Genomic DNA, 61098 nt, shown 5'->3' on the forward strand with positions numbered 1-61098 from the left:
GAGGCTGAGCCCGCAGCCCTGCAGGCACCAGACTGTCACAGCCAGGGCAGGTGCACGGCCTTGTTCCCGCCATTGTGAAGAGACATATCACGCCTTGTGCAAGTCTTCATTTGCTCCGACAGCACAGCACACGATTGAGGCTCAGATGCCAGCCTGGGGAACCCGTGCCAACTCCTCACACCGCTAGAAGAACGCCAGTCCCAGGAGCTCACTGAGTACCGAAGGTTCCCACAAGCCATCCACAGCCTGTGTCCCGCCTGCTGCCTGGAGGCCGTCCACCAATCACTCTCCTCCCTCCACCCAGCTGCACAGAAGCAGTAATCAAACGGAATGACTTTCAGAAACCCAGCTTTGCTGGGGTCTGAAGCCAGCCCTGTGGAAGTGCCCCTGGCCTCTCCCCACCTGGCCCCAGGCTCAACCTGGCCATCAGTGTGCCTGGTGGTAACAAGATTTTGTTGGCCATCCCTCTCCCCTGCAGCCTCGTGTTCCAGGCTGCATCCAAGGGCGTCGGACACCTGGGGGCAGCCCCGCCGGCCCTGCCCTGGGGATATGGCCTGGCTGACTCCAGCTTTTGAAACCTTCAGCTGTATAGAAGACACAGCTTCTTAGACCCCCCACCTCACCTTTGTGCTAATACAAAAGGCAGCCTGTTTTTCAAGACCTATACTGCCATCTCCTGGAAAATGATCGTCATAACTCTACCAAGCCGCAATACCCTGGGTAGGACTAATACCTCCAGGGCTATGGTGTTCAGCTGTCCGGGGTGGTCCACCTGGAAACCGTCTTCCACTTCCTGAAAATTATTCTGATGTCACTACACTAACGGCAGACATGGGTGTGGCATCATAGAACTTGCATTTTCTCTGAAAATAGCAGACGGTAGAGGTGCAAGGCGGCAGCTTCATTTCTCTGATCGTAGAATTGTAGGACACGGGATGCTGAGAGCTCAGGGGTCCCGGGCCTATAGGTCTCCCCCCATCTGGGGGCCGCGGAGTCTCTGGAAAGCATCAACAGAGCATGAAGCAGTATTGGCCAACTGAATAAGTGAAACATTATCTGTTGGATTGCACATAGATCTTCTGGCTGGAGATTAAACCAGAAATTATTATTTTTATTTTTTTTTTATTTTTATTTTTTATTTTTTGACAGGCAGAGTGGATAGTGAGAGAGAGGGACCGAGAATAAGGTCTTCCTTGTGCCGTTGGTTCACCCTCCAATGGCCGCCGCGGCCAGCGCGCTGCGGCCAGCACACCGCGCTGATCCGAAGGCAGGAGCCAGGTGCTTCTCCTGGTTTCCCATGGGGTGCAGGGCCCAAGAACTTGGGCCATCCTCCACTGCACTCCCTGGCCACAGCAGAGAGCTGGCCTGGAAGAGGGGCAACCGGGACAGGATCAGTGCCCCGACCGGGACTAGAACCCGGTGTGCCAGCGCTGCAAGGCGGAGGATTAGCCTAGTGAGCCACGGCGTCGGCCCAGAAATTATGTTTTATGACTAAGATTCATTAAAAACTAGCCACAAGGAAGGATGTCAGCGAAGACAAATCTGCATGGCCTGGAATGCAAGATCTGGAGAGGGAGGGGGCACATGCATGGTGCAGCAGCAGGCTGGGGGCAGGTGCTGCAGGGGGTGCCGTGCTCCCCTGGCCCCCGGGGCCGGTGTGGATGTCCCCGAACACAGCCTCCGCGGGTAGCTTCGCGGGAGGCTGCCTTGCGCGTGTTCGCCCACAGCTCCGGTCTCCTGTCCTCTCCATGAAGCCTGGGGTTGGGACAGCAGGAAGCAGCTTCGGGCGGGGGGGAGGGGAGGCTGGCTCACATCGTGAGCTGTGTGTCACACTGTGAGCTGTGTGTCACACCGTGAGCTGTGTGTCAGGAGCTCTTTTTTTTTTTTTTTAAAGATTTATTTATTTATTTGAAAGTCAGAGTTACACAGAGAGAGCAGAGGCAGAGAGAGAGAGAGAAAGGGGTCTTCCATTCAATGGTTCACTCCCCAGTTGGCTGCAACGGCTGGAGCTGCACTGATCTGAAGCCAGGAGCCAGGAGCTTCCTCCGGGTCATCCCACACGGATGCAGGGGCCCAAGGCCTTGGGCCATCTTCTACTGCTTTCCTAGGCCACAGCAGAGAGCTGGATTGGAAGTGAAGCAGCCGGGTCTCGAACTGGCGCCCATATGGGATGCCGACACTTCAGGCCAGGCTGTTAACCTGCTGTGCCACAGGGCCGGCCCCGAGGCAGGGCTCTCAATCTGGACTTTGGCTCTCAGGACTCGTGATGTTCTGGGAGAAGAAAGAGAACCTAGGTTTCAGCCCCAGCCACACCCCACACCCGCTCCCCCTCTGCCTGGGCTCACAGGCCACCTCCTGCCCCTCCTTTCTCTGCAGCTGCAGCCCCTCCCCCAAAGGTCAAACTCCATGCCCGCCACCTCCTGGAAGCCTCCAGGATCACAGAGCCTTCTCATCTACCTCAGCCACACATTATTTTGAGAGAACCTCGCTGTGTGTGTGTGTGATTTCAATTTCACGACAGCTGGAGCTGGGAAGCCACGCAGCAGGAGCCGTGAAACCATAACCAAAAAAACGTGAGTGCACGTGGACCACAGAATCTACCAGAATCGACCTTTTCATTCCATTTCCACGGACTTTTTGAAGTTCCCCTGTAGTAGCCCATCCGATGTTCTATGACATCCCCAAATGGGAAACTGTACATAGATTTTGGAGACCAGAGTCAAATAAAGAAGTGCTAATTGTCGTAAAGTGCGTGTGAAACCAGCGAGGGTTCAGACCGGAAAAGGGCCCTGGTGGCTTAGGGTTGTGTCTCAAGGTCTGCAAGGAGGTAGCGTTTGAGCTGGACTCTGAACGTACCGACTTCAGCCGGGGAGGGGCAAGGCCAGTGGATCCCACTGGAAGCTGCCTACCAGTCGTGTCATACCCTCCCCTGTGCCACCAGCTCTCCTGCCCTCTCTTACCAGCTGGCCCTCGGTGTGCGGGAAGTGGGCATAACTGTGCTGGCAGCAGTGGCCCCTGGAGCCCATGAGCCTGCAGCTGGCGTGGCTGTGGTTGCCAGCAAATTTGTTAGCCAAGCTCAAGGCAAACGGGTAGGGTCTCCCGACGAGGCTCCGAGCCGAGCCGGGGGAGGGGGCCTCCTGGCTGCGCAGGGTGGCCACCAGCGTCCTGAGAGAAGAATCTGGAAACTCATAAAAAACCATCTTGAGGCTGGGGTGCCGCCTGATCTGGAAGCAGAAATAAAGACGGCCCATCAGGGTTGCTGGCAGGGGCCCCGCCCCCTGGGCACCCGCTGGTCCCCAAGATGGGCTCTGCTTGTTAGGGCTGCTGCGACACCTGTGCGGTGGGAGGCGCCATCTCCCCCTCCCCCAGAGGCCTGAGCTGCTCTCTGTGGAGGGCTCAGCATAGAACAGCGCTGGGTGGGTTTTAGTTCCCCGAACGTGCCAGGTGGGCTTGTCCCCGGGGCAGCCCCACAGGCAAGGTCCTGGCATGCTTAGTCTGCTTTTGTTAAGTGACCCTGGGAAGGGCACAAATGGAGCTTCCACACGGGGAGCCAGCACAGAGCCCCTACCTTGGAGTGACACTGCCCAAGGACTAGGGAGCGGGGGTCTTTATGCAGGGGAGAGCGGTGACCCAACAGCTCTAGGGCCCCAGGCAAAAGGATGCAGGGGCTGGCGGGTGGGAGTTGGGCTGCACTGGTGAGTGGGCAGCACGCCCCCTGCTTGTGGCTCTGGGTGTGTCCCACCAAGGGGCAGGCAGCCCTCTGTGGCAGGCAGGGGAACACCTCCAGCTATCAGAGAGCTGAGGTGTGTGGCTGGCAGAGAGGAGGGAAGAGGAAAGGCTGGGCGGGAGGGGCGGGGCCAGGCCTAGGCTTCCAGGGAGGTGGGCTGAGCTGCAATGGGGGATTTGGGCGGGGGTGGGGGCGGGGGCGGGCCTGGCTGGCTGCGGGCGCCACCTGCGCGTTACATCATTGGAAGCTAACATTTGCCTTATCTGCCACATGTCCGGCATTCTCTGTGCGTGCGCTAAGCACAGGCTGTGAGTTCCCCTTTTTCCAAAGAGGAAGCTGAAGTTCAAGGAGCTACAGCGGCCCCCAGAGAGGCAGATGTCTGAGCTCAGATGCCGGGTCTGGACAGATGAGGCCCTGGGCGGAGCTGGGCAGGAGGGGGCACCACTCACCTGCTTCCCCAGCTGGCCGTCCCACGCTTGGAGAAGGGCCACCAGCTCCCGGACCAGGAGCTCCTCTACGGCAGAGAAGACGGAGTTAAGGGACTGAGTGATGCCCCGGTCCATTCCCGCGATACCTGCTACAACCGCACAGGACGGCCTGAAGCCACACTCAGCTGCCTGTGACAGATGGGGACCCATGTGCCAGGACTGAGATGAAGAACAGCAGACCTGCCATGGCTACTGACATAGCAGAACGTGCCCGCCCTGCCCCCTGGGTTGGACTTGGCCAAGGTAGAAATATATATGCTCCAGCATTCTGCACACCCTGTGTGTGGGGCCTTCCTCCCTCTACACACCCCCAGCCTGCCTGCCAGCACACCACTGCCTAGGAGACCAGGGTCAGCCAGGATGTCACTCGAAACACGCCAGTGGGGTGGCCAGCAAACTGACGATCTGCAACCCTCGAGCAAGCACTACCGCCCCATCCAGCGACAGCCCACAGAAGGCACAGGTGCGAGCTGCCCACGAAGGAGCCTCCACTCGCAACTCTGCTCCCACAGCCCCTGTCCAGAGGCCAGGCCCAGGGCCCCGCCCCTATTCTAGAGTCTTCTGGGGTACTGGCCAGTGGCCCTCCCAGCCGCCCCCTCGAAATGTTCCTCATCCACCCTGGGAAGGCACCCAGAAGCTGTCCTAAGTAGAGCAGGGCAGGACTCACTGGATCCATGCGTTTTGTCCAGTGGATGTCCCCCTTCGGCCTTGTGGCTTCCGGCCTGGGGAGCTGCTTCTGAGGAGCTAGCTGGAGCCCTTGCTGCAGGCGAGCGTGCCTGGAACTCGGGATCTTCGGGATCTGATGGCAAACAAAGGTTGGGTGAGTGTTTTGTGCTGGTCTCCAGTGCACACGTGCAGAGCTGCGTCTGGGCTGGAGCAGCTGCTGATGGGGGCACGGGCAGGAGAGGGCTCCAGGCTTACAGGCCCCACACAGGGGGGCCACGGCGCTCTTTTCTCCTCTCCAGAAGTCTGGATTTCGCCCAGCGCCCCCTCTGCCTCCTGCAGCCCAAGAGTGGGGCAGTGAGGAAAGCAAGCAGGGGACCAACGGGTCCCACCAGGTAGCCCGTTTCCCCATCCCTCCTCAATGCTTGCTGAGCCTGTCCAAGCCTCACTTCCTCCATCTGTCTAATGGGAGTCGTGAGATGGACCTCACAGGGTTGTGAGCCAGTCAAATGTGACAACATGTGTCAAAGGGGCCCAGAGCCAGCACGTCACAAGTGTCAGGGGGACTGTGGACGCCAGTGGTTCTCACGCTTTGATGCAGTAGAAAAAGCAAGCAAACAAAAGCATCAGAGGCCCAGGCCCTGTCTGCTGCTTTAGTTTCCCTGCTAGCTTCCCAGGGGGTTCTCTTTTAAAAAAAATTATTTTTTTCATTCATTCATTCAAAAGAATTACAGAGAGGGGAAGACAGAGAGCTCTTCCATCTGCTGGTTCACTCCCCAAATGGCTGCAGCAGCCAGGGCTGGGACAGGCTGAAGCCAGGAGTAATCACCCAGGTGTCCCACGTGGATGCAAGGATCCAAGCACTTGGGCTGGTCTCTGCTGCTTTCCCAGACCATTAGCAGGGAGGCGAATTGGAAGTGGAGCAGCCGGGACTCAAACCAGTATCCGAGTGGGATGCTGGTCTCGTAGGCAGTAGCTTAACCCACTGTGCCACAGCGCCTTCCCCTCAGGGAGTTCTGACTGGTGTGCGATCTCACACCAGGTGTGTGGAAGGAGAGAGGAGGATGTGTGTGGGGAGCCCTGGGTCCTGCCTACAGCAGAACCTTCTCCCTCTCTCTCTCTCCTCTGCCTTGTTCTCCCCACGCTGCCCACAGCACAAGGCAGAAGTCAAGACTCAGCTACCCTGGGGCCACCCCTGCCCCGGAGGAAGCCTCCGTTACCATGGCAATGCCCCTTCTCACCCTCCCCCCACCTGCTCACCAAAGCTGCCAGACACTGAGGGCCGGTGGCCTCCAACACACAGGGGCAGAAAGCTGGGCCTCTTAGGTGGCCGGGGGTCCGGGCTGCCGGCAGCTGCGGCCCCGGCTCTCTTGGGCTCCTTGGAGCCATGCCTCTTCTGAGCAAAGGCCTTCTTGCATGTGGACTTTTTCTCATGAGATGTGCTCCTGCAGGGCGGGGCCTCTTGGACTTGAAGCCGCTGTGGGGAGATGCGAGAGGCTGAGTCAGGGGGGCCCCCCACCTGGAGGCTGCAGGTGAGCTGGGGGAAGAGAACACTTTGGGCTGGAGGGTGCGACCCAGAGAGGAGAGTGGCAGGTGCTCGGTGCCCGGGGAAACCAGTGCAGCCTTCAGGGAGCTGGGATGGAGCCTGGCTCGGGCGAGGCACAGAGCAGAAGGGGGCAGGGGGGCTATTCTGCCAGGCAGGGAGGGGGCTCCTCACCTCTGACCCCTGACCCTCCACGTCTCGAAGGAGGGCAGTGATCTTCCGGATGAATTCCTCTACAAAAGACCAAAGAACTCGCTTAGTTGCAGCGCTTGGGAAAGCTTTGCAGCCAGCAGTCTTCGTGTGGAAGGACCTAGCACCTCCCGGGTGGGTCTCCCAGGCCGTGACCCCTGCCCCTCCTGGGCGCTGAGGTCCTGCAGCCGGCTCCTTGGGAGTTGACCAGGGGCGGCCGCTAGGGGCGCCACTCCGGCTGCGCGACGGGCAGCCTTAGCCTCCCATTCATATTAGAGGAAACCAAAGCCAGAGAAGAAGCGATTTGCTCCAAGTTCGCGCAGTTCCCAGTGGCCAGATGCAAACCCAGACCCCCAAGATGGCCACACCCAGCGAGCTCTGCGCGGCCAGCACCTTCACCAACGGCCTCGTGACTGGCTCAGCAAGGCCGGCGCCATCACCAATGTTGCAGGCGTTTGAGGCTCAGGCAGACAGACAGGCAGGGAGGGAATGTTCCGGGCCCGTGTTACCTCCCGCCTGAGGCTCTCAGGGGAAGGTGGGGACAGTGCAGGAGCCAGGCCTGCAGTTTGGGGGGGGGGGGCTATGAGCAGAGGAGGGTGGTACTGACTGGATTCTGAGGCTCTGTCCAGCTGCAGGGCCACTTCGGGTCCCTGACGTCCTGCCGGGGTGGGAAGCGCAGACGGGCTCGGACTTCCGCCACCTGCAGGCTGTGCCTCGGGTTCTTCCAGGCCTGAGAAGCAAAATGAGGCAGCAGGTGTCGGGGTCAGACTGGGAGCCAGCACAGACTGCAGCGGGGGCCTGGCTGAGCTGCCCGGGAGCCGGGGCGGGGCGACGTCCCCGACCTACTGGCCCACAAGCTCCCAGTGCATTTGCGCTCCTGTAGAACCGGCTCTGGGGGCTTTGCTGCCCTCTCCTCCCTCCCCAGGCGCCCCCAGTCTTCACTATTTTGGCTTTGTCCACAAGGTGAAGAGCAGGTGCCTGATTCTGTGGCTTCAAGTAGGATTGTGGCCAGAGTCCTCTGCGGGACATCTGTCCCCCGGCGGCCTGAACCCTGCCACTGGGGACAGACTCTGGTCCCCTCTTTTGCCTGGCCAGGAAGGCCTGTTATTGTCCCTCCTGACACCCTGGAAGAAGCAGGTGGATCCTGTCTCCCTGTGGCCGGACATCTGATGAGCCATGTGACCTTGGACATATCAGCATGTAAGATGGGGTGATAACTGGACTTTCTGTGAGAACTGGTTGAGATACAGATACGCAGTGGGAAATGTCTTCTTTCACAGACAGGGAAACTGAGGCACAGAGATGGGGAGGAAGTGGGACGTGCAGCTGCGATCCAGGTCCTAGCTCCTTCCTGCACACACTGCCCCCCCCACCAGGGGTCAAAGGTGAGTCTGTGGTGGGGAGAGGGGAGGGACTTATCCAGGCTGTCAGGATCACAGAGGGGCTGTGCTTGGGGGAGCCCTGCTGGCCGTCATCCTCTCCTCCCCCTCCCCTCCCCACGTGGCCCAGGGCCCCCTGCAAAAGTCAGAATGGGAATGGCCGCCCTTCTGGGGGCCAGTTCCAGCCCTGGGGATGTCGCTATGGCCACCGCGAGCCTGCTCACCTGGGCTGCCGGGGATGGAGGGCCGGTGGCCACCAACACACAGGGGCAGAAAGCCGGGCCTCTTGGGCGGCCGGGCGTCTGAGCTGGAGCCGTCTGCAGGCCCTGCCGCCCTGGGCGCCTCGGAGCTGGGCTTCCTGGGAGAGAAGGCGCTCTTGAGGCTGGACTTCCGCTCGTGGGATCGCTTCCTGAGAGCGCGGGCCTGGGGGAGAGGAGAGAAACTGAGTCAGGCCCCTCACCTGGGAAAAACCCGAGGAGCAGCCACGGCTGCAGGGCGGCCCCAGGCTGGGGCGGGGAGAGCTGGTCTCGAAGGACAGGATGGGAGGGGCCCGAAGTGGGGCGAGGAGGAGGGAGGGAGCCGCAGGGGTCCCCCCGCGCCCCACCCTCACCTCTTCTTCCAGCTGGTCTCCCACTCTTCTGAGCAGCTGCACGATCATCTGGATCACCACGTCCTCTGTAAGAGAGCGCACGCCCGGTCACCCTTCCAAAGGATGGCCTCGGCCTGCACCTGCGGCGGCTCCCAAGGCCACAGGAAGCGCGGCCAGCACGGCTCCTGAGGGCCGCTCCTTTCAAGAGCAGATTGGGAGACCCTCAGCGAAAGCGGGACGTTTGATGTAGGCACTAGCAGGCCAACCATGCCGGCACTCAGCTTGAGCCTGCTACTTTGTCTCACTCCGCAGACGCCTTTTGGCAACCTGTGTGACCTTAGGTAAGTCTCTCAGCCTCTCTGGGCCTTTATCTCTTTCCCTTCTGAAAGGAGGTTCATCATCCCTGTCCTGGCATCATCAGCAGGCTGCCAGGGGCCGGGCCTGGCAACGCGTAGCAAGGCCAGTGCTCACTGCCCAACCCGCACATTTCCGGTGGGGGCATGGTGGGTGCCCGGCCTAGCTCAGGCGGAGGACACAGGGACATCAGCAGACGGGGCACAGAGAGCGCAGCTATGCCGCCTCCAGCACGTTCCCAAGCCTTCGAGCAGAGGCCACGACCCACGGAACAGGGTCCTTTCATGCCCTGGCTGACCCGCTCCGGGGCCGCTGCCCACTGTCCTGTGGTACTGCCAGCGTTTGTGCTTACATTGAGAGAGGCAAACACGGTTCCCAAAGACCCCCAGGCTGTCCGCAGGGTTCTCTACACCCTCGCTGCCCTCCTTCAGCTCCCTCTCACTTGTGCATCCTGTCTGGCTTATTACAAGATGGTTCTATGATTTTTTTAAAAGATTTATTTTATTTGAAAGTCAGAATTACACAGAGAGAGGAGAGGCAGAGAGAGAGAGAGAGAAAGAGGAGAGGCAGAGAGAGAAAGGTCTTCCATCCGCTGGTTCACTCCCCAGTTGGCTGCAACGGCCAGAGCTGTGCTGATCTGAAGCCAGGAGCCAGGACCTTCTTCCAGGTCTCCCATGCAGGTGCAGGGGCCCAAGGACTTGGGCCATCCTCCGGTGCCTTCCCAGGCCATAACAGAGAGCTGGATTGGAAGTGGAGCTGCCAGGTCTCGAACCGGCGCCCATATGGTATGCAGGCACAGCAGGCCAGGGCGTTTACCCACTGCGCCACAGCGCTGGCCCCAGTTCTATGATTAAAACTATACCCACACAAGGGATTTCATAAAGCTCATGGAAAAAAACGGAATTAAAAGTTCATTTTAGGGGCTACTGTTATGGCATAGCGAGTAAAGCCTCCATCTGTGGTGCTGGCATCCCATATGGATCCAAGTTCATGTCTTGGCTGCTCCACTTCTGATCTAGCTCCCTGCTAATGGCCTGGGAAAGCAGCAGAGGATGGCCCAAGTGCTTGGGCCCCTGTACCCACGTGGGAGTCCAGGAAGAAGTTCCTGGCTCAGACCAGCTTAGAAGACTAAACTGAAAAGTCTCATTGGGCCTGCACTGTGGCGCAGTGGGTTAAAGCCCTGGTCTGAAGCACTGGCATCCCATATGGGTGCCAGTTCTAGTCCCGGCTGCTCCTCTTCCAATCCAGCTCTCTGCTATGGCCTGGGATAGCAGTAGAAGATGGCCCAAGTCCTTGGGCCCCTGCACCCATGTGGGAGACCCAGAAGAAGCTCCTGGCTCCTGGCTTCAGATCGGCACAGCTCCAGCGGCCATCTGGGGAGTGGACCATCAGATAGAAGGCCTCTCTCTCTGTCTCTAACTCTCACTGTAACTCTTTCAAGTAAATAAAATCAATCTTTAAAAAAAAAAAGTCCCGTTACCACCTAAGGCAGAAGCATCTGCCAGCAGTCTTTCCAAACTGAGAGACTCCCTCCTGGGAGTCTAAAAAATAAGTCAGCGTGGCCACAGCACGGGGAGAGGCAAGAGGGACCAGCGGCCCGGGCTCAGCGACCATTCCGAGCGATCGGCTCATCCGAGCATTGCCCTGGCCGCAGGAACAAGGACTCACTGCCCCGGCCGCAGGGACAAGGACTCACTGCCCTGGCTGCAGGGACAAGGACTCACGGTCAGGCTTTGTGAGCGCCTCTTCTTGCCGGGGATCTGTGGCTTGGGGACAGACGTCTGCGACTCCAACACCTTCCCCTTCGGTGAGCAAGGACTGATGGAGTTGGTCATCTTCCCCACCTGGAACCCAGAGGACAGCAGGTGGCGGTGTGCGCAGGGCAGGGACATTCTCCTGACGGCAGCGCAGGACCCCAGCACCCCGGGGGCTTGGCCAAAGCTGGGATTTGAAAAGCAGCAGCCCTGGCTCAGGCATCCTTCTCACTGCCCCATTCCCCAGTCCAGGAGCTTCCTGAGCTCGCCTCAGAACCACAGGGAGTCCGAGAGCTGCGAGGAAAGCTCCATCTGCCTGCAGCTGCGGTGGGATTTCAGCTCCAGGGCCCAGGAGTCAGGCCAGGGAGGCACCCTGGGGACCGGCTGTCTCACTGGTGGGGTCAGCCTCTTGCTCGAGGTCACACAGCAAGTTCACTCCTGATGGAGCCAACTCTAGGACCAGGGTCTGCAGCCAGCTGGGTGATGGCTTTCTCCTCTCTCCCCCTTCCCATTTCTCCTGGGTCTGTTGCTGGCCCCAGGCCATGTAGCTGGAGAAGGGAGGCCCTGCCAGCTGTTTGCCCCTGTGCTGTCAGCCCTGGTACTGAGAATGTCACAGCAGTGCTGTCCCCAGCAGTCCCCCTTTCCCTGTCCCCCCGGTGCTGGGCAGGGTGGTGGGGCCGCCAGGCGCAGTATGCTTACCTCCGTGAGCCGGGCTCAGCCTGGGCCGCCCTGCCTCTTGGCCTCCAGCCTCCACGTCTTGAGTCCTGTTGGTTTCCTCATGACTGGGTCTCTTGGAGCCAGATTTCCTGCGGCTGCCCTTCGTGTCCTGGACTTTCTTCCTGCAGGCTGGCTCCCCTGCAGCCTCTGGGGGCTCTGAGGCCTGGGGGAAGCCCTCCTTCCCTCTTGGCCTCCTGCCGGCCTTTTCTTTGGGCTCCTCGGGGGCCGCCCTCAACAGGAAGCTCAGGAGTGTCTTCAGCCATCTCGGCTGGGCCCACCACCTCGGGGCCTTGTCTCTCTTGGCGTCTTGCAGGGGCCTCTGCTCTCCCACGTCTTCCGGAGGCAGGGCTGCTGACCCCACAGACAGAGCCGGGCTCTCAGGACCCTTGGCGCCATCGCTGGCCGTCCGGCGGAGCGCCCTCCTGGGCGAGGCGGCCTGGGAGAGGTTCCCTGACGTGGAGCCCCTCGGCGGGGCCTTCGGCCTGTCCAGAGACCGGGCTCTCCTGGCTGCCAGGGGCTTCCTCGGGCCCCTCTGGTTCTCCATGGGCTGCAACCAAAGCAAAGAGCCGCCTCAGGAGAGGCCCACTGGACACGGGCGTGGGGCCCTGTCCCCTCCTGGAAGGGGGTGTCCCCATCCCCGCTCTCAGTGGGGGAGATGGGACCACGGGAGGCAGTGTCCCCATCTCACAGCGACTTGGCAGCCCCTCCAGGGACGCCAGCAGGACTCCAGCCCCGGCCACGCCTGGGTTCAGTCCCCAGACACTGATGCAGACTTGGGGTCCCCATAACTGCACGGTGCCTCTTCCCTGTTGCTCTGAGGCGCTGAGTGTGTGCGATTTTGTGCCCGCACAGCCACAAGGAACTGACCCCTTCCCGCACCTCCGCAGGCCTCTCGTCCTCATCGGAAACGTACCCCACCCCTGTCCTGTGCGTCTCCCGGGCTGCTGGGGGCATTTTACGGCTGGGCTCAGGCCACGGCAGCTCTGCACCGCTAACTGCTTGGGCTGAAAACCTGCCATCTGCCCTGACTCTGTTCTTTCCCTTCCACAGCTGAGCCAGCAGTAGGGCTTCCGGCCTCACCTCCAATGCCCATCTCCAGCTGTGCTCACCTGGGCGATCACGCTGGCTCCTGCGGGGTCTCCCTACTCTCCTCTTGCCCTCCTCTCAGGAGCCTCTCCCTCCAGCAGCCCCAGGGGCTCCCTCCCTTCTCAGAGCTCCTGCACTGGCTTGGGCCCCCTGGGCCATCACCTCCCCCTCCCCCTCCCTTACCCACCCCACCATGCCTGCTTGCTGTCACTCAGTCCCGCTCCACCTCCTGGCCTTTCTTCTGGCCGGTCCCTCTTTCTAGAACGTTCTTCTCTCAGAAGCCAAGGATCTGTTCAAATGTCACCTGCTCCTGGAGGCCCTCCCTGTCCACTGCCTCTGAGCACTCCCTCTGCCCGCCCCCCACCTGCTGCGGTGCGAGATGGGGACTGAAGCCTCCCTGCCTTTGGTCCGTTCTGCCAGGTCTTGCATCCTTGGTGCCCACAACAACGTCCCCGGCACTCAGACTCCTTATTCCATGAACACATACATGTGTAAGGCTGAAGCATTCAGGAACCCGTGTGACCCATCATGCATCTGTGCTGGGCCCCTGAGAGGGCAGCAGAGGCCCTTCTGCTCCCCATGCGGAGCCAAGCGGCTTCCAGGAGCACTGGGGAGAGAACCACCTGCTCCGGTGGGGCGGCGTCTCCTGCAGGCCTGGGTGTGGGTGGCGCCCTGGTGTGCGTGTCTTTTGTCCCCTAGGCTGCTCAAAAAACCTTTGCTCCTTAATGGGCCATAAAAGAAAAACAAGATATGGTTTTGAATCCCTAACCTGTGCTCCCAGGCACGCCCGTGCAGCTAGGCCAGGGGGTCATCTACGCTGATTCCCCACTGTGGTTTTTCCTGTGTTGATGGAGATGATTTAGTGGTAGGGGCTGTACATGTGTTTACGTCATATCCCCTGCTTGTGCGAGGTGATTCATCTACTCTGAAATGTACCCCCTTGTTATGTCCAGCACAGAGGTGTGAAGCCGGCTTCCCCTATGAACGCTGGCTTGAATCCTGGCTGTACCACTTCCCATCCAGCTCTCTGCTCATGTACCTGGGGAGGCAGCAGAAGGTGGCCCAACTACTTGGGCCACTGCTACCCTTGTGGGAGACCTGGAAGATGCTCCTGGCTTCTGGCAGATGGAAGACCTCTCTATGTATATTTCTGCCTTTCAAATAAATAAATAAATTCTTTTTTTAAAAATCTGCCATCACTATGGAGATGGTTTACAGCGTGGCTGATGACCACAGTGTCCCCTGCCCCCTTCCAGGAACACCTGTGCCTCCTAATCCGAGCATCAGTGAGCTGCACCAGAAAATGTTCTTCCTTCTTTGTGTTTTTTTCAAGAAAACAGACTGATTTGCCCACCGCCTCCCTTGAAGAACCGAGGTCCTCGGCCCAGAGGAAGGCGAAGGCCATTGCAGCTCCATTGCTCACCCTGAAGGTGCCCTGTCCGATTCCCCTTCCTGCTGGGACCAGCGCAGCCCAGCTCCGCTCACCTCTCTGAATGCCCCACCCCCTAGCCGCCCTCATGGAAGCCAGGAGAAGCACCAGTTTCCATAGCAACACCTCCCCGTGCACACAAGCCACAGCGACATCTTCCTAAGCTTTCTGAGCGACCATTTCCAGAATTCATCAAAGCAAGGCTATCTTTTCCCTTCCTTGTTGCCTGTCTGTGCCTCACGGGGACTCCCACCCTGTTGGAAACGCCCCCCCCCCCCCAACCCAGGCCCGATACACCGAGACAGCAGCACAGCCTCACTGCCTGGGCACCCAGCTGCTCTTGGGAAATTGTGGATGGCCTTGACAGAGAGTGGATTTCGGAGCAAAGTCCACACCGGCTCAGAAATACCCCAGGGACTTCTGATAAGCCAGGGCAAGTCCCATCAGCAGTCAACAGAGAGAAAGCTGACCCCGAGCAGGAAGCCAGCCTGTTTTCCTTGTCACGCAGCTGTTTGGTTTGCTTCTGAATTGCACGCTGACCTCATCCCTGTACTGCTTTTTAATGTGTGCACCTGGCCGGGTTCCCCTCTCTGACCTCATAGAGATCCTTCACCGTGCCCCTCCCGGCCCTGTCCCTCATTCAGTAAATATAACAACCGGCTGGCTACACACCCACCAGCTGCGCCAAGGGACTGTGCGTGTGGCACTCATGTGTGGACCCACAGCCCACACCCCGCCGTGTGTCACAGGAACATGCTGCTGCACGGTCTCAGAAACCCAGGGTTGGGGCTGGCATTGTGGTGCAGCGGGTAAAGCCACTGCCTGCAAAGCCGGCATCCCATACGGGTGCCGGTTTGTGTCCTGGCTGCTCCACTTCCCACCCAGCTCCCTGCTAATGGCCTGGGAAAGCAGTGGAAGATGGCCTAAGTGCTTGGGGCCTCGCACCCATGAGGGAGATCTGGAAGAAGCTCCTGGCTTCCTCCTGGCCCAGCCTCAGCCATTGTAGCCATCTGGGGAGTGAACCAACAGAAGGAAAACTCTCTCTCTCTCTCTCTCTTACACACACACACACACACACATCTCCATCATTCTTTCAAAAAAAAATAAATCTTAAAATAAAAAGGAAAGAAGCCCAGTGTTTCTCCCCCAAATCCCAAATCAATGGGTGATCGCCACCACCTTGCTGCTTGCCACCTGCGCCCCTGTCCGTGTTTTGTTCCGTGACAGCGGCTCCAGGTCTCGTGGCTCCTCACTACGGCCCTGCGCCTGGGAGGCCTTCAGCATCTGTGGAACGTGTAAGTGATACACAGACACAGAGCAGCCCAACTCCGTGAGCCCTTTCCTCTCCATCGACTCACCGAACCTTTGCTGTGAGACAAGAAGCCCTAAACAATACGAGACTCCACCAAGGTCCCACACCAAGCCAGCAAAGGGTTGGGACTGGAATCCACCTATCTAAGACTCTAAAGCCTATCTTTTTGCTTCTACCCAGTTAGCTTCCTGTAAATACAGACACGTGCACACAGGTGAGCACATCTGCTGTCTCATGCCACCAGAGAGAGCCACACCCACACACACCCACTGTGACCTGTGGCTGTGGAACCACACGTGCACACATACACACATGAATGCAGGGTGAGGCTCCCCGACCCCTGGGTAGGAAGCCAGGTGGAGGACCAAGGGCTGCGCCCTGAGCTCAGGTTCGACTCCTCACGGCCACACTCAGAGCCCAGGGGGACGGCTGTGCCCCTTGGAGCAGAACCAGACTCCTGTCCTGGTGTGGCTCCATCAGCAGCCCTCACTTCCTTGCATACCGGGCTGGCCTGGGGGACAAGTGGTCACCTCTGCCCTCAACGCCGGACCCCTTCTGCTCCCGCACCTCCTACATGAACACCGCATTCCAGCAGGCAGCCGTACAGCCTCTGTTGCATCGTTTGCAGCAGGGGGAATTCGCCACCCTTCCAGGTAGAGCGTGCCACTGTGGCCAGCCTGGATTTTAAGGAAAATCCGCCTTGGGCTGAGACAAAGTCGGCAGCGGTCCCCTCATCGTTCCTCCTCCCTGCTCCAGCCCAACACCTGGTTGCCCAGGGCTCTTGGTGGCTCCTAAACCAGGTTGCTTCTAGACCCATCACCCTCCCCTCCCCACAAGCCCTCATCTGAGAAAGCAATGGAGTCTTCCATGAGATCTGCTGTCCTTAGCCTGCTTCCATGGACCTAATTAGGTTCCCCAGAACCTAATCCTCCCCGTAGCTGGATGAGTCCTTTGCTATGCACCGCCACCCAAAGCCTGCGACACAACCCCTACAACAGCCCACGGGAAACCCACAGGAGCCGTGTAGAATGCTGTCCCCATCCTGCAGCTGAACAAACTAAGGCCTAAGGAAGTGAAGCGTCTTGCTCACGGGGAGGGGGGGGGGCAGCTGACGGGCCAGGCTGGGATTTGGTTCAGAGCTTTCCAGGACAAGCTACTCTGGGGTTCTCTGAGCGACCCCTGGTTGAGATCATATCCATGAACTCTGCTCCGTCTTACTAGAAAAAAAGCAAACTGAGGCTCGGGGGGGGGGGGGGGAGGGGTGTAGCAAGCTGGCAGCAGAATTGGAATGGGATTCAGAGCCTGACCCCTTCCTTCTAGAACACCAGCGAACCCACTCACTGCCCATCCCCAGAGAAGCAGGCGTTGTTCAGCCAACCTTGGATCCCGGAAGCCGCTCGGGTCCTGGATGCCGGGGACTGGGGCCTCCAGACCAGGGGCCTCTGTGTCAGGCAATGTTCCTTGTCGGCTGCAAGTGGCGTCCTGGGCGGGCTCGGGAGCAGCTCTTGCCGGGAGAAGGTGCTGGCGATTTTCAAAGACGCTCTGGCCATATATATCCTAGCTCCCAGGACCTGAGGTCACAGGCAACCAATCCTGGGAGCCAGCGACCAGCCCGGCCGCCTCCACCTGTCGCCGCCCAGCCCAGGGCTGCTTCCTGCTCCTGTGAGGACGAGAGGCTGAGCTCAGCTACCCTGGAAAACAGCAGTTTCACTCCATGACTTCCTTATTGTCCCCAGGCCCCAGAAAGCAAGCAAAGCTCAGACAACAACCTCGTGCCTGGCTGGGGAAAGCCCAGCCGTTGGTATTGACACCCGGGTGGAGGCAGGGAGTCAGGGCTGCCTCCTCACCGCCACACCCTCCCTCGGTTCTCCCTGAACATCAGCGGGGATGGATGGATCTAGAAAGAAAGGTTGTTGGTGGAAAAATACATTTCATGACCTGAAGACAAAACCTGGAAGGGCTGATAAGGATCCTGCCACCCCTGGATAGGGTGGCTGTGAATCTTGGGAGACCACTATACATTTTTGTTTTGTTTTGCTTTGTTTTTTAAAGGTTTTGTTTATTTATTTGAGAAGTAGAGTTACAGTGAGAGGGAGAGGAGACAGAGAGAGAGGTCTTCCATCTGCTGGTTCACTCCCTAGATGGATACCATGGCCGGAGCTGCACCGATCCGAAGCCAGGAGCCAGGAGCTTCTTCCCAGTCTCCCATGCGGGTGCAGGGCCCAAGCACTTGAGCCATCTTCTACTGCTTTCCTAGGCCATAGCAGAGAGCTGGATCAGAAGTGGAGCAGGCCGGCGCCGTGGCTTAACAGGCTAATCCTCCGCCTTGCGGCGCTGGCACCCCGGGTTCTAGTCCCAGTTGGGGCGCCGGATTCTATCCCGGTTGCCCCTCTTCCAGGCCAGCTCTCTGCTGTGGCCCGGGAGGGCAGTGGAGGATGGCCCAAGTGCTTGGGCCCTGCGCCCACATGGGAGACCAGGAGAAGCACCTGGCTCCTGGCTTCGGATCAGCGCGATGCGCCGGCCGCAGTGGCCATTGGAGGGTGAACCAACGGCAAAAAGGAAGACCTTTCTCTCTGTCTCTCTCTCTCACTATCCACTCTGCCTGTCAAAAAAGGAAAAAAAAAAAAGTGGAGCAGCCGGGACTAGAACCAGCGCCCATATGGAATGCTGATGCTTCAGATCAGGGCTTTAACCCGCTACACCACAGCGCTGGCCCTAATATTGTTTTATAGAGAGCGCTTGTATGTTTATAATCAGAAAAGGAACATGGGCTTTACTTAAATGAAAGCAAAAAAATAGTTAGAAATCTCATTTTGGTGATTGACAGGGAAGGCATTGCAAAATAAATATGGTAGTCCTGCGGTCTGGAGCTGCCCGTACCTGGGACCCTCTGCTGGCTGTGTGACCTCAGGCAGGGGCCACAGAGTCTCTGAACGTTCTCACTTACCAAACCAGCGGTCACATCGGAGATCACGTGCCATCACGCTTGTAAGGAGAAGAAGAAACCGTGCCGAATGCCAGACACTTTTCTGTGCGCTCCCGGCACTCGGCAAATCTGCACCAGCAGGTGACGGTTTTGTGGCGTGGAGCAGAGTTATCCATGTTCACTCACTCTGCCACCCAGCAGCCTTGGGATGCAGCTCTGGGCAAGGCGCTGTCTCAGCAATGCATTTAGGGAATGCCTTAGCCCAAGTGGTGACCCGGGCTTCAGCCATGGGTTAGGTAATCTTATGCTGGTGAGCCAAGCCCTCCTCCTGTTCTCTCGAATCCTGTGCGTTTGTGTGGGGTTCTCTTGCTTATTCAGAGGGGAAGAAACCCAGCCTAGTCCTGCCTTGGTGGAGTCCACAGAGCAGTGAGGAGAGAAAGGCACAGAAATATCACCCAGGCAAGGAAGGGAAGGGGTCACTGCTTCATGGCAGGGAAATGGAAAGTGCCAGAAACAGACACACTCAACCCCCTGCCCGGGCCAGGCTCATCAAAACTTTCATGCAAAATGCAGATTATTATTAAAAAAGAAAAAAAAACTTTTTGCACCTAAATAAACTTCTCTTTGAATCCTATTTCCCATTATCCTCATCCTCCTAAACATGGCTGGCACAGCTGACTTTATGTCGTGTGTGTTTTTCACATACAGTAACAAAACAAATGAACAAAAAAACCAGACAGAGGGCGGTGAGAGCGAGCTGGGGGGGCGGGGGGGGATTGTGCAGATGCCTGCCCTCCGAACCAGAGTTGCCTGCCTAGCCTCCCGCAGCACCGAGAGGCTGCCCTGAGCTTTCTCTGCCTCCTCACACAGGGGCGGTCCAGCTCTGTCCTCGGTGCCTGGGATCTGGGGACAGACTGTGGCAGCTGCCAGCCGAAGGGGCCGGGGCCGGCTACACCACGTGTGAAGTGGAAGTGAGAGATGCCCCGTGTTAAGAGTTTCAAGACAGGGGCTGGCGCTGAGGCTCAGCAGGTTAAAGCCGCCGCCTGCAGTGCCTGCGTCCCATAGGGGCGCCAGTTCAAGACCCGGCTGCTCCACTTCCGATCCAGCTCTCTGCTATGGCCCAGGAAAGCAGTAGAAGAGGGGCCCCTGCACCCATATGGGAGATCCAGAAGAAGCTCCTAGCTCGTGGTATCGGATCAGCGCAGCTCCAGTTGTTGCAGCCAATTGGGGAGTGAACCAGTGGATGGAAGACCTCTCTCTCTCTCTCTCTCTCTGCCTCTCCTCCTCTCTCTGTGTGACTCTGACTTTCAAATAAATAAATCTTAAAAAAAAGTTTCAAGACAGACACCATGGAGCGTTAAGCCAAGCGCAGGCCCCGGGCACTTGTGCAGGTCGCACACGGCGAAGGGGATTCTGGGGATTCAGGGGGCAGCACCCCATTGAGTGCCATGAGGAGGGCCGGCAGGAGACTGAGAGAGCGTTTCGTTTCTTTAAGTGTGCCATACAGAACAGCGCCCACGTCACAGGCACACAGCCCCGTGAGTGTCACAGATGCAGCGACACCCTTGTAACCACCCCCAGGTTGGGAAGAGAAGCTTTCTCAGCATCCCAGAATCCCCTGTGTGCCCCCCACTGCTACCACTGCCCTAATGTTCTAGGTGTATTTATTTATTTGAAAGGCAGAGTGACGGAGAGAGAGACACTCAGACAGACGCAGATCTTCCATCCACTGTTTCCCTCCCCAAATATCCCCAGCAGCCAGGGAAGACCAGGCCAGAGCTGGGAGCCAGGAGTTCCTTCCAGATCTCCCACACGAGCAGCAGGGACTCAAGTACTCACTGCCTCCCAGGGCGCGCATTAGCAGGAAACTGGGTCCCAATCAGAGACAAGACTTGATCCAGGGCACTCTGATGAGGATGCCTGTGGGATCTGGGGACAGACTGGTTTATCCCGCTGCACCACAGTGTGCCCCCCCACCACCCCTGCCAGCTGAGCTGCACTCTGCTTTTTTTTTTTTTTTTTTTTTTTTTTTTTTGACAGGCAGAGTTAGACAGTGAGAAAGAGACAGAGAAAGGTCTTCCCTCCGTTGGTTCACCCCCCAAATGTCCGCTACGGCCTGCGTGCTGCGCCGATCTGGAGCCAGGAGCCAGGTGCTTCTCCTGGTCTCCCATGTGGGCACAGGGCCCAAGGACCTGGGCCATCCTCCACTGCCTTCCTGGGCCACAGCAGAGAGCTGGCCTGGAAGAGGAGCAACTGGAAGAGGCACCCCAACCGGGACTAGAACCCGGGGTGCCGGCGCCGCAGGTGGAGGATTAGCCTAGTGAGCCGTGGCGCCGGCCGCACTCTGCCTATTTTTGGCACTGTGTAAATAGGCACGGGACTGTGCACTTTCTCTCCCGCCCGGCTTCTTTCACTCGACTCTGAGCTGGTGAGATTCACCCGTCTGCTGTCTGTGGTTGGAGCTCTCCCTCTGAGAGTGACAATGTCGATGTCACTGTGAGAGGGCCTCCATCTGCAGGTTTAGCAATTAGTCAGTAAGAACCCAATGCCCAGGAGCAGGGGAGTGGCTAGGTGAGAGGTGGGCTAGCCCCAAATCGAGACAAATCGAGGCTGTTCTCTCCCATTTACCTTCCAGTGTGGCCTGGGAGTGCCACACGGAGCACAGGAGATAAACCTGCAATTAGCGAGTGGGCGGGAGAGCAGCTCCTGCCCCTGGGACAGCGTCAGGCGGTTCTGAGCAACAGCTCTAAGCATTTCCACGAGGGATGTGCAAATCTCCCAGATGGTGGAACCCTGCTTCCCAGAAGTCTGCCTGCATCTGGGCAGCAGACTTTGCCCCGGGATTCCCGGGGTGCAGAGCCAAGGGCAGAGCTGTGAGCAAGCTCTTCTCTCCGGGGCCACACCCCTGCCTGGAGTCTGCCCCCACCTGGGTGTGAGCCCCAGCTCTCTGGGATGCCTTGCCTGCTCTGGCCTCAGGGGCACCGGAGGACCACAACCGCACGCCGTCTCCAGCCAAGTCAGGATGGAGGACAAAGCTCTGTTGGGTGGAAGGACTGGGTTAGGGCTTGTGTTTGCTACCCCGACACTCAGTTTTCACAGCCATATAATGGGAATAAATGGCTCCAGCTGTGCAGGACTGCTGGGACGCTGCAGAGAGGGGACTGGCGTGGGCCCTAGCAGGCCCCTGGATGGGGGCAGCCCTCGCTGTCGAGGTGCCCACAGTGAGACCTCCCCTGTGAGTCAGGGTCCTCAGCCGGAGGAACTCCCCCAGCTTTTCTTCCCTGCACCCCCAGGGGGACGTGGGGCCCTGGCTGGGCTTTCATACCTCCTACCAGCAAACAAAGCCAGTGTTTTCTTTGGACCAGATAAATATGTGTTGGCGGGCAGAGGGTGGAGGGTTGTGCTAGGCATTGTGGGGTGTCTATCAGCAAACCGGGCCTCTACCTGCTGGGTGACAGTACCAGGGGTGAAAAGCGGAGATGTTCCCAGGCATTGCCAACTGTCCAGCCCAGTCATGCGGCCGCAGGTGGCTCCAGGGTTGGTGCAGCAGCCCGGTGATGTCCTGATGCTCTTTCCTCCTGGTCACAAGGTGGCTGCCACTTATCCCACTATGCCACCATTGCAATCCCATTCAAATGCAGAGGAGAGGGAGAAAGATGGTGTCACTTGTGCCTTAGGGGCCCAAACATGCAGCCCCAGCTGAAAGGGAGCCTGGAAAGTCAGTGGCAGGGGAGAAGGGGACTTGAATGAATGCCCCCCTCCCCCAGGACCTGACATGGCAGTGCTGGCCATCCTCATCCTTAGGGGAATCTCTCCTTTCAGCTTATTTGTTTGAAAGGCACAGTTACCAAGAGACAGAGGAAGAAACAGAGAGAGAGAGGGACACACAGAGAGGGATCTTCCATGCGCTGGTTCACTCCCCAAATGGCTGCAACGGCCGGGGCTGAGCCAGGGTGAAGCCAGGAGCCAGGAACTCCATCCGGGTCTCCCCCATGGGGGCAGGGGCCCAAGGACTCGGACCATCTTCCATTGTTTTCCCAGGCGCATCAGCAGGGAGCTGGATTGGAAGTGGAGCAGCCAGGACTCGGACCCGCACCCATATGGGATGCCGGTGGCACAGGCGGCGGCTTTACCCTCTGCACCACGCGCCGGGTCCATGGGGCTCACTTCCCTCCCCATCCGCTTTCCTCATCAGACCACGCGCATGCTCGGCACAAGGGTCCTCCTGCTTTCCTCTGTGTGCTCAGCTCCGTGCACCACACCTGGAAGGCGCTCCAGCCGTGCTCGCTGGATGCATGGGTCCGTCGGTGAGCTGACTGCCTCGCTTTTACCTCTCGGAGCCCAGAACCGCAACTCTACATTCCTCTGCAGACACAGCGGCATCCAAGCACAAGTCAGCCTGTGATGCAAGTGACCCCGCGAACAGAGCTGAACATCCTCCAGCCTCGGCCACCCCACCTGGCCAGCTCCCTCTCATCCATGTCTCTCGGCTGCCATGGCCCTGCCTCTGGGGAGCCTTCGCCGGTGTCCCCAGGGCGGCTGAGCCCAGCCCCTGCACCCTGTGTGGCCTCTGCCTGGCGGCCCACTCCTCACCTGCAGGCTTCTCGTCACACCAGGGTCTGGGAGCGCTTCTCTGCGGGGGGCCGGCCCTTGGGTGTGTTCCGCTGGTGGCCATCTGACCTCTGCCGCACCTGCTCAGCTCTGGGGCCAGGGTGAGGAAGTGGCCTGGATGACACGAACACAAGCGGGCTCAACGGTGCCCAGTAAACTCTCTTTACGGCCCGAGAATTCGCATCTCGTGTCGATGGCATGGGTCACAAAGTCGCATTCTTTACAGAAAGCGTCCTCCAACCATCAGAAGCTGCGGAAGCCATCCTGCGAACGTCTGGGGCCGCGTGAAGACAGGCGAGAGGCCACCATCTGCGGGCCCGTGAGGCTGGAGGGGCACCTGCTTTGGGTTACCCAGGCCATTCTCAGCAGTTAATAGCCAGCATTCCTTAACATCAAGCAGCAAATTTAACATGAAACTCTATTAATTGACTCAGCCATCACAACCCAGGAGACTGTTTCCTGGAAAATAAAAGATTGGGGCTGGCGTTGCGGTGTAGTGGGTAAAGCCGCTGCCTGAGACACTGGTGTCCCATATAGAAACTGACGTCCTAGAGGACGCCTGTTCAAGTCCCGACTGCTCCTCTTCCTATCCAGCTCCCTGCTTATGGCCTGGGAATGCAACAGAAGATGCAGGTGCTTGGGCCCCTGTACCAACTGCACCCGTGTGGGAGACCTAGCTGATACTCTTGGCTCCTGACTTTGGCCTGGCCCAGCCCTGGCCATTGCAGCCACTTGGGGAATGAACCAGCAAATGGAAGATCTCTCTCTCTCTCTCTCTCTCTATCACTCTGCCTTTCAAATAAACAAAATTTTAACTAGTTTTTAAAATTTAAAAAATAAAAATACATCAAATAGCCCTAAAATTAATGTGTGAGATCTATTAAATATAAAAGAATTGAGTAAATATAGAGGAACCCATCTTTTGGAATGGAAAGCTTATGAAAAAAATTTAGATCCTCCCTGATTAATATGTAGTCACCACACTTCTAAACTAAAATTCTAGAAGAATTTGGAAATTGACAAAATTTCCCTGGCTATATTTCATCTGGGAGATCGATAGGTAAGATTACTATGAGATCTTTTTTTTTACAGGCAGAGTGCACAGTGAGAGAGAGAGACAGAGAGACAGAGAGCAAGGTCCTCCTTCCATTGGTTCACCCCCTAAATGGCCACTGCGGCCGGCACACCGTGCTGATCCGAAGCCAGGAGCCAGGTGCTTCTCCAGGTCTCCCACGTGGGTGCAGGAGCCCAAGCACTTGGGCCATCCTCCACTGCACTCCCGGGCCACAGCAGAGAGCTGGACTGGAAGAGGGACAACCGGGACAGAATCCGGTGCCCCGACCGGGACTAGAACCCGGGGTGCCGGCGCCGCAGGCTGAGGATTAGCCTAGTGAGCCGCAGCACCTGCCTACTGTGAGATTTTTGGAAAGAAAAATAATTGAGATGCGGGAAGGATTTCTTTCTCTGTTGTTTATTAAAGGAATCACAAAGCTTAGGAAGTAAAACAGCTGGATGAACTTTTGTTTCATTAATGGAAAAAAAATTTTAATGCACGCCCTGGGAGCAGAAGTTGATAACTTACATGTCTGGATCCCTGCCACCTACATAGGAGACCTGGCTGGAGTCCCCAGCACCTGGCCTTGGCCTGACTGAGCACCAGCTGTGTGAGCGTTTGGGGAGTGAACTTCCAGCAGGTGGAAAACTTTGGTCTATTTATCTACCTACGTACCTATCTATCTATCTATCCATCCATCCATCCATCATTTCCCTATCTATCTATCCAACATCTATCTTTCAAATAAGTAAATTATTCTTACAAAAAATTGATGAGCTAACCAAAGTGGGAAACGCTCTGAAGCCATCGTGTCTAATATAGAAATTGCGCACATGAGGCAGGAATCTCACCAAGAAGGAAGCCAGCATTGGAGAGCCCTGCGGGAGGCTGGGAGGATCAGTGAGGATCCACGTGTTGTCCTGTGCCAAAAAAGTAACTTCAGCTAGACTAATGCATCACATGTAAAACTAACACCACTTTTAACAACTCCCCAAATGGCCAGACGACTAAATGTGGGTGCAGAGCTTCCTAAGAAGAAACACGAGCCGGCGCCGCGGCTCACTAGGCTAATCCTCCGCCTTGCGGCGCCGGCACACCGGGTTCTAGTCCCGGTTGGGGCACTGGATTCTGTCCCGGTTGCCCCTCTTCCAGGCCAGCTCTGTGCTGTGGCCAGAGAGGGCAGTGGAGGATGGCCCAAGTGCTTGGGCCCTGCACCCCATGGGAGACCAGGAGAAGCACCTGGCTCCTGGCTTCGGATCAGTGCGGTGCGCCGGCCGCAGCGGCCATTGGAGGGTGAACCAACGGCAAAAAGGAAGACCTTTCTCTTTGTCTCTCTCTCTCACTGTCCACTCTGCCTGTCAAAAAAAAAAAAAAAAAAAAAAAAGAAGAAGAAGAAACACAATCATGGGAGGAATCATATAGGGAACGAATGAAAGACTTGACTCCATCAAAATCACAAACTTGTGCACATAAAACATCATAACAGTGAAAAGGCAGACAAACTAGAGCAACTCATTCTCAACAAACAATACAGGCAAAGTGTCACTCTTTTAAAAAGGATTCAAAAGTAAATACATGAAAGTAAATTGTGGGGGGGGGAGCCACAACAATACAAAAGTTGCACTTTGTAAATTCACATTTATGAAATAAAAAATTAAAAATTAAAAAATTAAAAAAAGAAAGTAAATTGTGAAAATAACCCACCAATGCATACTACGTGCATTCAGTGTCACTGTTTGATGTACAGCTGCACCTCGTATCCCTGGTTACTCTGTGGACAGAGGCTTGACACAGTATTAGATAGAAACTTTGGGACTGAAATTACATATGCAGAATCAACCAAATATATTAAAACACATACACTTATTTATTTTTAAATTAATTTTATTTTTTAAAGATTATTTATTTGAAAGTCAGAGTTACACAGAGAAGGAGAGGTAGAGAGAGAGAGAGAGAGGTCTTTCATCGCTGGTTCACTCCCCAATTGGCCGTAGCGGTCAGAGCTGTGCCAATCCGAAGCCAGGAGCCAGGAGCTTCTTCTGGGTGTCCCACGTGGGTGCAGGGGCCTAAGGACTTGGGCCATCTTCCACTGCCTTCCCAGACCATAGCAGAGAGCTGGGTAGAAGTGGAGCAGCTGGGACTCGAACCCGTGCCCGCATGGGATGCTGGCACTGTACCAGCCCCTGTTCTTTTTTTAATGGAACTATAACTGCCTAAATATTTTAATGATTTTCCTTTGGAATAGAATCAAGATGATTTTTATTTACTTTCTTTTTTATTCTTCGTGAACTGTTCAAAACGTGTGTTGAAAATGAGTTAACAGTTTCTCTGGGTTGGACCCCCAAGAGGAGAATCACAGGAACAGATCCTGTTGAGGGGAGGGCATTTGGCTCAGCGATTAGGACACCACTTGGAATTCCCACATCCCACAGTGGAGGGCCCAGGGTTCGAGTCTCAGCTCCACTCCCAATTCCAGCCTCTTGCTAATGCAGGCTCTAGGAGTCGGCTCAAGAAGTTGGGTCTCTGCCGTGCGTGTGGGAGGCTTGGGTTGAGTTCCTGGCTCCTGGCTTTAGATAAGAAGCAGGGAGGGGAGAGAGGGCTCTAGAAGGCCCGTGGTCCTCTGGAGCTAACCATCTCGCCCAAACGCCCTCCACGTTGCCTTCCACGGAGAGCCTCGCTCTCTCCTGCAGATGGGCCCAGGCCAGATCGGAATGGACTTAAAGGATGCAATGGAGGCCTCAGGAGCTGGGGCCTCTTTTACAGATGTGAGGTTGTGCAGATGATGGGGCGGAGAGAGCCCCGCAGCCATCGCCAGCACCGTGCTGCCGTGGAGTAACTGCTGTGGCTTAGACAGCAAGGAGTGCAGCCACCGTCAGTGGTGGCCTTGGGTCCCTTGCAGTACAGTTTGGCTCCCAAACGATATGTTCAAGTGCTGATGCCCAGAACACGTGTGTGTGAAACTGATTCGGATAAAGGGTATTTGCAGAGGTGAGGAAGTTACGGATCCCAAGCTGAGATCATCCTGGCTTTACAATGGGTCTTAAAATCCAATGATGGGGCCGGCGCTATGCTGTAGCTGGTGAAGCTGCCACCTGTGGTGCTGGCTCCTGGCTCCTGGCTTTGGATCGGCACCGTTCTGGCCGTTGTAGCCATCCGGAGAGTGAACCAGCGGATGGAAGATCGATCTCTCTCTCTCTCTCTCTCTCTCTCTGTAACTCTGTCTTTCAAATAAAAATAAATAAATCTAAAAAAAAAAAAAAAAAAAAAGAAGACAACGACGAAGTAGCACGTAAAGGACATATAAGGGCAATCGTTAACACCGAACACCCACGTCAAGGAAATTGGAGCCCAAACTCACAGCCTACGCAGCGCCTTGTGATGACCTCTGCTGGTAGGGACTTTCCTTCTCAGCCAGCGCAGATGTGGCAGAGGGCCCATGTTGCCACCAGCAGAGGTTTCCACAAGGCGAGAGCAGAGCCCAGCCCGGGCGGCCCAGCAGCCTGTGAATCCCCGGCCGGTGGGACCTGGAAGCAGCTGGGTTTCGAGGAAGGGGCGGGCCCTCGTGTAGCAGGGACTCTGAACTGGTTAGAAAGGACACCCCAGGAACCAGAAAACAAGTTCAGGAGAAACCATAAAATTCTTATCAACGCAACAGCCCAGCAACGTCTTGGCTTACGCTGTTCCATAACTGGCTCTTTTTTTTTTTTTTTTTTTTTGAGAATGAAAGAGACAGAGGCAGACGGAGTTCCCATTCACAGTTCACCCTCCCCAGTGCCTATGATGGCCTGGGCTGAGCAGGGCTGAAGCCGGAAGCCGGGAACCCAATGCAGCTCTCCCCGTGGATGACAAGGACTCAACTACTTGAGCCATCAGCTGCTGCCTCCCGGGGCTGCCACAGCAGGGAGCTGCAGGCAGGAGCTGGCATGCCCGTGGGGAACAAGGGTATCGCATCAGGCAGCTAATCACTGGCCCAAATGCCCGCCTCTGGCTCCACAATAAACACTGCCCCAAGGAGTTTTTGGCCACAGAGCAGGGAGGGACTTCCTTCTCCTTTCCCACGCCCCCAGCAGTCTCCTTTTTAAACTGAGTGAGCAAGAGACCTCAGAGCTCCAAGACGGATGGGTGGTGGGGTTCAGTGGGTTAGACCACTGCTTGGGACACCACATCCCATATCCGAGCGCCAGTTTGGGTCCAGGCTGCTCCACTTCCCATCCAGCTTCCTGCTAATGTGCCCTGGAAGGCAATAGGTGCTGGCTCAAGGGGTCCCTGTCACCCACATCAGAGACCTGCATGGGGTTCTGGGCTCCTGGCTTCAGCCTGGTCCAACCCTGGCTGTTGTGGGCATTTGGGGAGTGAATGAACAAGTGAGAGTGTGTGTGTGTGTGTGTGTGTGTGTGTGTGTGAGAGAGAGAGAGAGAGAGAGAGAGAGAGAGAGAGGAAGGGAGTGTGTGTGTGTGTGTGAGAGAGAGAGAGAGAGAGGAAGGGAGTGTGGGGGGGGGGGAGAGAGGGAGAGAGTGTGTGTCTTTCTCTGTCACTCTGCCTTTCAAGTCGATGAGAATAAACACTAGAGAAAAGGGAACCCGGAGGTCATTCGATGCTCAGGAGGCTGCTTGGCACATGAGATGTCACCGAGGAGTTTGCTTTTTACCCAGCTTTCTCAGCCTTTAGTGTATGACCATCCCTCTGGACGCCACTGTCCATCACGCGAGTCACTCTGGTTTCCATTTGGCCTTTATTTAATTATTAGGGAAGCTAACCATGTTTTATTTATTTATTTTTAGTTTTTTACAATTTCAACGTAATTCATAGATACAGTTCTAAGAATATAATGGTATTCCCTTCCTCTCTTCTTTTCTTTCTTTCAAGGTTTACTTACTTATTTGAAGAGTAGAGTTATAGAGAGAGAGGGAGAGACACATACGGAGAGGTCTTCCATCCACTGGTTCACTCCCCAAATGGCACAACGGCTGGAGCTGAACCTGTCCAAAGTCAGGAGCCAGAAGCTTCTTCCAGATCTCCTACACGGGTGCAGGGGCCCACACGCTTGGGCCATCTTCTGCTGCTTTCCCAGGCCATCAGCAGGGAGCTAGATCAGAAGTGGAGCAGCCAGGACTCGAACCAGTGCCCATACGAGATGCTGGCAAATGCTTAACCTACTACACCACTACACTGGCGCCCGTTAAGTATCTTCTTAAATGCTTCTTGGCCTCTGAGTTTGTTCTTGAGCTGATTCATAACTGAAAAAAGAACATTCCACTTGGAAGTCATACTGCTTCCTCCAGGAAGCGCTCATCGTGCTTGAGAATTTGTGGGCTCCCTTTCCCCCCAAAACACACAGGTCTCGCCCTGTGGAGGGGGAGACCGCTCATGACCCCCACAGCCACAGGCAGAGCCCGGGAGACTCGGGAGCCAGCACTCAAGGGCTGGGTGTCCACAGACAGGCATCCCACGTGAACTCAGAGGGGCCAGAGACCAATATTACCACGCATCGCAAAGGTGATTTTCATGCCGACAACATAGAAGTGTCTGATGTCTCCGGTACAAGTTGAACCACAGTCAATGCTGCAGTCCCAGGTTGAGGAGGCGTCCTGTGGGGCCGGCCTCTCACGTCCATCCTAACCTCCCTCAAGGGCCCTTCGATCACCTCAGAGTCTACGAAGTGAAGTGCACTTCCCAGACTCCCTTGCAGGTGGAGTTTCTCATGGGGATTGGGATCTGACCCCTGGACACTCCAGCCCGAGACTGGGGAGCAGGAAGCGAGAGGCGTCTTCCTGTGGCTCCCAGCTACTGCGGGCACGAGCCAAGGTTTCCAGCAATGTTCCTGCACTTCCTCACGGGGTCACAGTGGCTGCCGCTGCCATGGTGGTGGTGACCAGCTCGTCCCCGGAGGCCTCACCCAGAACCCACTCCTGCAGTCTCCCCAGGGAATCAGAAACCCCTAACCCCTTCTGTCTGCCCAAACTGGCTGCAATGGTTTCTGTTTACGGCAGCTGAACCCCGACAGCTCACAAATCACTCTTCCTCTCCACCGAGCCACGTGAGAGAAGAGAGAGAAAAGTCTAGACAAAGGGATACACAGTCGCCGAGTCATGCTTGTTATGATTTTCCTAAAAGCATTGTAATCAGATCCCGTGTCCCTGGAGAGAATTAGAAAAGTACACAAAGGCACAAAGAGCTACAGAAAAACCATGCTGTTAGCCCATAAGTATCAATCATTGACGAGAAGAAAATATTCAGCCCCACTGAGATGCTGGCCCCGATTGGCCCACGGCTGCCGCTCATTTGCATATGGGAGTACTGGCTTAGTCCCCAGGGAGCTGGGGCTGACAGGGCTCACGTAGTAGTGCCCGCCCCTTCCCGGGAGTAAGGGGGAAGAACTGTGGTGATGATCACTTACCCTGACCTCCACCCTCTAGTGCCCAGGGATCTAATTCTACCTGTAGCACGAGGGTGAATCTTAGTATCTTCACCCTGCTCGCCTCTGGCCTCCCTCCATGGAGCTGCACTGACCACCCCCATGGTGGCAGGGCGTCCTCCACACCCCCCTAGCTCCAGCTAGAAGGAGCATCCGCTGGAGCTTTGACAGCGGGACTTGGCGAGAACGCAGCCATCTCCCGTCTCCTGATCCGAGAACAGGAGTTGTCCCTTTATTTAGTTCTTCGTTTCTTTCAACCATGCTTTTGTTGGACCTCTCAGTTGCAGAGATGCCCACTTGCTCGGGAGGACGCCCAAAGATCCAGACCAGTTGATGCAAAAAGCACGAGGTTTTTATTGAACGTTTGCGCAAACGGGCCCCCACCTCAGGCAGTGAGGAGCCCTGAGCGGCAGTTTCACACAGGTTATATAGGCAACGAATTAGCATATGGAATGCAGAGGTGGCACGGGATTGGCTGGTTCGGAGGGACAATTAGCATACCGGAGAATGCTGAGGAGAGTGCTGAGGGAACCAGCTGAGGAGAGTGCTGAGGAGAGTGCTGAGGGAACCAGCTGAGGAGAGTGCTGAGGAGAGTGCTGAGGGAACCAGCTGAGGAGAGTACTGAGGAGAGTGCTGAGGGAACCAGCTGAGGAGAGTACTGAGGAGAGTGCTGAGGGAACCAGCTGAGGAGAGTACTGAGGAGAGTGCTGAGATTCTCTGAAGGGGAGTGGCAACTCTGCTCTGGGCATGCCTAGAGGTTATCTGAAGGGGATTGACTTTTCCTTCCCAGAGAACGTCCTGCCCGCTGGACTCTGGGGAACATCTAACCTCTTAAGAAGCCCCTGATATCTGCCCAGGCCTAGTTTCTTGTCCCTCTCCCCCATAAGGGTCCTTCATTCCCTCCTTTTCTTTTTGCAAAGATTTTAATCCTAAAATCTATTGGACCGGCCTAGGGAGAGCCTGCCTTACTGGAGGGAGGGAACTCTGTTCTTGCTGGACTGGGTTGGGTTCCACGTTAACAATTGTGGAGCATGGGGATTGGAAAAACAATGGGGAAAGGCCAGGAACATCATAAATATTAAACAGTTTTTGAAAGTCTTAGCTTGAGTGGGTTCTGAGTGCGCTGGAGCTTCCATTTGGCTGGTCTATCCGGATCCTCGGGGCCCTGGGGAGGTGGTGCTCGCTTCACGTGTGAGGCGTGGACCCAAGCAGCGATTCCGTCGACCTTGAGAGCGGTGGGAGTTGTCAACAGCACAGTGAAGGGGACTTTCCACCGGGGCTCTAGAGTCTTAGATTGGTGCCTTCGGACATACACAGCATCACCGATTTGGAAAGGATGTGGAATGGTTGTCGTCTTGGGTTGGTAGGCTGCTGCAAGAGGTTTCCAGACCTGGTTCTGGATGATCTGGAGTGCTCTCAACCGGGCCTGTAACTTAGGGGCATCGGCAACGGAGTCACTGGCAAGGTCAAGCAAGCCTGCTACTGGTGGGGGCCCTCCATAAAGGATTTCGTATGGTGTCAGCCCGCAATGAGAGGGCGTGTTTCGGACCCGGAACAACACCATAGGGAGGAGTTGGACCCAGTCTTTAACACCAGTCTCCAACGCTAATTTGGTCAAGGTCTCTTTAATTGTTCTGTTCATTCTTTCTACCTGTCCTGAACTTTGGGGTCTATAGGCACAGTGCAATTTCCAATTTATGCCTAATGCTTTGGCCACCAACTGACTTACCTGGGAGACAAACGCTGGGCCATTGTCGGACCCGATTACCTTAGGCAAGCCGAACCGGGGGAAGATCTCCTCTATGATCTTCTTGACGACCACCTGGGCGGTTTCCCGTTTTGTGGGGAATGCCTCAGTCCATCCGGAGAAGGTGTCTACAAAAACTAGAAGATACTTATTCCCATAACTGTCCGGCCTTATCTCAGTAAAATCGACCTCCCAGTTGATTCCTGGTCGGTCTCCTCTTACCCTAGCTCCCTCCGGGAGCTTGAGGTGTCTGGCATTTACCTTGGCACACGGAACACAGGATTCAGTCACCTGCTGGACTAAAGAATCAAGTCCGGGGATGTAATAAGACTGCCTATCTTCCTGTAAGGCTGCTTTTAGCTTTTTGTGTCCCAAATGAGTCCATTGATGGAGGCTGGTAATTATTTCTTTAGCCAATTGGTGTGGCAGGACTATTTTCTCTCCGAGCCTCCAAACCCTTATTTGTTCATCATACTCTGCACCGAGCCGCTGGATCGTATCTAGGTCTTGGTCCGAATAGAGGAAAGGTGGTTCCCTCGATACTTGGGTGGGCTCAATTGTCTTTAACGGGAGCACCTGTTGGCTCAGGGCTGCCGCCTTAGCGGCCTCGTCTGCCATCCTGTTTCCCCTTGCTACGGGGTCGTCTCCTCGTTGGTGCCCGGGGCAATGAATTATACTCAACATTTTGGGCAGGAACAGGGCCTGTAGAAGATCTAGGATTTCCTGCTTATTTTTAATGTCCTTGCCTGCTGAGGTTAAGAGGCCCCTTAGCCGGTATATCTCCCCATGTACATGGGCAGTGGCGAAAGCATACCGACTGTCTGTGTAAATGTTGACCTTTTTATCTTGTGCCAGTTTTAAAGCTTGAGTTAAGGCTATGAGCTCGGCTTTTTGAGCAGAAGTTCCAGGCTTTAAGGCACTTGACCAGATAACAGTTTTTCCATCCACCACCGCTGCCCCAGCCCTCCGCTCACCGTTCTGTAGAAAACTGCTCCCATCCGTGAACCAGGTCATTTCGGCATCCGGCAGAGGCTGGTCGGTTAGGTCTTTTCGGGTGCCGTGGGCCTCAGCCAGGATTTGGTGACAGTTATGGATTACCTGGGCCTGGGGCCCCAGTTCCGGGAGCAGGGTGGCCGGGTTTAAAGAGGTGGCAGTCCCAAACCGGACCCGCTCTGAATTTAATAACATAGTCTGGTAATGAGTTATCCGAGCATTTGAGAGCCACCGGTCTGGTGGCTGGCGGATAACTGTCTCCACAGCATGAGGTGCCACTATGGTGAGAGGTTGGCCTAAAGTCAATTTATCCGAGTCTTTCACCAGAACTGCCACGGCCGCTATCATGCGGAGGCACGGAGGCCAGCCGGCCGCTACATTGTCTAGCTTTTTTGAAAAGTATGCCACCGGCTTTTTCCAGGGTCCAAGCATTTGTGTTAGCACTCCCTTCGCCACTCCCTTGTTCTCATCCACGTATAATGTGAAGGGCTTGGTCATATCAGGGAGGCTCAGGGCTGGGGCTGACAATAGGGCCTTTTTTATGTTGTCAAACGCCCGCTGTTGCTCTTCTCTCCATTGAAAGGGAGCATTGGACTTCGTGAGGGGGTACAATGGGGCTGCCAGCTCCGCAAACCCAGGAATCCAAAGGCGGCAGAATCCCGCACTCCCGAGGAATTCCCGCATCTTTCTGGCATCGGTGGGGGGTGGAATTAGAGCAACCACCCTTTTTCGGCTCTCTGTCAGCCACCGTTGCCCTCCTTCTAGGAGGTAGCCTAGGTAGGCCACCTGTTTCTGACATATTTGGGCCTTTTTCGCGGAGGCTCGATAGCCCAATTCCCCCAGTCTCTGTAGCAGGGCCCCAGTACCTTTTAGGCAGTCCTGCTCAGTTTCAGCGGCAAGGAGGAGGTCGTCCACATATTGCAGGAGGACCAGGTCCGGATGGTTGACTCGGAAGTCGGCCAAATCTAGGTGCAGAGCTTCGTCAAACAAGGTAGGCGAGTTTTTAAATCCTTGGGGCAACCTTGTCCAGGTGAGTTGTCCTGAAAACCCGGTCTCTGGGTCTTTCCACTCAAAAGCAAAGATGGATTGGCTCTGAGGGCTCAGTCTTAAACAAAAGAATGCATCTTTTAGATCTAACACAGTGTACCATACGTGGGTCGGAGGCAAGGTACTTAGCAGATTGTAGGGGTTGGGCACTGTGGGATGCATATCCTCCGTTCTCCTGTTAACCTCCCGCAAGTCCTGTACCGGGCGGTAGTCACCCGTACCAGGCTTCTTTACTGGTAGTAGGGGGGTGTTCCAAGGTGAACGACAAGGTTTTAAAATGCCTAGGTGTAACAGTCTCTGGATATGTGGCCGGATACCTTCCTTAGCTTCCTTGCCCATCGGATATTGACGAACTGACACGGGAATGGCCGTGGGCTTCAGATCTATGATCAAGGGAGGCCGGTTGACGGCCAGCCCTATTCCCGCAGTCTCTGCCCAGGCCTGAGGAAAATCTGTGAGCCACTTGGGGTCCAGGGGAGCCATGGTGGACGAGGGCCTCTCGAATAATCGGTGTTCGTCCTCCAAGCGTAGTGTTAATACCTGGAGAGGCCGCCCTCCTGAGTCTGTGATGGTAGCTCCTTTCTCATGGAAGTGAATTTGGGCTCCTACCTTCGAGAGTAGGTCCCTGCCCAGGAGGGGGTAGGGGCAGTCTGGCACTAGTAAGAACGAGTGTGTCACAAGTCCTGTACTTAACTGGACCTCTCGATTGGTTGTCCAGCGATATAACTTCCCTCCAGTTGCCCCCTGAACCCAGGAAGTCTTGGAGCTTAAAGGCCCTTTTTCTGAAGTCAGTACCGAGTGCTGGGCTCCCGTGTCAATCAGGAAGGTTACCGGTCTGCCCCCCACTTCAAGGGTTATCCTGGGCTCAGGGGAGGGCTCCTGGCCCTGACTCAGCTAGTCGTCTTCTTCCAGGGACAGGATTGGAACTGGTCTCCTCTTTGGTCCCTGTGCTTTCTTCGGGCAGTCTTTGACCCAGTGTCCTCTTTCTTTACAATAGGCACATTGATCTCTTTCCACCCGAGGCTTTCGTTTGTCTCCCAAGTCCCTATTCTGTCCTGGTCTACTCCTTTCTGTATCCTGCACTACGGTGGCCAAAATTCTACTAAGCTCTCGATTACGTCTTTTGTCTCTTTTGTCTTCCCTTTCCTCCTGCTCCTTGCGGATCCTTTCCTCCTTCTCCTCTCGGGTCTCCCTTTTGTTGTAAATCTTTTCTGCCTCCTTCATTAAATCTTGTATAGTATACCCCTGAAGCCCCTCTAGCCGCTGCAATTTATTGCGGATGTCCGGCGCTGACTGTCCTATAAAGGACATGATTACATCTCCCTGCCGGTCCTCTGCCAGGGGGTCAAACGGGGTATACATACGGTAGGCTTCCATTAATCTTTCTAGGAAGCCTGCCGGCGTTTCCTCAGCCCCCTGTACTACTGCACGTACCTTGGCCAAATTGGTGGGGCGCTTTCCAGCCCCTCTGAGACCCGCAAGGAGAATCTGGCGATAAAGACGAAGTCGCTCCCTACCAGCAACGGTGGTGTAGTCCCAATCAGGACGGGTTGAGGGAAACGCCTCCTCGATTTCGTTTAGCAGTAGGGTCGGTCGGCCATCTGCTCCAGGGACGTTTTTCCGTGCCTCAAGGTAGACACGCTGCTTTTCCTCAGTAGTGAGGAGGGTCTGCAGAAGCTGCTGACAATCATCCCAGGTGGGCTGATGAGTCAATAAAATTGACTCGATCAGCCCAGTCAGAGCCTGGGGGTCCTGAGAGAAAGAGGGGTTATGGGTTTTCCAATTGTAAAGATCGGAAGCAGAAAATGGCCAGTACTGCATCTGGCCAGCCACCGAGCGAAGAGGAAAAGCCTGCGAAGTCCAGACGCTTCCCGAGCCCCCTGCCTGCCCCCGACGGAGGCGCAGGCGGCTGGAGGGCGGGGAAGGCGCTGAGACTTCTTCCCCTGCCCTCGTGGAATCAGGGGATGGTGCAGAAGGTTGCACATCCCGCTCTGGTTGTTGTGGGAGTTCCTGCGGGGGAGCAGGCTGGCCGGGAAGATAAGGTGGGGGAGAGTCAAAGAGCAGAAAGTCCTGATCAGCCGGAAGAACCGGTGGCTTGTCAGGTTTTGGATCTCGAATCTCCTTCAGAGGGTATAGGGAGGAGGTTGGCACAACCGGGATAGGAGGAGGGGGTAACGGGGTCCGTATGGGCTCCGTCGGGAATGAGAAGGGTTCTATCCAGGGAGGGGGGTTACGTGTAAGATCCTCCCACGTGGTAATGTAGGGCACCTGATCAGGGTGTCCATTGGATCCTGGCTGAAAGACTCGCGCCTTAATCTGTAAAATAATATCGAGGTTAAAAGTGCCGTTCCTTGGCCAGCCGACCTCGAAGGCCGGCCACTCTGAGGAACAGAATTTTGCCCATTGTTTCCTTTTAACCTCCAATGAGAGGTGGCGCGCGCGTTCTCGAACGTCCTTCCAGTGATCTAGAGTGAGACTTAAAGGGATGGTTATTTGTTGACCCATGTGTGCAAGGATTTTAGCCCAAACAAAAAGAACAGCCAATGCACAGACATATACAGTAAGCAAGACATACCACATGGCTAAGACAAATCGAACGCTATTGCGCTATTTTTGGGAGCGGCTGCCTGACCAGCCCTCCCCGGGAAGGAGGGAGACTTGGTCTCCGACCCACCTCCAGACCACCCCGGGAGCGTCTTCCGGGGGAACGGACCGAGGGTTTCCCCTACTGGTCTCACAGACCGGAGTGTCCTCCGGGGAACGGACCAGGGGTTGCTGGGCACGCCTGCCTCCCCCACTGGTCTCACAGACCGGAGCGTCCTCCGGGGAACGGACCAGGGGTTGCTGGGCACGCCTGCCTCCCCCACTGGTCTCACAGAGTCAGGTACTGGCCAGTCAGAACACTCAAGACGAAGAACAACAAACAGAAAACACTTAATTATACCTCCAACTGGTCCGCAGAGAATGGGTCTGAGGGCGACCTAAAACCCCCGTACGGGCCACCAAAATGTTGGACCTCTCAGTTGCAGAGATGCCCACTTGCTCGGGAGGACGCCCAAAGATCCAGACCAGTTGATGCAAAAAGCACGAGGTTTTTATTGAACGTTTGCGCAAACGGACCCCCACCTCAGGCAGTGAGGAGCCCTGAGCGGCAGTTTCACACAGGTTATATAGGCAACGAATTAGCATATGGAATGCAGAGGTGGCACGGGATTGGCTGGTTCGGAGGGACAATTAGCATACCGGAGAATGCTGAGGAGAGTGCTGAGGGAACCAGCTGAGGAGAGTGCTGAGGGAACCAGCTGAGGAGAGTGCTGAGGAGAGTGCTGAGGGAACCAGCTGAGGAGAGTGCTGAGGAGAGTGCTGAGGGAACCAGCTGAGGAGAGTGCTGAGGAGAGTGCTGAGGGAACCAGCTGAGGAGAGTGCTGAGGAGAGTGCTGAGGGAACCAGCTGAGGAGAGTGCTGAGGAGAGTGCTGAGGGAACCAGCTGAGGAGAGTGCTGAGGAGAGTGCTGAGGGAACCAGCTGAGGAGAGTGCTGAGGAGAGTGCTGAGGGAACCAGCTGAGGAGAGTGCTGAGGAGAGTGCTGAGGGAACCAGCTGAGGAGAGTGCTGAGGAGAGTGCTGAGGGAACCAGCTGAGGAGAGTGCTGAGGAGAGTGCTGAGACTCTCCGAAGGGGAGTGGCAGCTCTGCTCTGGGCGTGCCTAGAGGTTATCTGAAGGGGATTGACTTTTCCTTCCCAGAGAACGTCCTGCCCGCTGGACTCTGGGGAACATCTAACCTCTTAAGAAGCCCCTGATATCTGCCCAGGCCTAGTTTCTTGTCCCTCTCCCCCATAAGGGTCCTTCACTTTCTGGTCCTCAGAGTGCATGCATTGTACTTTCTGCTTATTCTTGAGTGTTCTTTCTTCTTTGTGTTATGATATAGAGAAGAGTTTCTTAATTTTATTTTCAGATTGCTCATGGTTAGTTTTTTAGAACAAGTGATGACTTTTCTTTTTTTAAAAAAGGGTTATTCATTTATTTGAAAGAAAGGGATTAAAAAAATAAAGAAGAGAGGGAGAGAGAGAGAGAGAGAGAGAGAGAGAGAGAGGTCTTCCATCCGCTGGTTCACTCCCCAGGTGGCTGAAATAGCCAGGATTGGGTCAGACTGAAACCTGGAGCCAGAACTCTGATGCAGGGTCACGCATGAGCAGATTCCCCACACAAAGGCCAAGAGAGCATGGAGGAGTCAGAGCAGAAGGGAGACGCCCCTCCCCGTTGGGACCCTGTGGCAAGGGGCCAGCGGAGGCTCCGGGAGCCCCAGTAACCACAGTGGCCAACCCCCTGCCAGTGGCTTCCTCACCAAGACTGGAAGCTGGGACATGGCTGCCCGTTGGTGCCAGCTGCACCGGCTGGCATCCCAGCCACAGGGCAGGGGGAGGACAGGTAGGGAGGGGTGTGAAAGGGCAGCCAGACATTGGGACGGAACGAGGGACGTGCTCTGTTCACTACACACTGAGGTGCCGGCCATGAGTGTGGACAGAAAATGTGGGTGCCTTCACAGGGCCCCGGCCATGAAAAACACCCCCGCCCCAGCCTTCCCCCACCTGCTGCCTGCTCCCCAGATGGACACCGCATGAAGAAGGCAGCATAGGTCCTGGGTCCCCAGTGATCCCTCCCCCTCTACCAGGAAAACATCCCAAGATGGAGAAACGAATCACATCAAGATGTCCATTTCCGTGCCACACCCAGCATTAGCGGAACGAGTGTGGTGGGAACAGACCCGCCAGGGCTGACTTCCTTGGGTGTGGGCTGGGTGTTGATCTGGCCAGGTCCCCTCACCCTGGGGTCCTATGAATGGGTTTGTGTCATTGGAAACATGCTTTGTCTGGCTCAACCCTAAGATGAGGTTGGGCCACCCACCACGCTTGTGCTCCTGCTGTGTCACAGGGCCTGCGTGCTATTGGCGCTGGTTCCGAGCCCTGGTGGTCAAGGGTTCTGCTGTCTTAGCCCTGAGTTGAGGGAGCACTCTCTGGCCAGCCAGGACCACAGCCCAGCCCCAGTCATGTGGACCTTTGGGGAGTGAACCGGAAGATAGGAATGTGCTCACTCGCTCGCTCGCTTGTTTTTGCTCTCTCTCTTACTCTGTGTCTCTCTGACTCTCAAAGAAAAAAATCTTTAAAGGTTTTTGTCACTTGACATTACATTTCACAGAGCTTATTGCCACCTGACATTGTATCCTGCATTTATTTGTTTACCTGTCTGTGTGGTCTCCGTGGTCCTTCCCAGCTTCTGGTCTCCTATCTTGTGTGGAGCAAGTGCTCAATGAGTACTTGTTAGAAAATGAATACATTATCTCACTAGAAACTTCGCAAGGGCGTCACATGGCAAGCAGGGCAGAGGGCAAGCCATCGGCTCTGCAGAAGCAGGAAGCGAGCCCCGGAGGGCGACTTCAGCAAAGCCACTAGGGATCCAGGGAGCCTGGGTCCTTAGGTTCCTGACCAGGGGTAGAGCAGCTTTTTTAAAAAAGAATTATTTATTTATTTGAAAGTCAGAGCTATACAGAGAGAGGAGAGGCAGAGAGAGAGAGAGAGAGAGAGAGAGAGAGAGAGAGAGGTCTTCCATCCACTGGTTCACTCCCCAATTGGCTGCCATGGCCAGAGCTGCGTCGATCCGAAGCCAGGAGCCAGGAGCCAGGAGCTTCTTCTGCGTCTCCCACGCGGTGCAGGGGCCCAAGGACTTGGGCCATCTTCTACTGCTTTCCCAGGCCATAGCAGAGAGCTGGATCAGAAGTGGAACAGCTGGGTCTCAAACTGGCACCCATATGGGATGCTGGCCAGGGCATTAACCCGCTGCGCCATAGCATAGGCCCCTAGAGCAGCTTTTGACACAGCCCTGGCACATGCCCCAGACCTGTAAATGGTCTCATCTAGGCCCCGCCCAGAAATGTGACAAGATGATGAGGAGAGAAGTCATCCCCAACAAAGAATTCTAGAAATGATTGGGAGAGGAAGGTGACACAACTGTGCACGGAGGTTTTTTGGTGCCTTAGTTCTCACCCACCCCTACTACTTACTCAGATGGTGGGCGCTCCGTCTTTGGGGGGGTGTTCAAGCAGGGGCTGACAACCACCTACACAGCATGCCTGAGTTGGAGTGTTTTACACACCTCCCAGCAGGTGGCAGGTGCACTGGGAAGCTCCGCCCCAAAACCAACACAAAAAGAGGCTTTGCGCCACCTGGTGGACATGGTGTCAAACTGCAGGTCTCTCCCCGGAGAGCAGCCTTCTGTCGCTGTCTACACAATCCCACTTGCCCTAGGTTCTCCCAGACCCCTCAAGGATGGCAAGGCCACAACCCGTCCATGCCTCCAGACCCCCCACCTCCCAAAGGGAAGCAGAAGGGGATCAGAAGCCTGAGGGACTCTGTGTTGCCTTCCAGGCACCACTTTGTCCGTGCTGTCCCTGGGCACCCTCCCTAAATATGGCGATGGTCAGCTTCACCCTCGTGCCCCCCACTTATGTGCAGACTTGCCAAGGCCGAGGCCCATCCCCCTCTGCAAGCTCACCACCCCCAGGCCGCCATATGCAAGCCACTGATCTACAAGGGGCTTGGAAACCTTAAAAATGGAGATGGTGAGGACAATGTTTCTTAAACACGCACATTCTGATCTCAGAACCACCCACTTTAAATTCCCACCCAAACTGGGGGGCTGTGCCACTGGGGCTTAGTTCAGAGGGGCTGCAGTGAGCCAGCCAGTGGGGAAGGCTCCCGTGCGCAGCGCCAGCTTCCCACAGCACCTGATGCCGGCATTTCGGGGGTGCCGAGCCCTCGCGCCGTGCATGTGTGCTTTCTGCCTTTCTCCGGGAAACCTCTAAGCGAACACAGGAGTAGAAAATGCACCAGGGTGGTGTTGTAGCCTAACGGGCAGAGCCACCACCTAAGACGCCAGCATCCATACGGATATCAGTGCACGTCCCAGCTGCTCCACTTCCAATCCTGCTCCCTGCTAACACACCTGGGAAAGCAGTGGAAGATGGCCCAAATGCTTGGGCTCCTGCACCCACGTGGGAGACCTGGAAGAAGCTCCTGGCTCCTGGCTTTGGCCTGACCCAGCTCTGGCTGTTGCAGTCATTTGGGGAGTGAACCAGCAGATGGAACAGCCCTCTCTCTCTCTCTCTCTCTCTCTCTCTCTCTCTCTGCCTTTCACATAAATAAGTCTTTTTTAAAAAGTATCATCTAACTAAAATAAAATGTGAACCAGGCTCCTGCCCAAGACAGGGACTAAAGCTGGTGCTGGAGCGAAGGGAAGACATGAGACAGGACAGCCGGGACAAGGGAGCGGCTCCCAGGGTCCCAAGCATGGGACCGGGGCTGCACCATGCGGCTTGCTAACAGATTTCCCAACACGCTCACTTTTCTCCAAAGCTCTTTATTTGCTGCCGACACTGAAGTCAGGTGGTGACAGCAGAAGAGGTTGGGACTGGCAGCGACTTTTCCAGCCCTGGCCATCTGTCTCCTGGTTTCGACACCTGCTGTGGGAATTCCCCCCACCCATTCTCACACTGGGAGCTTTCCCGCCCTCCCCTCCCCCCGCCCAGTGGAAAACAACGGACGTCCGCTTGGAGCTTGGTGCCAGGTCCACAGCAGGTGTTCAGTCTGTGAGATCCGTCCCCAGACCAGGGCCCGTGCCCCTGGGCAAATGGAGAAAAAGATGGAGCCCTGCCCCCCATGGGGAGGGCAAAGGGAAAGTTGCAGAATCTGGGGCCCCTGACCCTGTGGTGCCAGTGCCGATGAGGCTCACGGTCCGCGGCTACTGACAGCCATCAGCACACTGGCCAGCAAATGTGCCCGGGGCAAGTGACCCTAGGCATAGTGCCGAGACCAAGAAATGGGGCTTCAGCGGCAGCTGCGAGGCTGACCAGGGCTGGGGGCTCGGCGGGGTGGGGGGAGCAGTTTCTCCTCATCTGGCCCAGCAGCTTGCAGCAGCGCCTCCCTTTGGCTGGGGGGGGGGCTAGCCGTGAGGTGGGGGGGCCAGGGGGCCACCCTGGAGCCTGGCCAACTGGCTGGGAGGGTGCAGCCTTTTCCACCAGGCTAGAGACAGAACAGCCTGGAGCTCCCCTGGCCTGAGTCGCCCCAGCCCCGAGACCCAAAGGCTGGGAGTCCCCGGGGGCCCACGCAGGCTCACAGGGCAGTGAGAGCACCCCTCCCCCATTGCCCCCACACAGCATCCCTTCCTCCGGGCTGGCAGGGGTAGAGGCTGGGGGCGGGGGTGCTGTCCATCGCTGGGACTGGGGAGGAGCCGTGTCCCTGCTGTGGAGCGGCTAAGGGTCCCTCCCAGCCGGCAGCCAGGTCCCAAGCATGTCACAAACGCGGCCTGGTCCCAGCCTTCTGGAGTGGCAGCCTCAATTTCGAGGTTAGAGACCGTGGACTCCAGAGAGGTGCAGCAGCTTGTCCAAGGTCACACAGCACACAGGAGGGCGAGGGATGCCAGGGGCATGGGGGGAGGGGCGGTCCTCATCCCCAAGGCACCAATGAGCTGAAAACTGTGGAGGAGGGCGGGGGCCAGGCAAACTGGACTGCTAAGGAGCTCAGAGCAGAGAGGCAGGGCCCAAGTGCATCGAGGGGCCCTGGAGGAAAACGGGCCTCCGGCCGGGCAAGCCTCTGCCTGGTCTCCTCATCTCCAACCTCTGGGGAGCAGGAGGTAGGGGGCGTGAATTAAACAAGGTAAACCAGAGGCAAGGCCTGTCGCCCAGGCTGGGCCCCGGGGCGAGCACCTCGCCATGGTAATTCCTGTGCCCGAGGCTGGCGCGGTGCTGAGCCTTCCTCCCAGGCGTGCCTCAGCCCCTCTGACGGGGGTTTATAAGCGCACCCCTTTTGTGGATGGGGAACGATGAGTCTCAGCGAGGCACCGCCATCCCCTTCCTGGGTAAAGCGCAGGGCTGGGCCTTGATGCCCGGCAGAGTGCGGGCAGGAGGACGGTCCAGCCCTGTCCTCCACTTAGCTCCACCCCTCCCGCCATGTCCCGGGTGTGGGCCGGAGGCTCCCAGCACCCAGACAGCCCTGAAGCCCCCCAACCCTGCGACGTCAGATGCCATCTTCCAAGTACAGAAGCCATCCTGGGAGAGGGGCGCAGCCTCTAGGGGACGCTCCGTGCCCCCTGCCCAGCCCCAGGCACCCGCACCCCACCAGCCCTCATGGAGAGACTTCCGGCATCTCGTCCTCGCGTGCTGCTCCTTCCTGCTCCTGGCAGATGCCCTTGGCCCCGGCCGCCTTCCCTGGAGTCTTTAGAAACCTGGAATTCAGACCCCAGGGGCACATCATCAGCTTCTCCCCCACCCCACCACGCTGCAGGGGGCTTCCGGCCCGCCCAGCCTCAGCCCTGCTCCTCACCTGAACACAAGTTTCTGCCCGGGTTCCTTCCTGATGATGTTGAGCTTATAATAGTGGCGCAGGGCTCGGGACAGCTTCTCGTAGGTCATGTTCACTCGGTTCTGGAAGGTGAAGCGGCCCCCGTCAGGCCCCTGGCCCAGGCCCAGCTGTAGCGGGCACTGCGTGTGTGTGTGTGTGTGTGTCTCCTCTGCTGCTCTGCCTTTCGAATCAACAAACCTTTTATTTATTTTTTTTTAAAGATGTATCTATTTGAGGCCAGCGCCGTGGCTAACTAGGCTAATCCTCTGCCTGCTGTGCTGGTACCCCAGGTTCTAATCCCAGTTGGGGCGCTGGATTCTGTCCCGGTTGCTCCTCTTCCAGGCCAGCTCTCTGCTGTGGCCCGGGAAGGCAGTGGAGGATGGCCCAAGTGCTTGGGCCCTGCACCCGCATAGGAGACCAGGAGGAAGCGCACCAGCCACAGCGGCCATTTGGGGGGTAAACCAACAGAAGGAAGACCTTTCTCTCTGTCTCTCTCTCTCTCACTGTCTAACTCTGCCTGTCAAAAAAAAAAAAAAGATTTATCTATTTGAAAGAGTTACACAGAGCGAGAAGAGGCAGAGAGGTGCTGGCCCCAACAAACCTTTTATAAAATTCCTAAGTTAAAAATAAATGATAGGAGCCAGTGCTGTGGCCTAATGGTAAAGTGCCAGCATCCCATATGGGTGCCGGTTCGAGTCCCGGCTGCTCCACTTCTGATCCAGCTCTCTGCTATGGCCTTGGAAAGCAGTACAAGATGGCCTAAGTCATCTTGGGCCCCTGCACCCTCGTGGGAGACCTGGAAGAAGCTCCTGGCTCCTGGCTTCAGATCAGCGCAGTTCCAGTCGCTGTGGCCATTTGGAGAGTGAACCAGTGGATGGAAGACCTCTCTCTCTCTCTGCCTCTGGCCCTCTGTGTAACTCTGACTTTCAAATAAATAAATAGAAAAAAGTTTTTTTTTTTAAAAAAAGATAAGAATGCAGGGCCAACCACCCACGATCACCTGCCACCGCGCCATGGGTCCTGGCATGCCCCTCGATGGGAATTCGGCCTTCCCAGCCCAGACACCCGGCGTTCCCACGGGTCAAGACAAGGCGTGGTGCACACAGACTGTGAAAGCCCCCGAGCTGGCCAAGGCCGGGAAGAAGCAACGGGCGACGGCACCGGAGCCTCAGCGGTGCTGGCCATCCACCAGAGGCCCCTGCCGGTCCCCAAGCCGAGGGTGAAGGCCCCCTCCATGGAGGGCCGTCCCCCGGTGCTGGGGGTCCACGCTGCCCCCCGGGCAGGCCATCAGCGCCTGGGTAAGCTACGCCCCCTGCCGGCCGGCTGGGCTTCACCTTGTGCTTCCCCCAGAGTCCAGCGAGCCCCTTGGGGTCCACAACGCGAAAGATCTTGGCGTCCTTGTCCTCCCACCTGACGTAGGGCTCGTACCGGGGATCGAGGAGCAACTGGTACACGAAACCCCACAGCAGCCGGCAGTCTGCAACACAGAACAGGGGGTGAGGTGGGGGGAGGCGGACTCGAGGTCAGGGCGTGGGAGCGTGGGCGCGAGGATGAGGGTCACGGTGGGAACACAGCCCCTGCCGTCCTCCGCACTCCAGCCCGGGGCCGGAGCCCGCAGCTCCCAGTGGCAAGCGGAGCTGGCATTCTCGCCCAGCCTGTGCGCTCCGTCGGGGGTCCACGGTGGGGCTGCGCCCCTGCCTCCAGATCCCCCAGTGCCCCGGGCTTCTATGGGTCCCAACACCCACCCTCCCTCCTGCGCTGCTAACCGTGGGGCCCCTGCACCCGCGTGGGAGACCCGGAAGAAGCTCCTGGCTCTTAGCTTGAGCCTGGACCAGCCCCAGCTGTTGTGGCCATTTGGGGAGTGAACCAAGAGATGGAAGATTTCCCTCTCTTTCTCTCTCCTTCTGTCACTCTGCCTTTCAAGTAGATAAATAAATAACCTTTAAAAAAATCCAATACTTGGGTTTTTAGTGATTTCAATCATGCCCTAGCCCAAAGCCAAGCTGTGCCCCAAGGCCCTTCCAGGGCTGCAGAACAGCTCCCTGCACCCGGCCAGCTACTCTGCCCGTCTGGTGGCCTGTCTATTAGTCATTCAACAACGAATGCAAACAGAAGCCACGTGATCTTGGAGAAGGCCCTGAACTCCTCTGTGCCTCAGTTTCCCTATCTGTGAAATGGGGCTAACAACAGGGCCAACCTCAGACGCTGCTATGGAATTAAGGAAATGGGCTGGAACGCTGCCCGGCACTAGGAAGCACTTGACTATTTGTGAACAAAGTTTTAAAAGGGAGGCTACCTCATGCCAACCAAACACCTGCCTGTGGCTGCAGAATCGTGCCTGTCCTAGAGACGAGCTGGGCTTGGCAATCCAGACAGCCACATGGGAGCCTGCACAGACCCCAGGTCGACACAGCCCTGGTCCTTATCCCTGTGGCCCCTCTGCATCCCAGCTGCCCACTCCCCCGTGCCCCGGAACAGCTCCCACTCACCAGCCGTCCTGCCGTCCCTGGGGGCCCGTGGCACCCTGGAGAGGGGGCGGAGCCTGGAGGTCCTGGAGCCCAGCCCTGCACAGCGAAACATGTCGAGGGTCTTCTCCCAGCCGAGGGGCCACTTGGCCAGCCCAAGGGTGTCCAGATGGCTGAGGGAGCCGGCGAGCCTGGGGTGCGGTGGCTGCTGTAGGAGGCCCCCGTTGGGGGCTGTCTGTGGGGGCGTGGTCCCCTCTGTGAGCAGATCTGAGCCTGGGGGTACAACACGCTTCCTGTTAGAAGGTCGGGAAGGCTGCAGAGCCGTGGGGGAGGGCCTGGCGGGCTGGTGGAATGAAGCCTGCTCTCAGACCAGCTCCCTGTCTGTTAAATGTCCTACAAGGCTAAGCGGGTGGGGGGCGGGGGGAGGCAGGCGCTGTGGCACAGTGGGTGAAGCCACCCTCTGTGACACCGCCACTCTCTGTGACGTCGGCATCCCCTGTGAGCGGGCATCCTGGGTCCCAGCTGCTCCACTGCTGATGCTCCTGGGAAAGCAGCAGAAGACGGCCCAAGTGCTTGGGCCCCTGCACACACGTGGGAGACCCAGAAGAAGCTTCTGGCTCCTGGCTTTGGATCGGCGTAGTGAACCAGCAGATGGAAGACCTTTCTTTCTGTCTCTCCCTCTCTTGCTTAACTACAGCGCCAGGTCTAGAAGCCAGCTGTCTGTGCAGTGCCCATTCCACTGGGAATATTTATGGGGAATCCAGGCACTGGTCTAAGGATTTTGGCAGTACATCTCTGAAACCACCCCACCCCATCCCCCCGACCAAAAAAAAAAGCCCCTGCCCTCATGGAGCTTATACTCTAGCAGGTGGAGGTTTTGGGGGGGGGGGGCGTGGAGAAAAGATGTTTGAGATAAAAAAGGGGCGAACATTGTGGCACAGCATGTGGGCTGCTTTGGGTGCCCGCAGCCCACATCACAGAGCCAGGTCAAGTCCCAGCTCCAGTCCTGGCTGCTTGGCTTCTGCCTTTTCTTTTCTTTCTTTTTTTTTTTTTTAAGTTTTATTTATTTATTTGAAAGTCAGAGTTACACAGAGAGAGAAGGAGAGGCAGAGAGAGAGAGAGAGAGAGAGCGAGCGAGGTCTTCCATCTGCTGGTTCACTCCCCAGTTGGCCGCAATGGCTGGAGCTGCGCCAGGAGCCAGACGCTTCCCCTGTGTCTCCAACATGGGTGCAGGGGCCCAAGGACTTGGGCCATCCTCCACTGCCTTCCCAGGCCATCGGCTGCTCTGCTTCTAATCCACCTTCCTACCAAAGTACCCTGGAAAGGTAGTGGATGATGGCCCAGGTGCTTGAGTCCCTGCCACCGACGTGGGAGACTCTGATGGAGCTCTGGGTGCCTGGCTTTAGTCTGACCCAGCCATGGCTGTCGTGGGCATTTGAGGAGTGAACCAGCGGATAGAAGATGTCTCTCTCTCTCTCTCCCTACCTCTCTCTGTCTCCCTCCCTCTCTCTCTCTGTATGTGTGTGTATCTTTCTATGTCACCATGCCTTTCAAGTAGATGAAAAGGAAACATTTAAAAATTTAAAAGATAAAGAAAATAGAGGCAATATTCAATATGGGAATTAAACACCATAAAGCACAGGGGATCCAGAGGGCACTTTTAGAGAAGCTGGTCAGGGAAGGCCTCACCAACAAACTAGCCAGAGACTTGAGGAGATAGAGGAGAAAGTGGCTCATGCAAAGGTCCTGTGGCAGAGCGGGTCTGGCTCCTCTGCTGAGGAAGGAGGCCTGCAGTTCCAGCGACATGAAGGCAGGGGGCGCCAGAGGAGGAGGGCAGGAGTCATGGTAAGACCTGCAGCTTTGAGGCTGTGCAAAGGGAGCCGGGGGAAGATTTGAGGGAGAATGACACCACCTGACTCGAGCATCGCTCTGGCCTCTGTGAGAACAGGTCACAGGACTCCAAGAGCTGCAGCAAGGAGACCAGCAAGGCGGCGGGTCTTCCAGAGGGCTGGCCGAGCAGCCATGGACGGTGGGAAGGGGCTGCATGTGGCAGGGGGCAGCAGGATTTGCTGACATCCAATGTTTGAGTGTGAGCACAGCAGGGGTGGGGCTGGGCCAGGGAAGATGGCAAGAGGCAGCCCTCGGGAGGCTGGCCTGGGGCTCCTGGGGTCGAAGTGCCCGCTGGGCAGCCCAGTGCAGGTGTAGGGCAGGCAGCGTGGGGTGCGCAAGGCTGAGATCCGGAGCCACTGGGACCTGAGTGGGAGTCATGGGCCCAGGAACACGTCCCACCCATCCAGCACGGAGTGTGGTGAGGAGAGGAGAGGAGAGGCCCCGGGCCTGTGCCCTGCCCCCAGTGACGTGCAAAAGGGAACAGCAAAGGAGTGGTGAGGGTGGGCGGAAGTCCAGTGGAGGCAGGGGGCCCGCAGGCAAAGCAAGGAAGGGCTCAGGAGTGCAGTCCAAGGGCCGTGGAGTAGCCCTGGGGTCCCTGCAGCCGTGTCCCATGGGGCCAGCAGGAGGACAGGAAGTAGGGACAGGCGGCAGGCAGCTCTTCGCTGGACAGGAGAGAGGCCAGGGAGAGGGGGAGAGGGCCCTCCAGATGAGGCAGATGTAGGGGAGGGGGCTCAGGGCTCCCCGAGGAGCATCCTCACCTGCCAGGGGCCGTGGGGAGGGCCACGCGGACAGCTGCCTCCACGCCTCTCCAAACCAGGGCCCGCGCGCCAGGGCTCGCCGCTGGGTCTTGATGCACTGGAGCAGCTCATACAGCACGTCGCCTGGGTGGGTGGGGGCAGGACGGCAGCTGCTGACCCCTGCGGTCACCACCTCTCAGGGTGAGGGCAGGAATGCCTGGTGACAAGCTTTGTGCTCACGGGGCTCAGGCTCCCACGGCTGCTGGCAGAAGTCTGGGCCTGGCAATGGGCAGAGCCCCCTGGTGAACCAACTTCTTTAAAAACACCTCTCTCCCCACTGGGGATGCAGCTGCCCCCAGGGCCTGTCCTTCGCAAGGTCAGGCTGATCCCTTGGCCCACTCTGTTGGCTGAGAACCCATGGGCAGTGCACACACTGCACAACCGGACCTCACATCCCTGGGAGCAGAGGCAACTCTCCTAAGGTCCATGGGATTCTCCAAGCTTTATGAAGACCGCCCCTGCCTTCCAAGGCACAAAGCAATGGGAGTCTCTTCTTGCAAGATAGGAATGGGGCTCTGGCCATGGTCCCAGCGAGAGGACAGGAAAGAGAGCAGTTGGCTGAGAGAGGCCTCCTGGGACCCCCCCAGCAGCGGTGGTCACTGGGGGCTGGGGCTTATTTGGCTTACTTGGCCAAAGGCCAGGCCCCGCGGAACACACGGGTGCGTTTTTTTAAACATGCCAACTCAGCCTAAACACGAAGAGGTGAGTAAGCAGGGGCAGGTGGGAGCCGGGCAGCTGAGGGCGGGGCCAGCCGGCGGGGGAGCCTGGAGTGGGGCCCCTGCAGGGCCCCCAGAGACCAGAGGGAAGCCTGACCTGAGCCGGGAGCGCGAAGCCGGAAGTCGTCCTTGGTGAGGAAGCAGAGCGCGCGGCCGTTCATCTGGAAGCCGAACTCGCAGGGACTCCGCAGCGCGTACTCCCGCTCCGCCCAGCGCAGCCAGTGCAGGACATCTTCCTGGCTCCACAGGGCGGGCTGCAGGCCTGCAGGGGCAGCGTGGGCTGGGCAAGCCGGGACAGACCCCTGGGCAGAGCCGGCCCTCGCCGCTGCCGCTTCAACCCCTGGCTTGCAGGCCCCCTCCCCAGAGAAGCCCACCGGGATGGCTGCATCCACACAGACGCTCTCCGGTCCTGCCCGGCAACCCCGTGGTCACCTCCCCTGTTACCGAGTCCTGGTCGTGCCCCTCCTGGCACCTTACTTTGCAATTGCATTGTACATTTGATAAAACTTTTATTTGTATGTGTTTATCATTGCATATGTATTCACTTATTGCTGGTACCCCTGCCTGCTTTCCAATCATTCACTTGGCAAATGTTTATTGAGGACCTACTACATGCTGGGCCCTGGATGGGGTCTGCTGGGGCACAGCAGGTGCTCATTAAACACACCTTGAACCATTGCCGGCAATACCCAGATGAGTGGCTATTTTATTTCTCCTGTTTTGCCACTCTCCTAGGCTTGTTATGCTCTTACACCAATTTTTTTTTAAGTTTTATGTGTTTATTTGATAGCAGAGTGACAGAGAGAGAGAGGGAGGTCTTGCATCCTCTGGTTCACTCCTCCAAATAGCCTGGAAGCCAGGTCTGAAGCCAGGAGCCGGGAACTCCGTCCTGGTCTCCCACAGGGATGACAGGGATCCAAGTATGTGGGCATCATTTGCTTTCCCAGGAGCATTAGCAGGGAGCTAATGGATCACAAGTGGAGCAGCTGGGACTCAGACCAGCACTTCCCCCATGGGATGTGGGCGTGGCAAGCAGCGCTTAACCTGCCGCACCGCAACACCAGCCCCTCGGACGCAATTATCGGCTTCCTTGGTTTGGGTGGGGGCGAGCATGGCCGTGTTATGACTTCTGTGGGCCCTCTGTGCTTTTGCCTTTATGGGCTCCTTCCTCCATTAAAAAATAAATAGCTAGGGAATGGCGTTTGGCACTGTGATTAAAATACTTCTTGGGACGCCTGTGCCCCATATCAGAGCTTGGGGGTTTGAGCCCTGACTCCTCCTCTTCCGGTGGAGCAGTTCTGGCTAACGTGTGCCCCCGGGGGCCAACAGACTCAGCTCATCCAGTTCAGTTTCTGCAGCTAAGCTGAGGCAAAGAGAGGAAACTGTCCAAGGCTGCACCTCTGTCATGACAAAGCCTAAACCAACCTCTGCCTGCCTCATGCCCAAACAACACAAGAAATCAAATTGGGTTCGATGTTCAAAGCGGGAAAAGCTGTCTGCCCCATCACTGCTCCATCACCCAGCAATAGCTAATGCACGCGGGCCACCTGCCAGGCGGCTCAGTGCTGGGGACGAGGCGCGGGGAGAGGCCGGCAGGAGGAGGGTCCCACATGGGAACCAGACAGGGGCGGGCTTGCTACTGCCCAGCAGGCAGGGGCAGGGGCAGAGCGGCGGGCAAGTGAGAGATGCAGCCGGTTTGGGAGGACGGAGAAGTTGCCCTTCTATGTGGAAAGAAAGAAGAATAAATGTCTGAAGCCAGCCAGAATATGACTTTTAAGGGGAAAATAAAAAGAGTAGAAGCAAGAATTAGCCTTCTACGGCATTCCCTACCACAAAGCCACAGGATTACGATCTAGTGGTCACACACTATGGTGGACAGGTGTTGCTGGGAGAAAAGACGGAACTCCAGAATAAGAGTGTGTGTGTGTGTGTGTGTGTGATGTTAATAGATGACTGAGGCAGGATTTCTGTTTTGAGAGGCAGAGACAGAGACAAATGGAGACTGGGCTGTCAGCTGCTAGTCCATTCTCCATATAGCCCCAACAGCTGAGGCCAGGCCAGGGCCAAAGCCAGGGGCCAGGAACACATCCAGGTCTCCCACGCAGGGGGCAGGGACCCACATACTTGAGGCATCACTACTGCCTCCCAAGGCGTGCATCAGCAGGAAGCTGGAGTCAGGAGCCAGACCCAGGACTCCGAGCCAGGCGCTCCAGTGGGGGACGTGAGGATCTGAAACCGCGAGGCTAAATGCCCATCCCTTTCATTCTGTTTTTATTATTATTTTTTTATTCCTCTGGACCCACTGAGCCTTGACGAGTGCTGTGAAAATCACAGACCTCCAGCAGCAGCATCCCCGTGAGCTTGCCAGAAATGCAGTCTTGGGCCCCTCCCAGGCCTGCTGAGCCAGGTTCCCAGGATATTTTCTCTGGGAACCAGGAAGGCAGAGCAGCCCAGGTGGCTCCTGTGCCCAGTCTCTGTCACTGAATGAGGCTGTGGGGGTGGTCACACAGGGGGTCCTGGGGCCTGCGCTGTAGCCACATCCCTGCCTCCTGCCCCACTCACCGGCCATGGGTAGGCCTGGGTGGATGTGCACCAGGGCGGGGGCACAGTGGGAAGCCTCTACCCTTCCCCATTCCTGCTGGAGCCCCCAGGGATCCCTCTCCCCACACGTCCTCCCAGTGGACTTCCCCCTGCTCCGCTGCTGATGGTCTTTGTTTACCAAGCAAATGCACGCCCCCAGGGAGCTCCATGGCCTGTGTGTTGTGCTGAGCACTGACACCCAAAGCTAAGCACCATTCCTTGGGTGCGTTCACTTCCTGCAGAGGCAAAAATCCGCCCTGATTAAGGGGGTAGAAGTCAGGGGTGGGGAAGGAGTGTCAGAGAGGTGTCCCGTGGTGCAAATCCAGGACCTGAGAAGGTGGGGCCCAAAGGGCTGAGTCAGCCCCGCCTCCCGGGTCGCCTGGCAACGGTTTACTTATCAGGGATGCTGGGGGGGGGGGGGGGGAGAATGGGTCACCTGGTGTTAGACAAGGGCTGAGGGCCAGCACTGGGCTGTCTGAATACTTCCAGAAATTTCATTGAAGAGGAGTCATGAAATCTAAGATGACAGATACAGAAGATGCGGCTGTCACCCCTGCACTCCAGCCCCGGGCTCCGTCTGGGGACTTTTTTCTGGCTGCAGGAGCTCCCCTGAGCTGATAAACACAGGGGAGCATGGGCATACTGGAGAGTCCATTTTCAAAGAAACAGCCCTCACCCCATCAGTAAGGATGTGTAGCTGGGGAACTGTGTAGCTGGGGAACTTCGGGTATGTGCCACGTGCTCCCCGGAGGTCTGCAGTGCGCACGAGGTCTACGCGCCCACGGGGATGACGGCCCCAAGAACAATTTATGCTTTTGCTTCTCCTCTCTCTCCCTCCCACCGCTGCTCCCTGGTGTTCCAGGATCTGCTCCGGGGACGTCTCAACAGAGGAGCAGGAGAGGTGTCACAGGAGTCTAGGATGCAATGGGCCACAGGGCCCTGCAGCCTCTGCTGTACTACCAGGGACAAAGACATCCTGGAGGGGAGGAAATGCCACCACTGGGTGTGCGGGGAGACTGCGACCCCTCCCCAGGCCTCCGGAGGGCACCTGCATTCTTGGGAGGTCTTGGTGTCCCTGAGGAAGGCCCCTGGTCTCTCATTCATTCGTTCAACAAACGCTGAGTGAGCTTCTGAGCTTGGGGAGGTTGGTCTTTCAGAAATTCAACCACCCAGTTTTTGGAGGAGAGTTGTAGGTCTTGTGTTTGAACTTCACTATGGGGAAGTGCGGCTGAGAAGTTGTGTTCAAATTTCCACCCTCAGGGCTGATGCTGTGGCATCGCGGGTAAAGCCGCTTCCTGAAGTGCCAGCATCCTATATGGGTGCCGGTTCTAGTCCCAGCTGCTCCACTTCTGATCCAGCTCTCTGCTATGGCCTGGGAAGCAGTAGAAGATGGCCCAAGTCCTTGGGCCCCTGCACCCACATAGGAGACCTGGAAGAAGCTCCTGGCTCCTGGCTTAGTATCGGTGTAGCTCTGGCTGTTGCAGCCAATTGGAGAGTCAACCAGCAGATGGAAGACCTCTCTCTGCCTCTCCTTCTCTCCGTGTGTAACTCTGACTTTCAAATAAATAAATAAATCTTAACAAAAATTTCTGTCCTTGGGATTGGTGTTGCGATGCAGCAGGTAAAGCTGTGGCCTGTGATGCCGGCATCCCATAGGAGACCCAATTCAAGTCTCAGCTGCTCCACTTTCAATCCAGCTCCCTGCTAATGCACCTGAGAAAGCAGCGGAAGACGGCCCAAAGTCCCTGGGCCCCTGAACCCATGTGGGAGATGCGGAAGAAGCCCCTGCTCCTCTCAAGATGGGTGAAGTCATACCCGACGTTCCACTTCGCTCTCAGCTCTGTCCTCTCAGCGGCTCCAAAAGCTGGCTGTGGCCAGGAAATCAGACAGGTGTGAAATCGCGAAGGCATGGTCCAGCTCCTGGGCCGGCTCAGCCAGAAGCAGCCCGGATGCTCCATAACCCGGCTAGTCCGCAGCTGCCCAAAAAGCCCCACCCAGACCACAGAACACAGCCAGCGGCAGCCAGCACCTGTCCGCTGATTTGCACAGCTGACAAAGTACATGTTAGAACCTCTTAGAAGACCATCAGCTGGACCAAGGTTTGCCTTCGCCTCCACGGAGTCCCTGTGTGATCTGAGCATGCGCATTAATCTGCGGCCAGCTCCATGGTGACGCGCGTGCTCGGGAGAGAACACAGCCTTGGGGAGGAAGGCTCTGGCCACCGACTCTCTCCCGGTCATCTTTGGGTGAATTTGGCTGTTCTATATGTCTTCCTTATGCTTCTCTGTCCTTGCCCAGATTTTGACAATAAGCACATGCGATTTGGTAACAATTGAAATTAAACAGAAGTATGTCCAAGCAGACTCTGCGTGTATGTTACCAGTGTTCACGGTTTAGCTTCCCCACTGGCAATGTCCCCGACTCTGTCTTTAAGTTGGAAGAGATGCGGTCACTCACTGAACTCCAACCCTCATCTCTCCAGGGAGCACTGGTCGCCCTTCCGTGTTTGCTGTATGCCTTCTCTGATCCCTCCCCAAGGGAAAACTGAAACCCAGCAAAGGAGCAGCAAATGACCGAAGGCAACTCCTTAGGTGAGAAAAGCTCTTTTGCACCCCCTCTACTTACGGAGTCTCCCGGGCAGCTTGCAGATGCCCGCCCCGCCCGGTAGGTTCACTTGAGCTTCACATGGGGCTCGGCCCTGGGCTCCCGGGGGTGGTCGAGCTGCTGGCGGGCGGAGGGGAGAGCCAGCTGCTGGCGGGCGGAGGGGAGAGCCAGCTGCTGCGGGCTCCTGGTGAGAGCGAAAGCCAGGGCGTCAAAGGAGAGAGCATCCTGGGAAAGCTCGGTCTCACTTACAGAGGCGAGACTTATTTCAGAGGGGGAAGAGAGGGAGAACGGCTCGGGGAACCCCAGGGGCTGGAGCTAGATAAGCCAGCAGGAGAAGTGTCTGACCCAGAGTCCGGCCAATGGAGGACCGGGCTGCACAGTTCCATGGTCAGCCGTGGCCTCCTGAGAGTGACTGATTCACCAAGCTGGGGAGGAAACCCGTGGCAGGATTTGGTGGAAACAGGAAGTTGCCCCAAGGTGCAAAGGAAAAAACCCGGCATTTCCCCACCGTGGGAGCTCCCAGAGCTGTGTGCTCAGCTCCCGGGTCTGGGAGTCAGGCTACAGGGAGAGACTTTGGGATCAGCTGCCAGCAAAGCAAACTCCAGAAATCACGGTATGGCAGAGCAGGGTTCAGCCCTTTTGCGGTAGTTCCCAGTCACTTCTGGTGGGCCCCTAGCCCCCCTCCCCAAGTTGGTACTGTTTCCCAGGCAACCAAGCCCTAGAACCTGAGGGGTGGGGGCAAGGGAGGGGGTTACTCAAGGCCTGGTCTTGCCTGGGACTCGCAGGAGGTGCCTTGTCTACTCCTCCTGGGCTCCAGCGAGGGATGTGGGTCTTGGAGAGAGGGCAGAGAGGGGGTGACAGGGGACCCATCTGGGGAAGTTCTGAGGCTCCTAGGGGAAACAGCAGATCTTAGAAGGTTCGCTCTGGAGGGGACGGGGTGTCGCTGCCCACTGCATTTGCCAGCTGCGAGGACCTGGCTTGTGCCGGGACTTCTTCACATGTCCTCGGTGTACAGTGACAAGGAGGCAAGGAGACAGCAGCGGGGGGTGGGGGGGTGGCGGGGTGGCGGGGGCCTGCAGGGGCGGTGCTTGCGCCTTCGGAGCCAGAGCCGCACTAAGCACCTAGGGGGTGTGACCAGCATCTGCGGATGCCGGGACCGCGGGGGCGGGGGGGGGGGGGGGGCGGGGGGGGCCGGGGGCTGGAAGGTGAGGTCTTGGACTGCGTTGGAAGGTGAGGTCCCAGCCAGAAGGAAGGTCAGCGAAAAACGGGTGGAAGAGAAAGGATCGGGGCCGGGTGGCCGCGGGGCTCTTACCTGCATCACAGGTGGAGGCGAGGGAGTCCCCCGGCTTTCTGTCGTCAGCGCTCCCCTTGCCGAGCCTCTGGGACCCTCGGCCTCCTCTCCCGAAGCTCCTCACTGGGCGTGGAGAAATGGGAAGCTCTCGAAGCAGGAAACTCCTGGGGAGCAGCGCCGGGCCGAGTGCGTGGGTGCCCCGGCGAGCAGGCGCGCGCGGAGCTCCGGTAATCGCTATCCTTCCGGGAAACGAAATCGAAAGAGCCGGATCGGGCATCCTCGGGGCAGGCTAGGGGCGGCCCCTTGCGGGCAGAACCCGGGGACGCTGCACGCTGGCCGGTGCGGGAGGCAGGGATCCCACTCGGGATCTCCTGCCGGCGGCACTCTCGGGCAGCCTGGCCACGACTCCCAGGGGGGACCGAGGCGGGATCCGAGCAGCCGAGGGAGCTGGGGCTGGCCCCGCGGCCCTCAGAGCGGTTGGGACGCTGCTCCTGACTGCCAGAGGAGCTGTCTGACACCTTTCCCAGACAGCATCCACAGTGTGCGCCGGGAGGATCAGGAGGCTCTGGAAGTGCAGAGTGGGCACCCCACGGAGGGCAGCGTGGCAGGGTCCAAAGCAAAGCCACAGACCGCTTACTCTTGGCTCGGCAATCCTGCCTCCAGAAATTTGTTCAACAACTATCCCAGATACAGGTGGCTGTTCATCGTGGTTTATAATAGGAAGTGATTAGAAGCAACTCTGGTGTCTCCAAGAGGGGGCTGTGGATCATGGCAAGCTCTCCAAGAGGCAGGATGGCACAGTGGCTCCGTTGAGAATCTGGGCCTTGGGCCATGGAGGAGTGGGTTAAGCCCCTGCCTGCAATGCCAGAATCCCATATGGGTGCCAGTTCGAGTCCCAGCTGCTACACTTTTGATCTTGCTCCCTGCTAATGCACCTGGGAAAGCAGTAGAAGATGTCTCAAGTCCTTGGGCCCCTGCACCCATTTGAGGAACCTGGATGAAGCTCTTGGCTTCTGACCTCAGCCTGGACCAGCCTCAGCTTTTGAAGCCATTTGGGGAGTGAACCAGAGGACGGAAGACCCCTTTCTCTCCCTCTTTCTCTGTGATTCTGCCTTTCAAATAAATAAAATAAATTTGTTTAAAGATTTATTTACTCATTTGAAAGGCAGAATTTACAGAGAGAGAAAGAGACAGAAAGAGAAAGAGAGAGATCTTCCGTCTGCTGGTTCACTCCCTAAATGACTTCAACAGCCAGAGCTGGGCCAGGCTGAAATCAGCAGCCAGGAGCTTCTTCCAGGTCTCCCAAGTGGGTACAAAGGGTCCAAGTTCTTGGGCCATCCTACACTGCCTTCCCAGGCCATATAGCAGTAAGCTGGATCAGAAGTGGAGCAGTCGGGACTTGAACTGGCACCCATATGGGATGCTGGCATTGTAGGAGGCAGTCTTATCTGCTATGCCACAATGCTAGCCCCTAAAATAAATCTTAAAAAAAAAAAAAAAAAAAAAGGAATCTGGGCTTGCAGAGCATGCGTTTGGTACAGCGGTTAACTCCACTTGGGACCCTGGCACGTCATATGTGAGCTCTTGGTTTTAGTTCCAGCTGCTTCGCCTTCCATCCAGCTTCCTGGTAATGCTCACCCTGGGAGCAGCTGGTCATACGCAAGCACCCACTCCCTGCCACCCACGTGGAAGACTGAGGTGGAGTCCCAGGCTCCTGGCTTCACCTGACCCGGCCCCAGCTGTTGCAAGCATTTAGGGAGTGAACCAGCAGATGGAAGATCTCACTTTGTCTGACTGTCTCTCTCTCTCTTTCTCCAAACAAAATGAAAACAAACTAAAAAAAAAAAAAAAAAAATCTGGCTCAGGACAGCCTATGTGGCTTGGAATCGCAGCCATGCCTCCTACTGGCTGTGAGCCCTTGAGTCTGCTGCTCCGTCTCTCCACCTTCTCTGTACCCACCGCTGCCTCTGTCAGCATCCGCAGAGTGGTAACACAGGGCAGTGACACCGAGCTCCTCCGGCTGTGTGAACAGTGACCAACCTGCCATCTGCAGAGTGCCCACAGCGGTGCTGGGCTGGAAAGTCAACATACACAGCAGCGTGCGCTGCTCCCTGCCTGTGTGCGTGTGTGCACACACTCGCAATGCACACTACACACACATCCACACTATGCACATGCTCACAATATACACACTCATAATACACACTGCACACACACATCCACACTATGCACACGCTCACTATACACACTGTACACACACATCCACACTGTACACACTATACACACTCACACATATACACTGTATACACACATCCATTCTATATACTCACAATATACACTATACACACATCTACACTGTACACACACATCCACACTATACACACACACTATACACACTGTACACACACATCCACACTGTACACACACTCACAATACACACTGCACACACACATCCACACTATACACAGCACACTATACACACACTCGCAATGCACACTATACACACATCCACACTATACACACGCTCACAATATACACTATACACACACATCCACACTATACACAGCACACTATACACACACATCCACACTGTACACACACATCCACACTATACACAGCACACAATGCACACACTCATAATACACACTATACACACACATCCACACTATACACACACTCACTATACACACTGTACCCACACATCCACACTGTACACACACTCACAATACACACTGTACACACACATCCACACTATACACAGCACACTATACACACACTCACAATACACACTATACACACATCCACACTATACACACACTCACAATACATGCTAGACACACATGTACACTGTACACACTCACACACACTCATACACACACCCACACTATACACACATACACTCATACACACTATACATACACTCATAATACACACTATACACACAATAATGCCATATACACACTCACATACACAATCATACACAACCACACTATACCCACATTATATACGCACACTGTCACAATATACACACACGTATCCACTCCTACACACACAGGGCTTCAAAAAGTCCTGTATAATTGAATTAAAGGAGAATGTAGGTTGTTCGTGAATGTTTTAAAGCCCCATCTCTCTATGTAATGGTCAGCCCTCCATAGCCAAGGGCTCTGCACCCACAAATTCTGCTAAATGGCAATCGCAAACACTCATGTTGGTCCTGAACATACACAGACATTTTTCTTGTTAAATCAATACACTACAGCATCTATTTACATTGTACCAGGTATCACAGGTAATTAGAGAAGAGTTCAGGTGTGGGGAGTGCTTGTGTGCAGGCTCTGGGTAAGTACTGCACCATTTTATCGGGAGACTTGAGCATCTCCGGATTTGGTGTCTATGGAGACCCTGGAAGCAGTCCCCGGTGGGTACCCAGGGTGGCTGTCTATACGAGGCATAGGTCTGTCACTGCTGCCTGTACAAAGAAGCCCCTGAAGGCACCTAACAAGCTCATAAGCATAACTGAAATGTGGGGAAGAAAGGAAGAGTGGCTTTTTTATTGTAAACCTTTTTTATATCATTCTGATTTTTGAGCCATATGAATAAGTGCCTACCTCAAAAGAATTTAAAAAAAGCAAAAGGAAGTTTTGGAGTCTGTTCCAGGCCAGTCAGCTGTGACCTAGATGATGATGGAGATTCATAGACTGAAAAAACCGGAGCCGCGAAGGCGATGCACGCGTATTCAGCGGCACAAATCGTGGGGAACCCGGGCAGGAAGGCAAGGGCTCACAGCTTCACAGAAGAAATACGGACGCCGGGTTCATGCTCAATAACGTAACAACATTTATTTCTGTTAAAGTTAGTAGTTCTTAACAAGATACACACATGGAACTGTTAACTCTTAACAACAAACTTTCTTAACGGATGTGATTATTTTAACAGGGGAGTGAGGGACTGTGGGGCGGACAGACAGGTTAGAGGGGCAGAAGCGAATGAGTGACACACACCCAAGCAGCAAAGGGCCTGGCACGCAGAGCACGCGGCCACCGCCGAGAGGAACCCAGGCACAGGTTTGTGCCTCGTGCTGAGCTCACACCTCCTCCGGCCCTGCAGTTCAGCTTTCTAGAAGGCAGGGCTGCTGGCCAGGGTCCACGCAGGCCCAGTTGGAACAGAGGAGCGGGCTGGCCACCCGTGGGGGGAGGGGCTCAGGCAGGGGAGTAGGATGTGCCTGGGCCCCCCCAGCTTGCACCGGAGTGTTGGCCACAGCGAGTTCTAGAGAAGTAGGAGCTGGGATTGCAGGAAAGTGGAGGGGTATATGGCTGAGAAGGATGGGGAGAAGCTGGCCCTGCAGGTCCGGACACAGGCAACGAGGCTGGAGCCACCAGGTCACTGTTGGGCATGGCACCCGGGGAGAGGCCTAGGACACAATGCCCGCCTCCGTAATCTCGGGTTTGAGGATGGGGTCCTACTTCGTCCGCGGGAGGAAGAGCTCAAGGGGAGCCGACCAGGGGCCCTGAGACCAGTCAGGCACCTGTGTCTCCTGGGTCCCTAACCACTCCATGGGCGAGTTCTGGTGGATGCTCAGCCGGTCAGGCCACAGCTCCCCAACAAGGCGGGCGGGGGCTGACAGGGATGGGCGAAAAGGGAAGGGGACCGAGAAGTCTTTCTCCCGTCTGTGCCGGCGGGATCCACGTTTCTCAGAAGGCGGAAGGCGGGCAGAACGTGACGTGGACCTTTCTTTTTACAGCAAATGGTCATTCCAGAAAAAGCGCAGCAGCAGCTGAACTCTTCTGAAGAAAAATAGGACAAAACGAGGCAGGGCGTCCCTGCCATCCAGCGGAAGAGCCTGTTTTCAGAGAGAGGGAAGAGATCATTAAGAAAGCGAAAGCAACCAAGAAACCCGAAGTTTAAAGCAATAGACAACAGTGGCTCCATCCTGGGCTGCTCCGTGAGTGGCATGAGCCAAAGGGGCTGAGCATTGCAGGCCTCCCGGCCTCTGTGTGGCCTGCTGAGTTCTCCCGCGGTGACCACCAGCCATTTGGGCACTCTGGCCAGCGACAGCCAGCCGCTCCTCTGTCCCCAACCCCCACGATGCTTAGGGAGGCCTCTCCAGGAAGCCTGCAGGCTTGCAAGGGTACAGAGCGGGCATGGGTGGATGAAGGGAATAAAGCTGTGAGTGACAAGGCTCACCGGAGCAGTGAGTTAGCGCCACTGTTTTCCTGTGGGGACATCAGGAGGAGGAGGCTGAGGGGCAGACCCAAATGCGGTCCCCACTGGGCAGCCGCATGGGGCTGCTATGCCCGGGGGCTCTTCCGTGGCGTCACCTCCCTCATGAGGACTGCAAGGCC

At 56.6% G+C, this 61098-nt stretch overlaps 2 protein-coding genes across 2 annotated transcripts; both read right to left on the reverse strand.

Moving 5' to 3' along the window:
- Positions 1 to 2235: 2235 nt before the first annotated feature.
- Positions 2236 to 11947, reverse strand: BNIP5 (BCL2 interacting protein 5). The gene is made up of 11 exons (XM_062187183.1): positions 11386 to 11947; positions 10657 to 10776; positions 8589 to 8664; positions 8497 to 8515; positions 8214 to 8412; positions 7218 to 7268; positions 6596 to 6654; positions 6139 to 6355; positions 4177 to 4304; positions 2961 to 3224; positions 2236 to 2271 (listed from the first exon to the last, which is right to left on the reverse strand). The coding sequence occupies exons 1-11, from the start codon at positions 11945 to 11947 to the stop codon at positions 2236 to 2238; spliced, it is 1731 nt and encodes a 576-aa protein (XP_062043167.1).
- Positions 11948 to 41616: 29669 nt separating this feature from the next.
- Positions 41617 to 55995, reverse strand: ETV7 (ETS variant transcription factor 7). The gene is made up of 8 exons (XM_062186022.1): positions 55778 to 55995; positions 54487 to 54649; positions 49379 to 49543; positions 48527 to 48649; positions 45903 to 46151; positions 44748 to 44890; positions 43396 to 43496; positions 41617 to 43297 (listed from the first exon to the last, which is right to left on the reverse strand). Exons 1-8 carry the CDS (start codon positions 55781 to 55783, stop codon positions 43198 to 43200), a joined length of 1050 nt encoding a protein of 349 aa, XP_062042006.1. The 5' UTR covers positions 55784 to 55995; the 3' UTR covers positions 41617 to 43197.
- Between the last annotated feature and the right edge of the window lie 5103 nt (positions 55996 to 61098).

Source organism: Lepus europaeus, chromosome 3 (genome assembly GCF_033115175.1).
Source record: "Lepus europaeus isolate LE1 chromosome 3, mLepTim1.pri, whole genome shotgun sequence".
NCBI classification, from domain to species: domain Eukaryota; kingdom Metazoa; phylum Chordata; class Mammalia; order Lagomorpha; family Leporidae; genus Lepus; species Lepus europaeus.

Coding starts and splice junctions, on each gene's coding strand:
- BNIP5 (XM_062187183.1), bottom strand. CDS start 11,947: ATGGAGAACCAGAGGGGCCCGAGGAAGCCCCTGGCAGCCAGGAGAGCC. Junction 6,655..7,217: donor GGACAGAGCCTCAGAATCCA/GTCAGTACCACC, acceptor GGTCTTTTGTAG/AGGAATTCATCCGGAAGATC. Junction 6,356..6,595: donor TGGAGGGTCAGGGGTCAGAG/GTGAGGAGCCCC, acceptor ATCTCCCCACAG/CGGCTTCAAGTCCAAGAGGC.
- ETV7 (XM_062186022.1), bottom strand. Junction 48,650..49,378: donor GCTTCGCGCTCCCGGCTCAG/GTCAGGCTTCCC, acceptor CCACCCACCCAG/GCGACGTGCTGTATGAGCTG. Junction 46,152..48,526: donor CTCCCCACGGCCCCTGGCAG/GTGAGGATGCTC, acceptor TTGTACCCCCAG/GCTCAGATCTGCTCACAGAG.